Source organism: Carya illinoinensis, chromosome 9 (genome assembly GCF_018687715.1).
Source record: "Carya illinoinensis cultivar Pawnee chromosome 9, C.illinoinensisPawnee_v1, whole genome shotgun sequence".
Classification (NCBI taxonomy): Eukaryota; Viridiplantae; Streptophyta; class Magnoliopsida; order Fagales; family Juglandaceae; genus Carya; species Carya illinoinensis.
In genome coordinates, this window is record NC_056760.1 from 14,414,863 (window position 1) to 14,486,951 (window position 72,089).

Below are 72,089 nucleotides of genomic sequence, written 5' to 3' on the forward strand. Positions count from 1 at the left end.
TCTGCTTGCTTCTGCAAAGGAGGCATATTATATGTATATATTGCATCATATCTAGTATTCTTGTCACTGCGTTAGAGGTCCTGATTTTGGAGGGAAATTTGAGCCGCTTACAAGTTACTTTTCTTTTAGATAATGTTATAGATACAACCATAGGAAGCTCACTACGTGGCACAAAAAATGGAAAGGCACCTTACAGATACTTAGAATTTAAATTTCAAGGTTAACTGTGGGAGATACGTACAGTTTGACCCAACTGTTCTGGACCATCAACAGAGAAGAGGATTTTCATTGCAGTACCAAGACCAAGCACCTGAAGCTTTCCCCATAGACGACACTTTTCACATCCTACACAGTCCATCATTGCACTGCAATGCCAAGGGAAATTGTATATATGGCCACAGGGTGAGCCAGTAAAATTAGTATAAGAAATGAGTGAAGTAGAGTTATACAGGGTAAACATGTTATTCAGCAGTTTCTCAAGTGGTGAGGGTAATTTTTAGCACCAAGATTGCTAACACGTTCAGGATTTTGAACACCTCCCTCCCTCCAATAAAATGACAAACACTGAGTTTAGGTTTTTACACATTGGTAACAAAAAGGAATGAGAGCCTAATTCTATACAAATGACAATAGCTTATACCATGTTCTGCAGAAAGTGGGAAGGGAAAATGAGCCAAAAAGGTGGAAGGAAGACGTAGTTCAATTATTTGGTTGTAAGGAGGACAAGGAACCTCAGGCCCATAAACTTTGTGTCAACCCAAACGGCAGAAAAGGAGGCAGAAAGCAACCTATACCATGAAAGTACCATCATGCCCCTTTTTCCACCATATTTCTTGTCCAAAAGCATATTGAAATAAAGATAAAACAATTCCTTACCCTACTACTCTCGAGAAACCAAACAAGGGAAAAGCATTCTCTTCCCTTTTTTCCCCTCTTGCTTTCACCATTCAAACACACAAACGAAGCATCTCTCCCTTCCCCTTTTCCTCTCCTCACCCTTCTTCTGCTCTTTTCTTTCCCATTTTGTTCCCCCCCATGGCAACAAACTAAGTTAAGAAAGAATTCAGGAAAACTCTTGAACTGACCGAAGTTTTTCTTCGGATTTCTTTGTAAGTGAAAAAATCAATGATCAAATGGTGATTACAAGAAGTACCTTATGTTTCTGAATTGCTGTTGGATTTTCTGCTTTAGATCAGGTCCATGCTGGCCCTTCCACAACTTAGCTTCATCAAATGGGATAGGGCATGCAGCTTGTAGTTTAGGATTGAAAAGTAGCTGTCTCATCGATGACTGTGTCTTGAGGTCCTCCATCAGGTTACCAGTATCGTACTCAGCATGCTCCAAATAATCTGCTGCCTAAAATACATTCAATCAGAGATTGCCACCAGCATAAGTTTTAATTCATCATTATAACCCCATCAAGATAAAATGTTCATTAAATAACACTAGTCATCAGTAAATTTAAATAATAATACATAGTAGATTTTCCATCATTTTGAAAACTTGCTTATATATTACGATATGACATACAACAAAACAAAAGTATGGGGCTTTGAAAGGGGTTTACTCTGCAGGGGTGGGTCCGAAGGGCTCTGCATTGGAGAGGTTCCCCGATATAGAAAAAAAAGAAGGTATGGGGCTTTGAGTATGCCAGGAGTTGATACTTACCTTTGTCACAGCTCGGAGAACAAAAAGAAATGTGAAGTACAAGTTTCCAACACGATCTGGGTATCGTAGGACTCGGTCATACATCAATGAGACATTTTGACCCCACTGAAATTAAAAGATATTAAAAGGAAAAAATGAAGAATGGTTAGATCTTTGAATAAGTCTTTACTCATAGACATTGTCTTGGGAAGGTCATACATTAGCCTGAAATCACACCCTAATGCAAGTGTTCTACGAAGCAAAGTACAGCCTAGATCGTTTAAAATGATGCAACATTTACTAACTGAAATTTTTTTTATGGATAAATTTAACTAAAATATTGAACATCTGAATAACTCATGTCAAATTTTACAACAGTTCTTTATATTGTATTTTTTTTTAAATATCTGTTATATTTATAAGTTTAGGGAAGAAAAATTAAAACAGCAGCACTTGAACAAACAAATATAACTTTCAAGGTTGCAATATAAAGGGCTTAGCTAATCGGTTGCATTGATCATGAGTGAAGAATGTATATTGATCAAAAGGTAAAATATGTAATTGGGCAAACATCATATGTTTAATATCTGTTGTCAAAGAAAAAACCGAAAAGCGCACAAGAATATGATTAAATAGAATTTGTACCAAGTTTCTAGCTTCATCGAGTAGATAATCAGCAGCTATATGGATTGAAATTGAGGAGTGAAGACCAGAGATCAGTTTGTAAAAAATCTTCTCCTCTTGGCATGACTCTTCAGATGGATCTGCAGTAAGTGAAAATCAACAAAGTTTTCTTATAGAAAAGGATCTGTTACTTGTTCAATCCTTCAATATGTAAAAAAGTTAAACAAGTTCTTGATCTAGACAAGAACCAAATTCCAGCAATTTCGGTATGCCACTGATGATTGAGCATAAACATGCAGCATTTAATTGGGCATAATGACACCCGGGATTTTAACAATAGGTCTGAAGAAAAAAATTCTGGCTTCAGAGTCTTCTCATGTAAAAAAAAATATAAACAGCTTTTAACTCTTGAAAACTTCAACATAAGATGTTATGTCCTATTTTCAATATCAGAAATGAAAATAGCAGGAGCTCAATGGACACTGAAAATGAAAGGAAAAAAGATTGCAGTGGAAACTTGGCACACAGGTGAACTGGGCATGTTAATCACCACATTTAAATAACATTCTAGCTCTTCCCAATGAAATGGATAAAAGGGTGCCCCAAAATATCCAAAGGAAAGGGCTCAGGCAACCTTGTTTGATAACAACAACCACTACTCATCTATGTCATATAACAACAACAATAATAAGGCAAAAGTATTTAGACCTTTCATAAAAACTTGTGAAATTACACACCCTATAAACCTTTATTACTGAATTAGATACCAACTCTTCTACACTGGAAAAATATTACACCCTGATCATCATTGAGGCACTTAAGTTCACTACATAAACTAATGAAAATTTTTTCTAACGTAATAATATTAACAAGAAATTGCTTAAAATGTGTAAAATACAATCTTTATCTTCAAATGTATACTAAATAATGAATCTGTGTTGAGTAACCATTATACTAACAGTAGAGGCTTAAATCAGTTAAATGAGCTAACTCCTAACCAGCGCACAGTTACAGCATAATTATCACATACTCATTGCTTCTCATTCAAATATGGAGTTTTTTTTTTTTTTTAAATCAATTTTTTGAATCGTTTTTCTTCCTGTAAAGGAAACATAACTTCCTAAATTATTTTACAAAACCTGGAAAACTAGAAATCAATTGCCCAATCCTAATTTCTTTGAAAATGTGTATTTTTCCTTGGTTTTGTGTACATTTAATAATTTAAATCATAAAAATATGCCTTTTAAAACAAAGCAAAAGTAGAATCCTTAATCATTTGGCATAGAACAGAATAAATGAACAACTCACGTTTGGGGCAGTTCTCACTGTAGACAGCATCCCATATCCTTCTAGCAGATGGACCAGTGTAGCCAGTGTAGCGTTCTGGATTAAGTTGAAGGTTGACGTATGTCATCTCAGCTGCAAACATAAGCAAATATAAACAGGTTATCAATTGTCTTAAGCCCTAAGACAATCTGTAGAGATCAAAATGATCAAATAATAAATGTTATCCATAGCAATAAACTTGCACCAATATTTTCATATATATAATAACAAAAACTGTTAAATTAGGCTGGAATTATCTATATATATTTTTTATAAATAGCTTGGGCAGGAATTATATGATACGAACTATTGTCAGTTTCATCATCAGTTGTCCAGGGATTGTCTGTTTCCACCCAGCCTCTGAAAGCTTTACTATCTATTGTACGGTCCACAGTGGCCTGTGGCTTTCCCTCTTGACAGATTGGATCATCTTGAGAGAGGCCATAATGGGGCTTCTTAAATGCTTCGGGAAACTCATTGTCTGGGCATTCACAAACACTGCAGTCCCGCAGACGGCACATACCATCATCAGGCCAGAATGGGCAGTCACACCACAACTTAACCTATCATTAATTAGATTTAAAAGTACATTCAGCTAAGCACAATGGTAGTTTCAAGGAAACGAAGCAACTAACAATTCTTGAGAAAAATTACAAATATATATTCATTTTGACCAACTTACCCTTTGAGAACAAAGGATTAACTAAGCTTCTATTTCACGCTAAGTAGTTTCACATATAAAATCAATCGGATAGATTCATTTTGGTATACCAGGACCAAAAAACTTCAAAACGTCTGAAAAGATCCATGCCTTGTTCCTTATGCTGGTACCATGGTACCACGCCAAAACGTATATTAACATTGTAGCAAACTTAATAAATTATTAATCTTCCTCCTCCCCCAAAAAAAAAGAGAGAAACTGAGAAGTATTTTTGTGCTTACATTGTGGTAGCAAAGAACAACAAAAAAACATCACTCTATTACATAGAATGGACTCTGGACTCTGATACAAATGTTGATACATTGACAAGGTTGTTACTGTTATGAAGTACAAAGCGTTGTCTGATCAAACTCTTCATGATTATTTATTCCAATTTTATAATAGCTGAAGATATTGGATCTATAGTGCAAAGTGAGCATTAAATCATCATATAACATACTCATAACAAAATGGCTACTTAAAAATGTAAAATAACAAAATAATCTAATGCAGTAGAATACTGCAACTAAATCTTTGATTTCCTAAAATCATGTATGAGAAGGAAAGGAAGAATTTCCATAATAAATAAATAAATAAAAAACATTTTTAAAAAAATAGGAAGAAAAAAGGAAAAGTAAGTAGTTGTAAATGAATGCCTTCTCATTTCCTAGATCTATGACCACATGTATACCCCTTCTATAATTAGCTAAGTTTAATGATCAATGAAAACAGGAGTACCCAAGTTTCTACATGTATACCTTATTCAAACAAAGCAAATATCTAAAAAAGCAATGAGTAGTGCTATGAGGAGTGCCTGGTGAACTCTGCGTGTGTGTATGGAGTATTGTATAAATAAGTATTCCCAATGAGTAGTGCTATTTGAAGGCCTTTTACCACACACCATCAGCGTGGCATAATTTAATTTGTAAGATTCAAAATTTAAAATTTATCTTCCTAATCAAATTATGACACGTGAATGTTGTATGGTGTAAAGGCCTTCAAATAGAATTATTCATTTACAATAAGTAATCTACAATGAAACTAATATGACAAAACACCTCACGTCATTCCACGGATAAGATTGTATTTAAGATTTCATTACCTCTTTAAAACAGCACCATGATAGGTAAATATCTTAGGTTGCCAAAAATATTCTATTAATCATCCCCACAAACCACACTTTTTTATTTTTTTATTTTTATTTTTTTCTCTATCCAAATATGTGATGTATGGATAAGAGATAGAAGAATTCAGTTAGTTTAAAAAGAATAAAACCAAAAAAATTATAAAAAAATAAAAATAAGTGTAGTGTGGAGTGTGTAGAGATGATAAGCAACAAAGCTCAAAACAAAAAAGTCATATCGTAGGTAAATACTATCAAAATATTAAATGCTATAGAAAAACCTACATGTAAGTTCTTCGTATAACCAGACTGCTTCAAGCCAATAATTCAAAACTATCTAACCTTAAAATATCGAAAGAAAGCGGTTCTAACAAGTTCTTGCAGCGATGGATGTAGCACTTCCTCATTAAGCCCGTCCACCGTCTCATAATCACAACAACAGTCCTCCACAATCCCACTATACTGCAAAAATTGTAAAACCCAGAAAAAATTAAGAACCTAATGTCATAAAGAAAAAAAAAAAAATTAATCAAATTCAAGTGTTTGCTTCCGCACCGTGGCTAACGTAACAAAGCAACAAAATGAAAAGGTGAAGAGGGGCCCCCGGGGGAGTGCAATTACAAAAACCACGTAACATACAATATGGTTTCCAATGATCCGAATAAAATTCACAAACAATAAAAAATAAATAAAAACCCGTTTCACTCCACGAAGCCTAATTCAAGACGATTTGACAAGGTCTTCACATGGCTTAGAAAAATTAAACCATAACAATCACAAATCTCCAATTTCCTTCGTTTTCCCCGTAGCCAACGGTGTATTTACTAAATGAAAAACGAATCGCCCGAAAGACAATAAAGGGGAGAGAGAGAGAGAGAGAGAGAGAGAGAAGAACGAAAACTTGCCTTAGCACAGTAACAAGGCGTGCTAGTTCGTCCAAAGAGCGATAAACTCGGAGAGATTCTCGAAGACATAGCCACAGCGACCAAAATGGCCATGAGAGCTCCCATCACCGCCCAGCTCCATCGCTTTCTAGGGCTCCCCTTGCTCTCAATCTCAGCTTTCACCATCACCAGCCTCGATCAAAAAATGCCACGGAATCTTAAGAAAACCCTCAAGATCCCCAAAATTCCAGCACTCCGTTTGCTTCCAGTGAAAAGATTAATTGCGAGTGTCTGTTCTCGGGTGGCGTTACTTATAAAGTAAGGAATGAATGAAAGACAAACCAAAACTGTCGGTTATGAGAATGTATAATTGGCAGTCGGATTTAACCCTCGTCAGAATTTTCTTGGGTCTCAAGTCAAGATGAAGGTCCGAGTTGTAGAAAATGGGGAAAGACTTGGTTGGCGTAGTTCCTGGTTTTTGTTCGTTAAATACAAAGCTTCAACGTTCAAACAATGGGAAAAGAGAAGACAGTGGAAATCAGCGGCAGATGGTCGGCTCAAACTGAACTCTTTGTATATGGGTTTTTTAGCAAGACCAACTATCCTGTAACGTATTCGTAGTGGGCTCAGAAAACCCACTGCTGGGCTACATTTTATCTAGTCCCTTGAAAAGCACCGTATCATATAAGAAAAAAGCCACACAACTTTTTACTATTTATACAATCTCCACACATCATATTTTTTTATTATTTTTTATCAAATATTTAATATATAGATAATAAATAAAGAATTTAATTAATTTAAGAAGAATAAACTTAAAAAAAAATTTAAAAAATTTTAAAAAATGTGATGTATAAAGATTGTGGAGGTTGAGTAGCATTACTCATCATATAATAAACTAGTTAAATAAACAGTATAAATACTTAGAGCTATTTTCAGAGCCCAAATCTATTGAGCTAAATTCTCTTACCATTCAGTTTATTTACTTATTTTACTTTTTTGTAGAGCTCGCTAGGTATTATTTGTTGCGAAATGCTACTATATCGTATCAATTATACTGTTCATTTTGCCCAATTTACGCAGCACTACATGGTGGTGTCACGTGGTTTATCAAAAGAATTAAAAATACAAACATAGACATAAAAGGGGTAGAGAGAACTTTGGATTTTAGTCTTCTTCTTTGTGTGTTTTCAAATACCATTTTGTTTTGAATATATATCTTTTCATTTTATTTTTTTAATAAACCAAGTGACACATTAATGGGCTAAAGTGAGCAATATAACTAAGGTGGCATAGTAGCATTTCTCCTATATGTTCTATTATTATTAGAAAAAAGCAGATGAATTGAAAAGGAATCAAACTACATTTAGTTGATGTCTACCTGCCAAGTACTATATGTTATGTTGTTAACTCTTATTGTGTGTAGTATGTATGCATTTCCTTCCATTCAACCCAATTAAGAGTAGTGTACAATTAGTCTTCTTTCTCTTTTTTCTCTCGAGGAAAGAGAGGAGAAGTTTGTTAGTGGTGCATCCAGGTTGATCTAATGAAAATTGTGTCAGAGGGTAGTGTATGGTTATTACGTGTGAGGGAGATTCTTTGTGACGGCATGTAAGGCTAGTGGTGGGACACTAGTCACGACGGCATGTAAGGCTAGTGGTGGGAAAAATAGAAGATGAATGACTTGGAGGAACAATGGGAGAAATTTTAGCTAATGGAAGAGGAAAACCTAAACACTGAATTGGAAGGAAGTGTACCAGAGGAGATAAACAAGAAGGGAGATAAAAACTTGGTTGAGAAAATATGGGTTGATAGGAAGATTAGTCAAGAGATAGTTGGTTTGATCATGGCAAAAGTTTGGAAGATCTGTAGAATGGAAAAATTCCTAAAGTTGGGATGAATGTCTTTGTCATAACTTTTGCCACCCAAGCAGATAAGCAGAAAGTGTGAGGAGGGAGGCCATGGCTTTTTTATAATCATTTGCTAGCGATGAAGTTGTTCGATGGATTCAACCCACCACAGAGGATAAACTTTAAATGAGATTTTTTGGGTACAGATGCACAAGCTTCCACTAGCATACATGACAAAAGAACATGACGAACATATAAGGAACATAGTGGGCAAGGTGGAGAATGTAGATGCTCAGGAGGATGGAAGTGGATGGGGAAGTTTTCTTAGGGTTCAAATCGAATTGGACCTGTTCAAACCATTGGCGAGAGGGAGAATGATTACTGTAAAAGGAAATAGAATGTGGGTATGTTTTATACATGAGAAATTACCTCACATGTGCTTCACTTGTGAAAGATTACTCCATGGTTCTCAAGGTTGTCTAGAAAAAGAAAAGCAGAAAGGAATAAGTAATTACGACGAAGAACATTTTGGGGTATGGTTAAGAGCGAACACTGTGGGGAGGAAAAGGGATACTCAAGTTAACAATAAAGGTTATGGTAGGGAAGAAAAAATGGGAGGGAATGAGGGAAATAACAAGAAAAGGCAAACAAAAAATGGTAGAGGAAGGAAATCAGCTAGTGGTGCATATTGAGGGGGACGATGTAGGGAGAGTGACTTTGGGGAAAGAGATAGAAGATACGGATAGGAATAGAGAGAGAGCAAATAGGGGGGAAAAAGGGCTAGATATGGGTCCAAAACCCAGCATAGAGGAAGAAAGGCCAGAGAAAATAGCAAAGGGAGAGGCACATGTAGGAATTATGAAGCAAGTACAGAATATGGTTAATGAAGAGATAAAAGAAAGGAAGACAAGGAACCAAGACCAGAGCAAGAGACCATGGAAGAGGACTTGTGTAAAAGCTAAGGTTTCTGAGTTCATTAGTGAGTGTACTCTTTCCAAAAGAAACAATGATGAGATAGATTAAATGAATTTAGAAGGGAAAAGGATAAAGAAACTAAAACAAGGTAATGAAGGGGTAAAATTGCTACCTACAGAGAGAATGGAGAAGGTTGGTGATCAGCCCCGACAATCGCCATGAAAATTCTCAGTTGGACCTGCCAAGAATTTGGGAACCTTCAGACAGTTTAAGACATTTGCTCTTTAGTAAGGGAAAAGAAGCCCAACGTAGTGTTTGTTCTGGAAACAAAACTAAAAGTTAGTAGAATGGAAAAAATAAAGAGGAGATTAACCTTTGAGAGATGTTTTGTGGTATATCTGATTGGTAGAGAGGGAGGATTGGCATTGTTTTGGAGAGATGAGATACAGCTGGAAATCTTGAATTACTCACAAAGGTACATTAGTGCCTAGATCATCGAAGAAGATGCTAAAATGAAATGTTTAATGATAGGATTTTATGGACATCCTGAGGCTAGTAAGAGACATGAGGTCTGAAATCTTTTAACTCTCTTAAACCTCTAATAACCAAGCATGGTGTGTCATTGGAGATTTCAATGAGATAGTTACTAATAACGAAAAAATTGGGGGCAGACCAAGGGTGGAAAGGATGATGAAAAATTTCAAATATGCTTTAGTAAATGGGGAATAATATGATCTAGGTTGGAAAGAGGACAAATATACATGGTGTAACAAACATGGGGACGAGACATTCATAAAGGAATTACTAGACAGGGCTATTGCAAACTTGAAGTAGTCTGAATATCACAAGGAAGTGTGTTTGGAGGTATTGGTTGCAAGGAGTTCAGATCGTAGGCCTGTTTTGCTAAAAGGTTTTCACTTAGAAAAGCACAACTTATATGGCAATAGAGGTTTCAAGTATAAGGCCAACTGAGCCATTGAAAAGGAATGTGAACAAGTAATTAAGGAAGAATGGATACAATAAGCTTTGAGAGAGACCTTATGAGGAAATTACAATTATTGACGAGAAGGTGCATTGTGGATTTGTCGAGGTGGAGTAGAACCTTAAGCTGACAAGGAAAAAGCCATTACAAAAAATAAAAATAAAAATAAAAAGAGATATCCTCAAACAATTGCAACTAGTTGAAGGCATAAGCAAGATTAAAAAAGAATTGAGAATTTTGTTAGAACATGAAGTGAAGACAAAGAGCTAAAAGAAATTGGTACAAGCTTGGGGATAGGAATACAAACTTTTTTTTTGCTTGTGCCAGTCAAAGAAGAAGAAAGAATACTATAAAGCAGATCATAGATGAGCAAAATAGAAGCCTCATCAATAGAGAAGAGATTGAGGAAGCTTTTACTGGGTATTTTGAGCAGTTGTTCTCTTATACAAGTTAAATCTTAGAGGATGTTGCAGACATTTGAGGGAGGTTGAGCCAAAATTCACTGAGGGCATGAATGAGAGCATCTCAAGGAGCTTTGCAAGAAGTGAAGTTGAAGAAGCTATCAAACAAATGGCTCCTTTAAAGTTACCTGGGCCAGATGGCTTAGAGGACTGTTCCTATCAAAATCATTAGCATATCGTTAGAGATGAGGTACAAGTATGTGTAGCATTTATGTCTTTTCAAAATAGGAATACTTTAGCCCCTTGTTGAATTACACTTATATAGCTCTTATTCCCAAAGTAAAGTGCCCAAAATATGTTAGTGAGTATAGGTCCATTCGTCTATGTAATGTGTTGTACAAAATTATCTCCAAAGTTTTTGCTAACAGACTAAAGAAGATTCTTTCAATTATTGTAGCCCCTTCCCAAAGTGCCTTCATCCTAGGATGGCTAATGACAGATAACATTATGGTGTCGTATGAGGCTCTACACTAAAAGAAATCAAGACAAAGAGGTCACAATGGAAGCATGGCAATCAAGTTAGACATGTCCAACGCTTATGATTGAATATAGTGGGGATTCCTTGAGGTTATGATAAAGAAGATGGGATTTTGTGAAAGGTGGATAGAGCTAAGTATGTGTTGTGTAACCTCAATATCATACTTTGTACTCATTAATGGCAGATCTAGAAGGAAATTTTCACCATCAAGAGGGTTAAGACATGAGGATCTACTATCCCTTTATTTTTTTATAATCTGTGCAGAAGGCTTGAGTACTCTTCTAAACCATTTAGATCAAAGAGGCTTTACTAAAGGAGTGACTTTGGCATGATGGGGCACCAGAATTAATCACCTACTCTTTGCAATGATTTTGTACCATTTGGCAAAGCCAGGTTAGATGAATGGAGTAAAATGCAAGGGATTCTTTAGAAGTATGAGAGAGCCTTAGGACAGTTTTTGAACAAACAAAAAAATTTCAATTTTCTTTAGCTCAAACACAAAAGAAGAAGTCAAGCAACAAATACTAGGAGCTCGGGGTGCTATTGTTTGTGGTTGCTATGAAGCTATGAAAGATACTTAGGTCTCCCTATTGTGGTAGGGAGATCAAGGTATAATACTTTTATAAGTATAAAGGATAGAGTCTAGCAGAAAATCAGTATTTGGAAGGATCATTTTTGTCCCCAACTGGCAAAGAGATATTGATCAAAGATGTCTTACAAGCAATACCTACCTACACTATGAATGTGTTCAAGTTACCAAAGAATCTGTGCAAAGAACTAAATGACATGTTGTCAAAGTTTTGGTGGGGCAATCAAAAGGGTTATAGGAAGGTACAATGGCAAAATTGGGTAAAGATGAGTCAACAGAAGATAAGAGGAGGAATGAGTTTAAGGGATATAGAGAGTTTTAATGCGGCACTACTAGCAAAAAAATGATGGAGAATGTTGCAACACCCTAACTCCATGGTTGCTATGGTTATTCAAGAAAAATTTTTAAAACCACTTCCTTGTTGGATGCTAAACTGGGGCATAAACCTTATTTGATATGGAGAAGTGTGTGGTGATCTATAAAACCATTGAAGGAGGGATTGAAATTGAGGGTGGGCAATGGCAGAAGTATTAGAGTATGGGGTTATAAGTGGTTAAACATGCCTTCCTCTTACTGTGCTCAATCACTTGTCAAGATTTTAAGAAGTGATGCAAGAGTAGGGGAGCTGATAGATCATAATAGAAAATGGTGGAATGAAGAGCTGGTAAATGTAATTTTTGATAAGGAAGAAGCCGGAAAAATTTGCAGCATCCCTTTCAACAAAGTGGGATCAGAGGATAAACTGATATGGGGACCATCAAAGAGAGGAACTTTCTTTGTGAGAAGTGCTTACTTTGTGGATGTTGAAAAAAGAGATTATCTAGGGAGAATCATTTATGGCATAGGTGATGGATATGAGGTGGAAGAACGTTTGGAATCTAAACGTGTCGAGAGTAGTGAAACTTTTCCTCTAGAAACAGGTAATGAGTTACTTGCAACAAGGAAAAATTAATTATGTAGAGAAATAGCTGAAACTCCTTATTGTCCAATCTGATGCGGAGAGGAAGAGTCTCTAATGCATGTAATCTAACAATGTCCAATAGCTAGGGATGTATGGGCAGAGTCTTTAAGGCCTTTACAAAAGTGGGTAAGAAAAAAGACAATTTCCTTAATTTGTGGGAGAAAGTGATGGAGAAGTTGAGCAAAGAAGAATTGGAGATAGCAATTGTTACAATGAAAAAGGTGTGGATAAGAAAAAATGAGTTTATCTTTGAGGAGAGTTTTAAAAGTTCCAGCAAAGTAATTTTGTTAGCAAAAGTAGGCCTTGCAGTTTTTAGAAAGCACAAATGGATTTAATTGCTACTGCAATAGTAGGAAAGGACGTACCGATAGTGGAATGCAATGAAAGTGGAATGTCCTAAAAGTAAAAAAACCAAATCAACATTATGTCAAGGCAAACTGGGATGCCTCCCTTAATAAATAGAACAAGATGATGGGGTAGGAATTATAATTCAAAACAAAAGGGGAGAAGTAATGGCTACTACATGTGATAAGAAGCCTTATGTCACTCAACCCGATTTGGTTGCATGTCTGGCTCTATGGCATACACTGGAGTTATGCAAGGATCTCGGTTTTGATAAGGTAATTTTGGAAGGGGATGCCCAAGTACTCTTAAACGTTGACAATAGTGAAGGGGAAGATTTGTCTTATCTTGGACATATTATTGAAGATATAAAAGGTGTTTTAAGGGGTAGATCAGAATGGAGAGTACAATATACACATTGAGAAAGTAATTTAGTGGCACATATGCTAGCAAAGGCAGCCTTGGATCAAGAACTTAATTTGGTGTTGGTTGAAGAGGGGCCTGATTTTATTACTTATCTGTCGTTAAAGGATATGTAATGTACAAATTGAGTTTTGATGAATGAAATTTATTTGTTTATCTTAAAAAAAAAAAAGGAGTACTGTACGATTATATAATATATATATTTTTGTTGACTTAAAAACATATTTGTTGGATTTATCATATTTATTATGTCTTTTTTTAATATGATTAGTTTAAATAAACTTTACAACTACTGTAAGAATAAAAATTGTAAAGGAAGGATGGAAATAAATATTTAAATTGAATAGGGATATATTTAGAGAGTTTGTTATTTAGTATTGTTGGAAAGTGGTTAGCTAAACTAGAAAAAATGAATTTTCTAGTCAAATTTTAGCTAAAAAGTAGCTAGTTCACTACTAATCCTATAATGGGAGAAAGTTATTCTCTTTTCAAACCGATATATATAACACACCATCCGCATCATTGATATAGCACAACTTGATTTGTAAAATTTAAATCTGTAAATTTTTATTACAAATTAAATCATGTCACTTTAATCTTTAGCAATATGAAATGTGTGTACTCTATGCTGATTTATGAGTAGCATTTTTCAAACAATTATTATGGAGTATTTAATTACTTTTTCCTTTCGGTGTTTAATTCCTCTACAAATACTCATTGGAATATGTGAGTTCTTTTTATCATATTCAATATCATTTGTAAATGGTATGGATTTTACTATTGAACAATTATAAAGATTATGATCATCTATTTTTATGTAATAATTCGACCTAGAATATATACACACGTATGCACAGTTGTTCTCCTTTTTTCTAAGCTATGTATAGTTCTTCATTTCAATAGTAATCTTGCTATATACAATGTGGGTCAGACTTTTATTATGGTTATTTGATTAAAAAATGTTCTTTTCATTTGTATTTGGGTAGAATTAATTGAAAGTTATGAAAAAATATATTAACAAATCTTACTGGTCTATGCCAACTCATCCATGTATATAATGAATATGGTATATTTTCAGTATTATAATATAATGTCATAAATAACATTGAATGCCCTATAAGTAGCAACTTTGGACGTGACTAGGGTTAGTCCGAGAAGATTTGTTGCTTTCATCCAGCAAAGAGGTTTTTGATATCTTCTTAATATCTTTTCTTTTAATATGTTTTTCCATGGAGGGTTGGGTTTTGTTAAGACATATTTCGTAACTAGCAGTTTTGAACCGCATTCTAAACCTGCAAAAGGAATCAAATGGGGTGGTGAGGTGTGTTCGAGACACCTCTAATGCCAATTTAGTAGTGGATTTTCGCATGAGAACTAGAGAGAGAGAGAGAGAGAGAGAGAGAGAGAGAGAGAACCTAGGGTGCATACAGAGTGATTAACCTTCTTCTTTGCCTGCTCTTATTTATAACTCTGTCCCTCGATGGACCTTTAATCCCCTATCACTATAATGATATACCTTTGTTTTGGACAGTGTGGTGTTGCATTTAATGCAGCCATTTTTGTTAGCAACAGGGACTCGACCTTTGGTGTCGGCCAGTCAACGTCGCATTTAATGTCGATTCTGTCAAGGGCAGGATCCTGGCTAGAGTTTCCTTTTCTTTGCTTCTTGGCTCTTCAAGTCACAGGCCTTATGTTTTGATGAAGTGGGTTGGGCCCATCCTGGCTGGCACAAAATCTCCCTTTCAGTTGCCCCGCAAATTTTGGTCATATGGGCATGGTGGAAATTTTATTTACCCCGCACGTTTCCACTTCCTCTTCTTAGATTCTCTTTATTGCTGCGTATTCCTAAGTCTTAGGAGCTAGCATAACATCACGTCCCCACATCTTGTCAAACTTCCCGTTGTGGCCCCCTACTTGCCTTTCCCCTATGTAAGTCCTCCTCTTATTCACTGCCATTCCGTAGATCTACCAGTGATGGCCTCCATGATTATCTCGTGTGAGTTTCTACCTTTCGAAGGGTGTGGCCGGTCTTCTACCGCTGACCCCTCAGTCCTCAACGTTCTACTCAACAGGTTAGGAATCCCAACCTCCGTTGTCCTAAAGGACCCAAATCCCCGCTTTCAACTCCATGGGCAACGTTAAGAAGGTTGCCCTACACATTGTCACCTTTTCGCATGGACTGAGACTTCCCTTCTGCCACCCTGCTTGCAATGTCTTGGACTTCTTGGGCATGGCCCCGACCCAATGCATCCCAAAGTTTGGAGGATCCTGATATCGTGCAGCGTGGTGTGGCATATGGTCTTGGAGTCTATTGGGGAGTAGTATCGAGACTTAATTACCCATAATTTCATGTTCACCCACACTGTTCGCACTTTGGAAGGGAACATCTGTAGCTTTCGTTCATGTCCTAAGTTTAGACTTGTCCGCTTTGAAGGGCTCCACTTTAGCGCCAAGCAATGGCAATATAAGTTCTTATTCATCTCGAGCGTAGGATAAGAGTTCCTGCTTGGTGAAGCTGCTGCCTAGGAGTTTCTCATTTGGGACGACTAGGGAATTGTTCCCTATGACAAGAAGATTGGGGTCAATTTACACGAGTACTAGCAGGATCGCATTCATTTGGAGTACTCTTAGGTCTAGGAGTAGCAGGAGGAGGTTTGAACCGACGCCCTCCTGATCAAGCACAAAAATTTCTGATTGATACCACATGGCAGGTTTCTATTTCTTGAAAGAGCCCCACATACCGTGAGGAGTGAAAAAACCGTTTGAGGCCCCATCAAGGAGGGCGATGAAGAGGACCGCCTTGAAGCTGAGGCGGTCATCCTTGATGTGGAAGGCTTTGATGTTGGTTCAAGATGATCTAAGTTTTCTACCCTAGGGATTGAGGCTACAACTCCTCCTTTCCAAGACGTTCCCCTACCCTGCTAGGCGATTGGTCTTGACCAACATATCAAGGAATTGAAGGTGATGTTCCTTGAGGCCGTGCAACATCTGTCTTTCGGTGCACCTAAGCGACACTTGTTGATTCCCTTGACTCCTTGGGCCGGGACTCCCTCGACTCCCTTGACTCTCTGGGCTGCGACTTTATGCCAAACGCCTTCCCTGTTCCGACTCCTCGCTATTGAGTGTAGACATTGTTTTTACCCCGCGTGAGAGTGAGAGACTTCGTACTCTGTAATACTTGGATGCATAGTAAATATGATTCTTGGCACACTTTTTTTTTTGCAACTTCGTGTTCTTTTCTCATTCTTGTTTTTATAATTCTCATGTTCCTCATCCCAACTCGACTTAGGGCCCTGTTGAGTCTCATTCACTATGGCATGCCTCTCGCAAGTGCTTGTATTACTCACTGGGGCTTGGCATAGGTTGGGGTCTCAATAAGGTCATTTGCAAGCATTGAATGTATATTAGATGTGTTGGTGGGAAGTGGTTCCGACTATGCCAGACGGCAAGGGAGAATGAGACATTTGAGAGAGGCGTTCCCTCATATATCGTCGAGGTCCGAGTTCGAAGCATTGGTTTAGATAACAAGGTGGGAGATGGACTTGACCGCGTGGGGTGGCGAGCAGAGACTGGAACATTTGGGAGAGGTGTTCCCTCATATCTTGTCATGGTGCAAGTGTAGATGATCGACTTAGGTAACCAAGTGGGAGATGGATTCAACATCCATCTCCCGCGCTAGGTGCCGAGGAGAGACTGAGACACTTGGAAAATGTGTTCTCTTCTATATCGTCGAGGTGCAAGCGTAGAGCATTGGCTAAGGTAACCAGGTGGGAAATAGACTTAATCACATTGGGTGGCGGTGAGAAACTGGGATACTTTGAAGAGGTGTTCCCTCCTATACCGTCAAGGTGCAAGCGCAGAGCATCAACTTAAGTAACTAGGCAAGGGATGGACTTGATCGCACTGGGTGGTTAGGAAAGATTATGATACTTGGGAGATGTGTTCCCTCCTATATCGCCGAAGTGCAAGCGCAGAGCATCGGCTTAGGTAACCATACATAAGATGGACTCGATAGTGTTGGGTGGCCAGGAGAGACTAGGACATTTGGGAGATGTGTTCCCTACTATATTGCCAAGGTGCAAGCGTGAAGTATCAACTTAGGTAACCAAGTTGGAGAGGGACTCGATCGCATTGGGTGGTGAGGAGAGACTGGGACCCTTGTGAGAGATGCTCCCTCCTATATTGCCAGGTGCGAGTATAAAGCATCAGCTTAGGTAACCAAGCGTGAGATTGACTTAACCATTCTGGGTGGCGAATAGAGGCTTGGACACTTGGGAGAAGTGTTCCCTTCTATATTATTTAGATGCAAGTGGGGAGCATCGGATTAGGTAATCAAGCGGGAGATTGACTTTATGGCGTTGGGTGGTGAGGAGTGATTAGAACACTTGAAAGATGTGTTCCCTCCTATATCGCTGAGGTGTGAGCGTGGAGCATCGTTTTAGGTAATTAGGTGTGGATGGACTCAACCGCACTGGGTGGTGATGAGAGACTGGGACAACTGAGGGAGGTGTTCCCTTAATTGGGGTGCGAGTACGAAATATCAACTTAGGTAACCATGCGGGAGATGGACTCAATCATGCTGGATGGCAAGGAGAGATTAAGACACTTGAGAAATGTGTTCCCTCCTATGTGGCCAAGGTGCGAGTGCAAAGCATCTGCTTAGGTAACCAAGTGGGAGATGGACTCGACTACACTAAGTGGTAAGGAGCAACTAAGACACTTGGGAGAGGTGTTTCCTCCTATATTGTCGAGGTGAGAGTGCGGAGCATCGGCTTAGGTAACCAGGCAGGAGATGGACTTGACCGCGTTGGGTGACAATGAGAGACTAGGACTACTGGGAGAGGTGTTCCTACTATATCATCGAGGTACAAGCGCCGAACATCAACTCAGGTAACTAGGAAAGAGATGGATTCGACCATGCTGGATGGCAAGAAGAGATGTTCCTTTGGGAGAGATGTTCCCTCCTATATCGCCGAGGTGCGCACAAGGAGAATCGACTTGGAAAACTTAAAGAGAGATAGACTCAACTGCGCTGCAACATTCGACCCATATATATATAGGGTCAATCAACCTACAAATTAAGAAAGTTTGTATTACAAAAAGGACTTAATTATAAGTTAGCTAACACATGATATTAACGTCGTCTTTCGTACGCTCTTGGGCCAAGCTCCAGGAATTCAGGTCTTCTATAATGGGCCTGTAAAACTCAATGGAGATGAAACTAGATGATGGGAACCAAGGCAAGCCTACTCTTAAATATCCTTTGCAAGTTCCAGATGGGCCAATTACAAGATCGAGAGCCAAGAAGATCAAGGAAGCAATGCAAGGATTAGTACAAACCACTTGGGAAGAAGCTAGCAAGAGCCCAACACTCAAGATGGGCTTGAAAGAAGAAGAACCAGCTTTGATCCACTTGATCCAAGTTGTGGAAGACTTGACTTAGAAATATGGCCTTTAGATATTAAGGTTTTCAATTTGTTTAAAGGATTTTTATTATTAGTTTTGAATAAGTGGGCTTGAGGATGCTTAACCCACATATGTCTTACTTATTTGAAATAGGGTTAAGAAGTACTGTAGCATGACACTGTTCACGCTACAGTACCCGCGGCTACTGTTCACCAAGGGCATTTTTGAGAGAAAGGGTCTCAAACTTTAGTCTAGGGTTTTATCATGTTTTGGGGAGGGTATTTAAAGGATGTAGCAGCCATTTCAAGGCAGACATTATTTTATTTCGAATTTCAATTGTGAGTGAGTTTTCTCCTCTTGTTCTTAATTGAACTCTTGAACTTATCAAAGGTAAATCACAACCTTTGTGGCGTTCCTCCTCGTAATTTGGGTTCTTGAGACGAGATTTCAAAGGGTCTAGATTTTGATATAATCTAGGTTCTTGAAACGAGTTCTCAACGGGTCTAAATTCTCCATCCATAGACTTGAGTTTGGCGTTCTTGGGTAAGTTTTCAAATTGATTGTGGGTTCAAGGGATTCTCTTCCCGCGGGTTCATATCACTAGAAGAGGGTAGCTTGGGGGCCAGGGGAGCCTCCGATGCCAAGTTTAGTAAGGATTCTAAGAAGATGGCAAATAAAACATTGAAGTAAAGAGAAGTGAGAACCAGAGCACTTTCCTCGTATCTAGGGATTGGAATTTATACTGGCGTCTGAGGAGGGTGGAAAATCTTCTCTGTCCTCATGGGTCTTTTGTCTCCATCATGACTCTTGGTTCAGTCTCATTAATGCGGCGTCCCTTAGTGGCAGTACCATTAATGTGGTGCTTGGTTTAGGTTGGATTGTCATAAATGTAGCATGTTTCGGCAAAGGTACCATTAATGCAGCGCTAGGCCCCTCTGACCTTATCTTGCACTGCCTTCCTCTTGTCCATCCATTCTCTAAGGTTTCAGGATCAATGGTTTCCATTTCCTTATTCTTCTCTCTCTGGGTGCAATTCCCAATGGGTGGAATGGTGGTGTAGTTCCTAGGCAGTTAGTCACATCTATTCCCTGGTCAATCCATATTAACATACGAGTCCCCCCGGTCTGCTCAGGCTATTGTGGGCCATTGCTAAGGTTCTTGGGCTTGGGTGAGTAAACGTCAAGCCTTACTGATGACAAAAGGAGAAAAAGAGGGGGGAAACCCCCACACAGTTATCCCACCAATTCTTGTCAGATGAGTTCGACATGAATTCTTCCCTTCCACCGACTAACCCAAGTTTAAGTCCCAGTCGACTGCACCTAGCCATCTCCAAATGCCCTTTTTATGTCAACTGAAGTTTGTCTTCTTATGATCTCCCGATTGATTTCACGTTTCTTAATTTGGCCGTGTCACTTGGCACAAGCCATAATGGCCACGTCATTCTCACCTTGAGATTCCCACCGTTTCCTTGGCCTATATAAGGTCTTTCTCTCTTTAGGGCATAAACTTCCCAATCTCTCTATTCCCCAAGCCTCGATATCCCTCTTCTTCTTATTCTTAACCGTTGAATGGCTCCCAAGAGACCCTTGCAACCCCCCATTACTTCTCTGGCCCCTTCTCAGCAAGACGATAGCGCTCTCGTAAACTTTGCTTGTTTTTGGTGGCTTTCGATGGTGACCTCTAAGGAGTTGGAGTTATTGAGGAAACCGTTCGGGATCCTGAAAAGTATCGTGCTTGAGGTGCCTCCTCCCACCGAAGGGGTAGTGGATTTGAAGGGTTTTGCCTCCAAGGTGGCAATGTTTCCGGCCATATTTTTCAATGGCCTCAGGGTGCTCTTCTATCATCCCAGTGCGCGAGGTGTTAGACTTCCTTTAGTTAGTGCCTGCTCAGTTGACCCCCAAGGCCTAGAGAATGCTTGTGTCATGTTGCATTCTTTGGCATCGTGCCATGGAAGAGGCTGGGTTAGATTATCCAGATTTGACGATGCGTGAATTCCTCCTCACACATGAACCCAGCAGGACGCAACGCTCCCTATACAACTTCAAGCCCATCTTTCCGTTGATCACCCTGGAGGCGGGATGTTGTCAAGGTAAGAACTAGGGTCAGGAATTCTTTTTCCTCTTCGACAGAGGGTGGGAATTCCCCATGGGTCTAGCCGTGTGTTGCCTCTACCCAGTTCGGGTCATCTGGGGGGTGTTGGGTGAAGATGAGAGACTTTGCCCTGAAACAACTGTGGAAGAACTCCTTCAAATCAAGGTGGTCTGGGTTTGGGCGAACGCCCACCCTTATAAAGTATTGTTAGAGCCTTTGCTTGCCAAGGATAACCTCCGTCAATACTTAGCTCATCCCACTAACTTGCGCTTTCTGTTGCAGGAGGGTGGTCCCCCAGTACGTGACCATCCTCCCAGCCCACCGATCAAAGAGAAGGGGAAGAAATCTAGGAAGATGTCTTCTGCCTTGGTTGACTTTGAGGACTTTCTAATTCCTTCAGGAGAGCCCTATGAGGTGCTTCTCATCACTCGATCGGAGTCGTTTGTTCCGACAAAGACGCTTGATTGCGGCTATGCCAGAAGGTCGGGGGGAGGAGGAGGCTATCCGGACAACCCCACCAAGTTCCCAAGCCGTGTTATAGGTTTGGGAAGAGAGGGAGGCCGCCTTCATGACCCCGCTAAGTACCTAGGGCGAGGGTGGGCCCCCATATCTCTTTTCCCCTCGGCCCGCAGCATCAAGGGACCTACCCCGCTTGCCTCAAACAAGACAGCAGGGGACAAAGTTGGCTTGGAGGAGGTGATTGATGTGGTTCCAGCAAATGCCTAGTTGGTGGTCCTAGAGAACTACAAGAAGCGTCTACGTTGGACTAACGGCCGGCTCAAGAAAATCTTTACTAAGGTGACTCTCCTTCCAGGAGCTTCCGGTACTCTGTTTTGACTTTCTTTGTTAGGTTACCAATTGAGTGTTTTGCTGTAGGGTTAGGAGTGCTTGGTCGTGCTCATTATAGATGGTCGAGAGAAGATGATGAGTGAGCATAGGGCACTCCGATCGCTTGCTCGAATAGCCTTGGATTGCACAGCAATGGAAAGGAGGAGAAAGGACGAGGCTGAGGTGGTGCTGGCTGACACGTCTGAATCTTCGATACAGGTTACTGCTCTTCGTCTGGAATTGTCGATGATCTCTAACGTAAGAGACTGCTTGGGGAGATCTCTTGATAACTATACACGGGAGATCGAATAGTTGCTGGCCGACCTCTCCCAAGTACGAGTGCAACGGGAAGTCGAGGAGTGTCGACATAAGTTGTTGTCCCCAAGAATTTGATTAGCTCTTTGAGGCTCTGACACTGGAAAGCCATGCCTTAACTGAGGAGCGAGGGCGAAAGGAGAAATTGGAGGCCAAGGCGGATGAGGTCAAGCAAGCCTTTGAGGCTTGAGAGGCTATTGTTGAGAGGTTGCAGGAGGAACTATCCTACGTTTGAGGAGTTCGTGATAATGCTCGGTACATTGGTTATATCGACGGCTTACAGAGGATGAAGTTGTACCTTCTCTAGAACCCTCATTGTGACATAAGATCTCTTGGCGTGCAAGACATCCCCCTGACCGACATCTCTGGAGCCCGAGCCACCCTTCTTGGGGAGAACTTGATCCCAAGCGCTCTTGGGGGCGGTTCTAGTGTAGCAGCCCTGATCATTGAGTGCGGGCAACCCCCCTCCCATCGTCGTCACAAATCTTAGATGCTAGTCGCTTCCTCTTCCCCTGCTTGGCCTTGTCAGTGTGTGCATGGTAGATTATTAGTCTACCGCTGCGACTAGTGTGGTAAATTCGCAACTTCTCGTCGTGACTTGTCACCCCTCCCCTTTGTGTTGTACAGCATTTATAAACATAACTATTCCTTTCGCGATATAAGTTGTGGATGTTTTTCTGTGTACATTCTTCTACTTTCTAGTGTCGTCTCTCTTTCCTTTTTAGTTGTGTGGTGGAGGGAACAGTTGGGGTGCTTATCGGGTGGGGAGGGTGAGTCGCCGCTTACCTAGCCTTCAAGGATTATTCGCCAGCATGGAAACGATCAGCTCCACTGCATTGGTTGTGGTCGGTCCCTTGGTTTGTGGTAGTCCTACCACATTGTAGTGGCCACATGTGAAAGGTCGAGCCAACATGCGTGACAACGTCATCGGGATTACATTACATCAAGAGAGATTAGGTATACAAACTTGGCTTCTTGGCCTAGAAATGAAAGGGTTTGTAGCTCTTCATTGTGACGTTGTCGCTCTGCTTCTTTGTGGTGTCATTGAAAGGCTGAGGACTAGTCGCACTCTATCGGAGAGGAGTTGGAATGCCTCAAGCCAAACTGCCCCTTTGATCCCTCTAGGATATAATTCGGACGGTGTCATGATTGGTCCACTCCTTTGCCCTGGTAGGGGTCAGGGTAGGTATTCGGGTAGCTGCTAGGACTAGTCATGCTTTCCTAGACAAGGAGGCCGATCTTTTCACCCGCCTATCATCCTTTGTCGAGAGGCAGGTTACTTAGGCAATCTATTACTGAACCCACTCTCATCCATTGATGGTGCAGGAAAAGATAAGTTTGGATCAGGTTGAGGTTGATCTCACGCTTCATCACAGCGGAGGTCAGGGTAGGTATTCTAGTGGTCAGGAGTCGGAGCCACTCTCATCCACAGGGAAAGTAGGGCATCCTTTGGCTTGACCTACTTCTTATCCCGTGGGGAGGTAGGTTATTTAGGCAGTTTGGAATTGAACCCGCTCTCACTTGTTGACGCCTACGAAGAAGGTAAATCTCCAGCTTCAAACGGTTGAAGACTACTCACACTCCATCGGGGAGAGGTCGGAATGCCTCAAGCCAAACCGCCTCTTTGATCCCTCTAAGAGGTAATTTGGATTGTGCCACGATCGGTCCGTTCCTTTGCTATGAAAGGGGTCAGGGTAGGTATTCAGGTAGCCATTAGGACTAGTCCTACTCTCCCAGACAAAGAGGCCAAGCTTTTCACCAACCTATCATCATTCGTTGGGAGGTTGGTTGTTCGGAAAGTTTGTTACTGAACCCGCTCCCGCCCGTTAATGTCACAAGAAAGGGTAAGCTTGGGTCAGGTTGGCACTAATCCCACACTTCGTCGTAGTGGAGGTCGAGGTAGGTATTTGGGTGCATGGGAGTTGGTCCCGCTCTCCGCTGAGGGAAAAGTAGCTTGAGCTCGACCTACCTTCTTATCCTGCGGGGAGGTAGGTTATTCGGACGGTCTGGAACTGACCCGCTCCCATCTGTTAACTCATATGAGGAAGGTAAATCTCCAGTTTTGAATGGCTGAGGACCACTCACACCCCATCGGGGATGGGGGTCAGAATGCCTCAAGCCAAACCACTCCTTTGATCCCTCTAGGAGGTAATCTCCGAAGGCGCCTTCGTCAAAGAAAGTCATGTTGGTAAAAGTTACATTCCTGAAATTTGACATTGAAACACAACACTTTTTTTATCAAGCATGTTGCAAGGAATGCATGGACACATAACCTTTCAAAGTCTAAGCTAACTCTAGCAGTAAAATTTGTGTAGGTGCTTAGCATTCTAGGGGTGTGGTAGTTCATTCCCTTGAGAGTCCTTGAGTCTATAGGTGCCTGGGCGATTGGTAGCAGTGACCATGTATTGGCCCTCCCACCGAGGTCCCAGTTTTCCCTCATCTCGTGTTGTTGTTCCTATTTCTTCGAGCCTAGATCCCCAACCGCGAATGTCCTCGGATGCACCCGATTGTTGAAGCATTGCTTTACCCTCCATTTGTTAGCTGCTATCCTGATTTCAGGCTCCAAATTGACCTCCTCCAATAGGTCCAGCTGCTCTTTGAGTTTCCTGCCTATAGAAGACCGATCAAAGTGCTACACTCGATATGTAGGGATTCCAAGCTCCACCGGAGGCATTGCCTCGTGGCCGTACACAACGGTAAAGGGTGTTTCTCCTGTAGGCGTCCTTACCGTGATGTGATATGCCCATAGCACCTCTAGGAGCTCATTTGCCTAGCACCCTTCCGATCATCAAGCCATTTCTTGAGCATCGCCATCAACGATTTTTGTTGGTGGCTTCCACTTGATTGTTGGACTGGGGATGGCCCAAAGATGAATACTGAAATTCGATTCCCAACTCCCGACAGCAGCCACGATAGTGTTTCGAGTCAAATTGCCTCCCATTATCCGATATGATGGTGCGTGGGATGCCAAACCAGAAAATCACCATTTTCCATAGGAATCGCGTAATACCGTTAGCCATGATGGTTGCTAAGGCTTCTGCCTCGACCCACTTAGTGAAGTAATCCACGGCCACGATCACGAACTTCACACCTCCCTTGCTTGGTGGGAGGGGACCGACCAAATTGATCCCCTATTGGGCGAAGGGCCATGGTGAGGTGATAGATGTTAACTCCTCGAGTGGACACCGGGGCACTCTGGCATATTCTTGACACTTCAATGTCTGCCTACACTTGCCTTTTAATAGCAGTGCGTGATGCATATTCAATGTCGAATTCGCTTAACTCTATGGCCCAATTCATAAGCCGACCTGAGGTATCCAGTCGTTGCAGTATCTTCTTGAGGGGAGCTTAAGTGAAGACCTTCACAGGATGGGCTTTAAAGTAGGGGCACAGCTTGCGCATGGTAATGACTAGGGCGAATGCAAGTTACTTTATACATGGATATCTGGCTTTGCACCGAGGTACACTCGGCTAGTATAGTAAACCGACCTTTGTAGCCCATCCTCCTCGTGTATTAGTGCAGAGGATACCGCGTATATAGTATCAGCATCTCCCTACACCGAGGCTGACTGAGGAGCGGTGGACCGGTGAGGCACTGTTTGAGAGCTGGAAAGGCAATGTCTCACTCTTCATCCCATGCTTATGCCTTCTGTAGTACTTTGAAGAAGGGCAGACACCTATCAGTAGACCTTAATACGAATCGGTTAAGAGCCGCTACTCACCCTGCCAGTTTCTGTACCTCATTAATACTTCGAGGTGAGCTCATGTCGAGAATGGCCTTCACCTTTTCATGGTTGGCTTCTATTCCACGCTTAGATACCATGAATCCCAGGAACTTTCTTGACCCCACACCGAAGGAACACTTTGCTGGGTTTAGTTTCATCTAGTATTTCCTTAGTATTGCAAAAGCTTCTCTCAAGTCACTCAAATGCTACTCCGTGGTTCCACTTTTAACTAGTAGGTTGTCCACATATACTTCCATATTGCGGGCTACCTGACTTTTGAACATGCAATTGACCTGTCGTTGATACGTGGCTCCTACGTTCTTCAGTCTGAAAGGCATCGCCATGTAACAGTATAGGCCGCGGTTAGTGATGAACGAGATCTTTTCTTCATCTTTAGCCTTCATGTGGATCTAGTTGTACCCAGAGTACACGTCCATGAAACTTAACATTCAATGACTCGCCATGGAGTCGACGATAAGGTCAATGTAGGGAAGTGGGAAACTATCTTTCAGGCACGCCTTATCGAGATCTGTGAAGTCAACACACATTCTCTATTTGCCACTAGGCTTTTTTACCAATACTACGTTGGATAGCCATTCGAGGTCATGGGTTGGAATCCCATAGATGACGCCATTGTTAAAGTCATGTTTCAAAAGCCCTTAGGCCAGACTCCAGTGACTCATATCTTATGTAATGGGCCTGTAAAACTCAACGGAGATAAAGCTAGAGGAAAGCGGCCTGGGGGAGCCTCCGATGCAAAAGTTAATAATGCTTCTGAGAAGATGGCAAATAAAATATTGAAATAAAGCAAAGTGAGAGCCAGAGCCCTTTCCTCATACATGAGGATTGGTATATTTACTAGCATTCGAGGAGGGGGGCATATCTTCTCTATCTTTGTGGGTCCCTTGTCCCCATCATGACCCTTGGTCTAATCTTATTAATGAGGCGTCCCTTAGTGGCAGCACCATTAATACAACGCTTGGCTCAGGCTCGATTATCATAAATGCAGCACTAGGCCCCTTTGACCTTATCTTGCACTCCCTTCCTCTTCTTCGTCCGTTCTCTAAGGTTTCAGGATCACTGATTTTCCTTTCCTTGGTCTTCTCTCACCAGGTATAATTCCCAATGGATGGGATGGTGGTTCAGTTCTTAAGCGGCTAGTCACATTTGTTCCCTGGTCGTTCCATATTCACATATGAGTCCCCTTCAATTTGCCTGAGCTATCGTGGGTCATTGTTAGGGTGGACTTGGGCGAGTAAATGCCAGGTCTTATTGATGACAGGAAGAGAAGGGGAGGGGAAACCCTCCAAATGATGAACGAAAGAAAAGAATCGAAAATATACGGATTTCACGAGTATATTGATTAAGACGTCGCAAGGAAGAGCGGCATATATATATATATATATATATATAAATATCTGCGTGGTCCAATAATCTAGGTACTGCATGGCTAACTATATATGTATAGGCCGAAAAGTACAATGCAGGTGTATATAAAGCCGCGCGAAGATGGATATATATAGGAGCACATTAATTAATTCATAACCAAGGTAAGACAAAATTTAAGTGTTTGAAACATTTATGCACGAGTACCCCAGCGCTAAATGCATTTGATTCTCTGTACACTGGTGCTGTCGCTCAATTATGAGGTGGGTGGGCGGCCTTGATAATTTCCACCACGCACTCGGGAATCAGGATCACTAATATAAATGCCCATTGAATCACGTTTAAAATATCTCTCTCTCTCTCTCTCTCTCTCTCTCTCTCTCTCTCTCTCTCTCTCTCTCTCTCTCTCTCTCTATATATATATATATATATATAAATATATCATCTGATATCAAATAACATATAATGTAGCTAGGCTCATTCGAATGCGCAATTTAAAAATATCATAATATCATTCATTGTCATGTCTTTGAACGCAATAATGCTAGTTTTTGTTCTCAATATATGCTTATATAAATCTCACGTACATTAATCATGTTCTTAATTTTATCTATAGAATACTAGTGTGTGTGTGTGTGTATTATATAAAAATACAGACACATACAACTTCATGCTGTACCTTTCGATTGAATGTCATGAGCATGCAGGAATTTTTAGAGATAATTTTCATTATGATTTTGAACTAATTTAATTTACAGTGGTATTAAGAGAGAAAACATGTGCTATAGGCAGTAATGCATGATAAAAGATTTTTCTCTCGAGCTCTTGTCACGCATATTTTGAGAATGGTTTCTCTTATAAGGTGGTATTAGCTTCATGGTTTAAATAACATTTATTGTCTCTAATCATGATTGCTACCATTAATTATAATGCTTCCCTAATTCATTGCACTTTACGACCGGGAAGGACTTACTCTCCTAGTGGCTGGGCTAGTCTCGCTCCCTTCGCGCATGCACTATTCCTCTCCACTAATAAGAGCAATATTTTAGAAGAGAAATCATGCTTAGCTACAAAAATATCTCACAAAAATAAATTTATAATATTCTGACATGACTTGAAGCGGTACGCTGGACTGTAATGTTATTTTTATTATAAAGTGAATATAATGTACCATATAAAGTCATGTCAGTTTGTGAGTTTACTTTTATAGGATCTCTTTGTGGTTATAACACTTATCATTGTAGAATCTCAAAAACCTTTATGAAGTTTCTTATATGTTTACAAAACTATTTGAGAAGGGGTATATCTTTCTTGTAGTGCCTATTAAATTCAAATATGTTTGTAGTAGTATTACATGAGCCATGCTTCTTCATTTATATTTTTAAGTTTGAAAAACTTTGGGTTTAGCGCGCAGCTAGCTAGAACATGATGACAAGCATGCATGGTCTTAAGCAAAAGAAAAAGAAAAAAAACAAAAAGTGTTTAGAGTTTATCTGCATAACTCTTTTAAAACATAGATCAGTAAATCATTAATTTACACGAGTTAATAAATTTGATTTTGAATTTGATTATCAAGAAACTAACCGCTAGATATAATTTATCATGCATATATACTATTAATTAATTAAGGACGAAGTTTTCCTCAAAACCAGTTTGGATGAAGTAAATTTAGTATCCTATTTAAAAATTTGGCATGTTTCCCAGCTTCAACATGTGATAGTATTTATCACATAGCTTTTAATGAAGGCACACGCCGACAATTTTTCTAACTTTATAAACTTTTGAAAAATATGTGTTTCTCATATATATGCTTATTAATAGATCTTATCATTTCCATAGATGGATAGGAGGAGACTTTCTTCACCTAGTTCGGAGAAAGACTCGATCCGCCCATTAGTTAATACCATATACGTAGTCATCTGTAAAACCATGGGCTGTATTTTTGCTATTTGCATGTCCAGGTTAGAGATGGAACCTGTTCCAATCTCGCTTTTGAGTTTTTTAGAATATCACTACAAGAAAAATAAGCATGTGTGACATATTAGTTGCAACGAGAATGACTACTTATAATAAAAATAAGCTCATTTCAACATTAAATAGTCATTTTCGTAAGAAATAATTAGCCACAAATTAGCATTTTTCTTATAATAAATATATTTTATGTTTCTTTAATTACTTCATATATATTTTAAATATTTTTTTTATAAATATATATATATATATCTACCCAAAAATTAAGCTTACCCCTATAAAATTAGGCTTTGAACCTCAAACTCACTCGAATCCGTTTGCTAGCTTCTATAATAGAATACTCATCTAAATAATTGAAATGTTGATCAGGTAACAATAATATTTCAGAAGGAGGTGAGGGGTACGTACTGCTAGGGTGCAACTGGTCCGGTTTGGTTCGGTTTTGAACAAAATTTGGAATCGAACTGATAACACCAGTTTTACATTTTTTTAAAACCGATTACGCACCAGTTATCCCCCTAAACAGATACTTTTAGTTTTTTCAGTTTCGGTCCGATTTTTCGATTTTAATATATTAAATATATTAATATTACTAATATATTTATCAAAAGAAATATGTTGAGAATTTATTAGGTAATAAAATGTATTTAATATATATATTATAAAATATATGATCAAACAAATATTCATTTTTAAGATTAAAATGTTATGTTATATATAAAAAAATTATATAAAATATATTATATATAATATTAAAAATTAATAAAATTTATATATAATATATGAACAAATCCAATCCGGTGTTGGAAAAAGTAAAACCGCTTCCAGACCAAATTTAACCGGTTTTTAAAATAAAGGAACCGATTCCAAACCAAACTGGTCGAAAGCTAGACTAAACCAACAGGCTTGATTTGGTCTGGGCCGATTTTCCAGATTTTTGGTTTATTTTTATACCCCTACATATCACGTATTAACTAATATTGAGTAGTAAGATCTTGTTTGGTTACACAGATAAAATAAGATAAGATGAAATAAAAATTAAAAGTTGAACAAAATATTATTTGACTTTTTTATTTAAAAATATTGAATTATTTATTATATTTTGTATGTGGATTTAAAAATTTAAATAATTATATAAGACGATATGAGATAATATAATAATTTAATTTTGTATAACCAAACCAGCTCTTAAACTTATTTATGTTTGGGTGTACTTAAATTGTGATGTTTATTCCATGCTTTTTTTTCACTCAATATTAATTGATAGATCATAACGAATCTTTAAATTATTGATTTTTTTTTTTTTTAAATTTTGAAAAACCATTATTTCCAGCTTTTCACAAAACTTCATGAACTCAATGACTGTTTTGTATATAACCCAAAATATGTACGTTTAGTTAGTAAGAAATATTGAGTCCATATATCGCTCGGGGCCGGCATGGTACGTAAAAATACAGTAGTACAGATTATTAAATACATTCATTAAATTGCATAACGAGACACCCGTCCTTAAACGTGAAAAACATTCAATTATTGTAGGTACTACTCCAGATCACATTAATGGATTCGAAAGATCAGTCAGATATAGCTAGCTATCCAGGTAGAGATTGGTCCATCATGGCCGGTTAATTTCGAAGTGGTCAATGCATGCAACGGAATGTCAAGAAACAACTGGATGGGATATTGGATAATATACGAGCGCGCGCGGCAGCTAGCTTTCAATATTCGAGAATCACACCAATTCTACTTGTAGAAATGGGAAAGAGATGGTCAAATCTCATATCTGCCTTATGATTTCAGAATATATTTTCACATGAAATTCTTGTAATGATCATTCCCTGCATGCTGATGATCATGATCACCTGCATCCCTGATCTCCATCTCCCTGACAATGTGAGGATTTTTTATTCTTTATACTGCCATCCAACAAATTGGTTTACAGTTATATATATACATATATATATATATATAGACTAATTTGATCAATCTAATGCCAAACAAAAATAAAAAAATAAAAAATACGAACCCCATAAATCATAAGTACTTTTATATATAAAGAAAAGAAAAAGAAATCGATATTCAAGGCTAGCTAGCTCATGTTATTCAAGTTGATCATCAACGGTTGTTGAAGATGGCCAGTTTGAATTAATGCAGAGTGATCAACTAATTAATGTCGATCTGCAGGGTCGTATAAAAAATGCATGCATTTGCAGAAAGATTTATACATGAAAATCTAGCCATCAAGACGCCCGCGGGGAATCAGACTAGAGCTGAGAATCGAGATCGACAATTCAACCGGGATTTGATTCCGTTACGAAGATGTGGGATATATTATCTGCAAATGTAAGCAAAGATATATAATGTCCTTTTTGTGCAGACTGCTGCGCAGTTCTTCTCGGCCAGCTTTTGCTTTTCTTCTTATGATCATCCAGACATGGCATTATACGACTCGCGAGGCTGATATTCATCAATATGCTTTTATATATAGAATTTATTTTTTATTTTTTGTAAAACTGGAAATTAACAAATTTACAATCTGATGCAGGTCAATTATTAATCTGTATATATATATCTCTTAATATTATATATGGTTTCTAATATTTATCTTTATAATATAACCCATTTTCTCTTAGGATTGATTCTTATAATAATTAGTGATCTATTTCTTTCTCCTAGTCCTTGTTTAAATTTTCATGCAAACTACCCGGCCGGCCGGGAAGGAAATTAAAAAACCAAATCCACTTCTATATATATATATATATATATATGCATGCATGTTTTTTCTCTGTAATTTTTTCACGCTGTACGTACATGATGATCGATCGAAGAACAGCTAGCTAGCAGATTTAAACACTGTCAACTTTTTTGATTGGTAGATAATTATATACAATTATGCCATTAAAGTGAACTGCTGTACTATTATCTCACTTATAATTATTATGCCTGATTATTATTTCAACGGCCGGCGAGTAAATTTCATTCAGGTCTATCGAGCGTGCGCGTAGCTCCAACGACGTACGTACATATATATATATATAAGACTATAAACATTAATGCAAGTTTTGAGTTAATTGGGAAATTATACACGATGCAGTAGTACTAGTACTACTGTCTCTTATTGAAAGACGTAGTACTTGTCTCGAAACAATATAAATATACACATAAGTGAACATATATATATATATATATGACATTATACGCATCCAAGTGGCCAGCCCTATATGGATCATTCATCTTCCTGATCACTTAATTATAAATAATATAGTACAGATATTAATAAGGAGTAAGAAGTACTACTCTTAGCTTGTAAAATTAAGGATCTGGGAATTATTACCTAAAATATATGAAGAAATATTCAAAATTAATGGTGAGCCAGCCCGACCTTATAATTTTAACCCTATCTTTAATTTGGATAATTTATTAATGTTGCTGGATCAGTAAATTATGGATCGTGTTGAATCTTCTGACCTTTAATAAATTAGAAGGTATTGTCCCTGACCTACTATACCAACCTGGCCTTGAGTGCAGATATAATATATACATGTATATATATATGTATAGTATGCTTGGCTGATCAAATGAATATATTATATATAGAGACATAATCATATCTAACAACCCTAGCTAAGAGCTTCATGACATATATATATATATATATATATATATATATAAATTGTCTCTTTTAAAAATTTAGTTAATTCGTAGTTTAAAATATCTCATTGATCTCTATTTTATATTGAGTTATGCTACGTATAAGAAAAGTTGCATACTAATCTGCGCATTAATACTGATTTTTTAATATTTAAAATTTAAATTACATTATTTTCAATAAAATCTACTTTTTGATCAATCACATTAGATTGGTACACATATTAGTATGCAGTTGTGCTTGCAACTATATTTTTTCTTTTATATTACATAAACACACGTACGTATATCCAAAATATTGTGCGCATATATATATATATATATATATGAAAAATGCTAAATATAATTAAGAAAAAACTTGCAAAAAAAAATTTACTTTCTTCACAAGTCAGTTATTGATAGGTTAAGAATTATAAAATTTGAATTTTAAAAGAAAACTAAAAAAATAAGTTTTGTAAGTAAAATTGTCAATAAAACTATAACTATATGTAGCACTACTATGTGTATATTATATATATAACACTATTTGTATTTTATTTAGATACTTATTTTTATTATTCCTTTCTTCTTTCTTTTCAACATCAATCCTATTATCAATAACTAAAAACAAACACTAGATACGGCTGAGAGTGGTGATTTTGTTAATTCATCCCATGCCAAGATCAAATATGTTTAAAAAAAAGGGAGGGGGGGGGGGGGGGGGGTGGGAATTTTCTTTCTAACTGCATGGCATGCATGCATATGGGAATTGATATTAAAAGTGGCCAGTGATAGGGGTCATTTTTCATTTTTTTTAACGTACGTGATCCTTCTTCGATAAATGTATTTATATATATATCTCGAGTCATATGCAAATAATAGAAAATTGAAGTACCGTTTCATGATTATCTTTCGATGCTGTGGTTCGATTTTAAAGCGATAAAATGAAAAATATTTGAAGTACTTTGTCACATTTACTATATCCAAATTTGGTCTCATGCAGTACTATCGTTTATTGTTTTATTTGTTAAGCGACTAGAAAAAAAAATAGGCCAGACTATATATATATATATATATATAACAAATCAGAATTCAGTCATAGCATGCAAATATTAATCCAACCACATTATTTTATTTAAGTAAAGCAAAACTAGAGAAATAAAGTCTGGAATATAATCCAACCCGGTTATTTTATTTATAAATATTTCTAAATAAAGTTGATTCCCATTCATTGTTTTATTTGAATTAGTATATATATGGTACCGTTATTTGAATTTTTGGTATGCATGTCTTCCATATTTCATTCGGATAATCATCAATCCCGTGTAACCCTATCTATTATCCGCCAGGTATAACTTTGCATGGCTCTGTTACTTGGCCTGGCCTCTTTATTTCACTTCCGACACCTCAAGATCCGGCAATCCGATCCCCAAATTTGCTTCTAAAGAAAATAGTTTACGACTCCCAAAGGAGTTGCTGGCACTTAGGAATAAGAAGTAAAAACAAATCTAAAGTTCGGACATCATGCATGTTTCAGTTTCCGAGGGTCGAGCCTTCATGCAAGAAAATAAAAAACGCAAGCTTGCCCAACTCTTGCACCTATCTTAATATAACTCTTTTTTATATATTTTTTTTTCTTTTCCAAGTAAAGAACGAGAAGACAAAGAAACAGAGCTCCGATCATTCTGTCACTCGATCCGTACCTTGTACAAGAACACGGGTACGTACGCAACAGAGGTTACTCATGATAAGAAATAGGCAAAGACTGTCTTAGTGGGAGAGAACGTAAGATGGCTGCATATAAGAGTAAAACCAGATGAAAAAGGAGAGTTAAGATCACAAGCATACTCCGGTCATCATTGTCAGTGAAAAACATGTATCCAATGTGGGCTATGAATTAAGTCAGAGCCAGAGAGCTCCAGCGTCCTTGAGGAGAGGCACCAGGCTGCCATTGATGTGGCAGGCCATGAGGGATTCCACGCCTCCCAAGAACTTTCCCCCGACGAAGACCGCCGGAATCGGTTGCTGGCCGTCTTGGCAGACCTCGTATAGGACGGCCTCGATTTCAGGACCGTTGGCGTGCTGGTCGAGCTCAATGACTAGGGGCCCGACACCGAGGCCGCGGAGAAGTTGCTTGGCCACGGTGCACATGCAGCACCCGCTCATGCTGAACACCACGACCGCGTTCGACGCCGCCAGCTCTCGCACTAGCTCGTAAGGGCTCATTCCCAACTTCACGGATGCTGCTGCGCCACTGTTGATGGCAATGCCGTGGTCCATTTGGATTCCTGATTTCTTCGCGACCTGCATGGTTCGTCTGGAAAACTCGTAGAATGTTACTGGCTTGGATGCAGGGAAACAAAAAAAAAATCAATGATAAATGGATAACGTCTATATATGTATGATGAGAGGTAAAGAGTAGCTAGATAGAAGAGTCCGAAGTTCGCTTAAATTGGAAATGAGAGAGAAATCAGGAGGGTGCCGAGAAAGAAAAAAAAAAGTGAGAGAGAGATCAGGGAGAGAAATGAGGACGTTTCCTAGGCTCTGAAAGTTTGAAGGAGAACCGAAGGAGAAAAGAGCGAGTGACGATGATTTATAAGGTATTTGACCAACGATCTGTAGTGAACGCTGTAAGTAGGGAAGCCCAACGAAGAGAAAACATTGCCACCATGTAGATCAAAGGTGTCCTAGGGTTTTCCAATATATAAATTAGCATCTAGAAATTTGTACAATAAAGATAAAATAAAAATAAAAACAGAGATGACAGAGAGTGCTACCTGAGGAAGAGGGTGAAAGGGAGGGAGCTGTGTACCCGGCAAACTCTGACGGCTTGATCTCTGCTTCTTTCTTCGGCAATACGGACACGCTCTATGTGTATATATATACACACACCAGATCAGTATATGCCTTGGTATAGCTTTTTGACGTGCAGATATTTAGAAGAAATATGAGAAATAATATTTCAAGTTTGTAACTTACGTGTAAGCTTAAGATTCACGTAAAAAAAATTATTTTTTTAGTGGTAAATTCTAATAATATTTGTGAAATATATCTAAAGTTATTGAAAATTGTATTCGGACTATAATGCTCAAATATTAGACAGAGGAAGGTAGATATATAGCTTAAAAAGGGTTTAATAAAACGAAACCCAAAGAATGACAGCCAGTCATGCTAAATCGTTTTGTTTTGTTTTCACGCGCATATATATGCACCGGTCAAAGTTGAGACCGAGACACGTAATTATCCATTCCACAAATCCATCAACGATAGTCACACATAATCAACCGGGACTCATAGAAAGGGACCCACCAAAGGGAAAAGAAAGGTGGAAAACAAACCCCGCAGCAGTACCAAAAATCCCAACCGTAAAAGTTCGCGTTTACTCACACAAAAACTGGGGGAGAGAGAGAGAGAGAGAGAGAGAGATGTACGTACCAGCTAGCGTTGCTTACTATAGCACTGTGACTGTCTTTTAACGCGTGAGCTCTGGTACGGAGCTTTTTCAACGGCAAATGGTTGAACAGATCGAAACTCCTAAAGTTGGCAATTGCTACAGGCTGGGAGGAGGGAGAGGATGCTTTGTTTAGGCGGAGAGGGGTTCCGACAAGCCGACAAACAACTCCTGAAACGCCGTCGTTGGACTGTCAGACTATCGTTGTCGTTACTTCGATCTGTCCTCCTCTCGAGGACAGTGACGCCGTCGGTTTATGCCAGTCTTCTCTCTCTTTAGGAATGGGGAGATCCGACGCAAGCCATAGACCGGTACCACCCGTTCTTACCGATTTCACTAATTAAAAGCACAATTTATTGACAGTGAAATGATTTCTATAAATTCAAATAGAAAAATTTTATATAATTTTTTCTAAATAAATATATTATATTTAAAAAAATACAAAAAAAAAAAAATTATTTTTCAATATAAAAGTTGTTAGAAATACAAAAAATCTCATAAAATGATTTCACATATTAACGTGGTACACTATTTCTTATTTTCTTTCCTTTTTTATTCCCTCTCCCCATATGGCTCTCTCCTCCTCCCCTTTCTCTCGCCAGCTATGTCTATCCCCCGATGTGGTTTCTGATCTCCCCCAACCAATAGACGAAGGAGGAGAGGGAAGAAGCACGAGAGAGGAGGAGAAAGAACAAAATAAAAAAACAAAAGGAGAGAGAGTGTTTCACAATAGTGTATGGAATTCATTTAAGTTTATAATATTTTCTACTTTTTATTCTTAAAACTTATCTTTTAAAAAAAAAAAAAAAAAACTTGTTATCACTTTTATCCTTAATTGTTATTTTCGTCTTCGCATTCCTTGATTTTTATTGTTTCGTTTTTGTTTTTGTCGTCAATGTCGACCAAAGATTTATCACACCAACCAGGTTCTATAATATTACTGCACACTTTAACCGACGTAAGACAATTAACTATAAAAGGAGCATTTAAATACTAGGACTTTCAGATGGCGTTTTGGTTTGTTTCCAATATTGCACAGCAGTTAATACTACCAACTATCGGATCGTAGTCCTTTTCAGCAAAGTTATGTCGTGAAAGGTAGCATCATGACTCCTTTAATAATAATTATGTATAGATCATGTCATTGAATGAATAATCATTAAAGCATTGTCTGTTTTCACAATTCCTCTTAATTTATCTTATCTAATTTAATCTGATCATTATAATTATTTCAAATTTTTATATAAAATAAAATAAGCAATTTAACTTTTTCAAATTCTAAAATAAAAATAATATTAAACGAATATATTCTAACAATATCTTATTCAACTTTTAACTTTAATCTCAAATCTACAGGCAAGCAGATTCAAAGCCTAGTTTAAGTACTGATTAATTTTTTATTTTGTATTAGTTAATATGAATGATTTTATTTGAATGTCTCTATATCACACGTGATTATTACACATGACATTATCATATTTTGATTTAAAATTTAAATCTTACAAATAAAATTATACTATATAAATAGTATTTAATGTACATAGAGACTTTCAAACATAGAGCATTGAGCGGAGAAAGAGGGATACACATATATTGGACTCTACAATATTTATCGTTGATCACACGTACTGTAGTTTTTTAGGATAGGATTAAATACTTAACAAATATTGTCTGGCTAGTTCACTTCATACATGTGTTTATCTATCTCTTACTTAAATTTTTCTTAACAATTTAAAGAGATTTTGATCGCATTTTGTATGCTTCTCCAACACCACAACAAACATTGAACACATAAAAAAACACCTTTACTATGCTTTAATTTCTCCCCTCACAATAGATACAAAAAAAACTTCGGCACTGGCCGTATTGCCTTGGGCTGCTATATATCATTGTTATGATGATCATTATTATCAATGAGAATCTACTTCTCGTGCAATATCAAGCTCGTATGTCTATACCAACCAACACATTTAGTTGATCAAATTTGGTACGTACCCTAATTTTGGGGCCACACATCATTTCATCTCCAACTTAGCTAGCTTCAGTAATTGCTCTGCGGAATTCTCTAGCATGCATGCAATGACCGATCAAATTCAGATTGGGAATGGTATTGGTCTCCCAATCCTCCATCTTGGGACAACCCAACTAGTACTCTCTAAACCCTCTCTTTATTTTCAATTGCATATTGTTTTACATGTTCCTCATTCGAAAAAATCTCATCTCTGTTAAAAAATGAAATGATCAAGATACAAATATATACCAGCTTATTTGAATTTCACCCTCACTATTTTCTTTTTAATCATCAGGCTACGGGGAAGGATATTGCTCAAAGGCCTGCAGCCAAGATGATCGTCGCTCCATAGGTGGCTTCTTTGTTTTTGTTGATGACAATATTATCTTCTGGAGCCGCAATAAATTGGCCAGCCACCATAGCTCAATCCAACACGAGGTGAATAAAAAGCATTTGTCATTACTGTTACTGGGCTCTCATAACCATCTGATATTCTCATTGAACTAGGAGTCCTTGTCTCTCATTCACCAATACTATATTGGTGTGGATATAGATGATCGATGCCATGCACTTACCTCTCCCCCAATCCAATTTTCCATGCCGGAACTAAGCATGTTAAAATTGATTTCCATTTTGTCAATTCGTGAGATATATGGTGGTACGCATGCAGCAGATCTCTTCACCAAACAGTCTCTGATCTCTCCCGATTCTCTTCATGACTTTTTTTATCGCACAAGCTCAATGTTACACACCTAACGTTTAACTTGAGGGGGCATGCCAACAATACCTCCAGCTCAGCAACAAAGACACCACTTCAAGATCATCTAACCAAATTCAAGCCTTGGATAGCAGTCATTAACATTATCATCATATAGTTTAAAGTCGTGAAACTTTTAATCCTTATCACTTGTAACTTTTCTCATGATCTCTGTTACATGTTATCTATAAATATTTGTGCTTATCCTTTGTTGAGGTAAACAAGCATTAGTTTATCAGACATTTGATCTCTAATCATGCCATAAACGATGCCAGTATCCAGATCCTGGAGATTGAGAAAATCATTAATCCAAACAAGAAACTTTTATAAAAAAGCAGAAGACTCAATTTTTCATTCACCAATTACCAAAATCATATTCAGGTTGATGCCTACAATGATGAATATCGATTTATCAGAAAATCTTACAGAAACAAATTATGAAAAAAATTAACTAATAAAATGAACAAGCACATCTGCGACCAAGAACTTGGTCCAGCAAAAGCATTTCTGCTATAGTGACGATTAAAACTGTAGAAAAAAAAATGTGTATTACGAAACTATCAATAAACCCAAAATTAACTTCCTTTCGTCGCTTTGATTTGGTAATTGGGTTTGAAGCCACTCTCCGAGATTCGTTGAGTCTTCCTTTAATCGATCGTGGAAGAACTCCGGTGTGACGATGGATCAACCGTTTAAATCCCAATTGGAAATTTAGAAACGTACTCGATCCTACCCTCGACTATGCATGCAAGAAATAAGCCGGATTATAGGCCGAAAACATGCTCTTATGGGGTTTGAAACGTAAACACGCCAACGTGAACACAGTGTAGACTGATCCCATAGCCTCGCCCAAAATCTCACAAAATAATTTTGATTCTGGCTCGCCAATACAACTGCCGACTGCAGATATGCTGAGGCTGCATGCTTCACCAGCTGGTTCTTGATGGCGATGTTCGAAGAGTCGAAGTCATTCCCCTCTTGATTTATCATGGAATTCTTTGGTGGTGAATTCAGTATGATGTCCTTCAAGCTTGTGTACTGATGATCCTCGTCAATGTCTGCAGAGTCCCTGCTCATTGTGGTGTTATTTCGGCCTAATTTTAATAAAGGTATGTTTTCTAGCTTTCGGATTTCTCTGCCCATCGTTGATTAAAGCCAGGAGATCGATCTCGTTTTGGATGTAAATGTGTGAATGAAACTGGACGGGAAATTATGAACGTAGGAGGAAAACACGTTACGGACGTCGATCAATATCTGTGCTGAAGGATGTTGTTTCTTTTCGTTTGTGTTTGTGCATGAGAGAGAGAGAGAGCGAGAAGAGAGAGAGAGAGAGATATTGGAGTTTATGTGTTTTTGTGGTGGAGCAATGTCTGTTACGGGACGTGCCTATAATAGGAGTTTGACCCGGCAACTGTGGGGGGTTAATATGCTTTTATTTTGGGGCATTAGCTGCTGCATGTGTCAGCCAATTTCAATGGAAGTTCTACCTTTGCGGAGATTCTTTTGTTAAAGTCCCTTCAGTCTCTAGAAGATATTGAACTCTTCATGACTTGCATTTTGTCATATATTTATCTTATGATCATGAGTTTACGTATCTATCTTCTATATACTTATTCATAAACCTAAAATACATATGGATCATTAATATATCAGAATTAATGTTTTAATCGATCCCAAAGAAATTTTACGAAAGTAACTTAGTTTCACGTGATACTTCATATTGTAAACTTGAATAAAACCATGTCAATTTGTTAAGTTTATTTTAATGAAATTTATTTATATGTAGTTGTAGCTCGTCTTAATATAAACATCTAGCAACCTACGGCTACAATCCTCGGGCAACTCGTTTGATATTTTTCGGTGAAACCATGCATGTATATATTGCATGAAATTAATTAATAGATAGTATGCAATAAATAACATGAAGACGCACCAGCCAAAATAAAAATGTTTGGATATTTACTATTGGATAGCCAGAAAACAAGTATTGAAGACAGCCGAAAACCCAGAAAATCATTACCAGAACAATAAGTACTAGGTAACAATATACCTAACATTGAAGACGTACAGCCTCATTTTAACTAAACATACTGCGCGCCATTGATCTTATAATGCATCTGTAGTAGCAGGCAGAGCTTCAGCCTTTTATGCACCAATGGTGCTTTAATAGGAGAGACAGCATGCAGAAAAAGGAGCATGAGCTGTTGCCAGACTCATGGCTAGACATAGTATCTTACCTGCCGCGAGCCGAATGCTTATGTATGTATGGACTTAATTTCCATGGCAAGTGTGCGCCATTGAAAAAATTAAAAAAAAAAAAAGAAAAAAAAAAGAGCTTCTTGCTATATATTTACCAGCATTTATGCACACAGTACTCTCTCACACACACACAATCCCGGGTTTCGCTAATTAGTGTAGAACCAGTCAACAGTAATTATAATAAGATGAAGTAAATAAAGGGGCCGTCAGAAGTTAAAGCGTACGGATTTTAAAGCTATTTGGTGCAAATTGGTGTGGAGTGCAATTGCCTCTCATATCTGCAGGGTTCAGAGGAATGACTCCCACTTTAGAAGAGGTTTTGACTCAAGTCATCAAGTGGAAGATTAAAAGTCAAAAGTGCAGAATTAGTACTGAATCAGTGAATCTATGATAAATAGTACTATTTGGGTTGTAATTGGGTAATAAGTTTCTGAAATAAGTACGTAGTTTAATTAGTTTGTGGTTAATTTGTTGACTTGTATTTTCAGAAGTTGAGTTGTAGCTTTTGCTGCTTGTGTGTTGGTAGCAGCTTTTGTTGTCTTGAATTGTAGCCATGTACCTTGCTTGTTGCAGGATTAATGTCCTGCCTATGTTGAATGTGTTTTGCTTTTCGATGCTCAAACAGGCCATATGTATTTTTCTCTTGCCATCATTCCATTAGCAATCACTTTTGTTATCTATTTTTGTTTTCTTTTCTAAAGTAGTACGTTGGCAGTTTGCAATAAACAGATAGAAAACAGAGCATGAAGAATTAATTAAATGGGGTAGAGATTGTTGTCTCATGAAGTATCCATAGTCAGACGTTCGAAGCTAGCTTCAGTCATTCAAGGCTTCAATGAAGCAAATACATTAAGATAAGATATGCTCGCTGTTGAGGCCCAATTGATCTCCCGGGCCATTTTCTGCAACTTTTGGAAAACACGTGGACAAGCCCCGGGTCACTTTTTGTACTTAGATTAACTTTTGATTCTTTGAATCACTAAACTAACTTTACTCTCCATCAATTTGTTGAGTTGCAATGCACTCAAATGAAAAAGAGAGTCGTAGGTGTCATTGCTTATGAGAAAATGAAATGAAATGAAAAGGAGATCGAAGTCTTCTACTTGGATTCTAGTCTTTGATGATATGCACATGTCAAGTACTAGTAGATCCTAAAGATGCGAGTGGATTTACTTTTGTGGATCAAAGTGATGGAAAAAGAAACTTTAATTACGTATGGCCACATGGATCGTACCATATTATGCAAAAGTCTTTAATGTAATATTCAGAAAATGTTCCCCCCCTCTGTTTGCAGACTAGATGGGATTGACAGCATGCACTTTTTCTGCATCAGTAACAGCCTGAATTTTTATACGCTGTATTCTCAGAGCATATTTGTGTGTTACAAAACGTTTAATTTAGGGTTAGATTGCTTGTTGTGTTTTGCATAATTGCATATGCCAAAATAAACTATGGCTATTGATGGTACTAAATATCATCCTAGGTTTTCTTTGCCTAATATTTCTTTAGAACCAACGGTATATCGGTATATTTATCTCAAAACAATATTAGATGATTCTTTTGTAACCCTCGAATTTTGTGTTAGAGGTTAGACTAAGAAAGATGTTCGTAAATGGGTAGCCCATGACCTACCTTTGCAGTATCCCCATGGGTAGGAAAGTTAGAAACAGTTAATTAACTTTTTAACCACCACATCATGAGTCTCTTTAAAAAAGAGTCATTCTATCTATACAACATCTTGAGCTCTTGGTTTTTTTTTTTTTTTTTTGAAAGGTTGAGCTCTTGGTTTTGAAATGTAGAATCATTTAAAAGAATTTTAGTAGCCTTCTAAGTGATGTAGAGGCGCAATCATAACAATACCGTGAATTCTAAGACGAGTGAAGATCTGAACTTATGAAAATTTTGCTCCACTCGAAATAATTCGAATTAATCTTATTTAACAAAAGAGATAAACATATAAATAGATATTACTGTATTTATTAAACATTTATCCTCATTTAGTTACACAGTTGAGATCAAATGATATCAAAGTTGAATGAAACATTGTTAGAATATAATTTTTTAATATTGATTTTATTTTAAATTTTAAAAAAATAAAATTATATATTATATAATGTGTGAGAGTTTTAAAAAATTGTAATAATCAGATAAGATAATTTATATTATATAACCAAACGAGGTCTTAATAGTTTAGAAGACTTGAAATAACCATATTGCGTGTTAATTTTCTCTATCAAGTCTACCCCATATGTGGGGTTATTGACAAGCACTGGCTTTTTAAAGTTTGCTTATACAAACTTTGAAAGTGGATGTTCTTTATTGAAAAACACGAGCTTTGAGGAAAAGGAGGTTGTAGGTGGACAAGGACATCATCTTAGTTTAGGGATTATAAGAATGATTCAAAATTTTTATATGGTTGGATGAAGAAATTTAAGCATTTTAAAGATTATTATAAAGAAAAGTTTCAAACAAAGAGCAGAGCTTTAAAAATAACGTAAGTTTTTATTGTCTGGTGTTACTATATTTGAGAGCGGTCATAGTAATGACAATAATGACAGGAACATAAATAATTTAATAATAATGATATTTGAATTCCGGATTTGGATGGTAGAAAATCCTAAATAATTCAGAATTGCACAGAATTTTAAACCAAATCAGAGATCAAATCAATATTATTCAGAGTTTCAGACATTCCAAATTACCGCACAACATATCAAATCTCACTTCAAAATCATTCTTCCAATTACTACATTGAAAAAAATGGAAATTGTTATAAAACTATCGAAAGGAGAGAGAGATAGAACTCAGAGAAGTTATGAAACTTATGAATTTCTTAAAGAATTCAACGATATATATAGGCGTACAAAGGGAACTATGCAAGTTACTATGTAATACTATGCTGGCACTGTGCATATTTACTATGCAGTACTATGCTGGCACTATGCACTGTCCGATGTCGGCCATTTACTATGCCGGTTACTATGCAGTACTATGCTGACACTATGCGCACTGTGCGATGTCGGCCATTTACTATGCCAGTTACTATGCAGTACTATGCTGGATACAATTTTACAATGTTATTTTACAACACTCCCCCTTTGGATGACCACATATAATGAATATGCCTCGTTAAAACCTTGCCAAGGAAAAACCCTGTGGGAAAAAAAACCAATGGCGAAGGAAAAAGAGTACAATATTCATGTGTACCGTAAAATGCTTTAAGATTGCCTCATTAAAACCTTGCGAAGGAAAACTCAGTGGGATAAAACCTTAGCGAAGGAAAAAGAGTACAATCAGCATAAGTCTTCAAGACGTTACTCCCCCTGAAAAGTGCATGATAAAAGGTCTTCAAGTCTCCGCATTCCAATGTTCTGCACAATCTTCTTAAATGTTGCAGTTGGTAATGCTTTTGTGAATAAATCTGCCAGATTATCACTTGATCGTATCTGCTTGACTTTAATTTCACCTTTTTCTTGAAGTTCATGAGTATAAAAGAATTTAGGTGAAATATGTTTGGTTCTATCACCTTTGATATATCCTCCTCTAATTTGAGCAATACAAGCAGCATTATCTTTGTATAAAGTTGTTGGACTATCATTAATCACTGGAAGACCACACTTTTCTTGAATATGTTGGATCATTGATCTTAGCCAAATGCATTCTCGACTTGTTTCATGAATTGCAATGATCTCTGAGTGATTTGAAGATGTAGCAGATAGTGTTTGTTTGACAGATCTCCATGATATTGCAGAATTTCCATAAGTAAATACATATCCAGTCTAAGATCTACCTCTGTGTGGATCTGAAAGATAACCTGCATCTGCATATCCAACTAATTGTGGACTTGAACCATATTGATAAAATAATCCCATATCAACCGTACCTCGAATGTATCGAAGGATATGTTTAATGCCATTCCAATGTCTTCGAGTTGGTGCGGAACTATATCTTGCAAGTAAATTAACTGAAAATGCAATATCAGGCCGAGTGCAATTTGCAAGATACATCAGGGCTCCAATTGCACTGAGATAAGGTATTTCAGAACTAAGAATTTCTTCATTGTCTTCACAAGGACGAAATGGATCCTTCTGCACATCAAGTGATCGAACAACCATTGGAGTACTCAGGGGATGAGCTTTGTCCATGTAAAAGTGTTTCAAGACTTTCTCTGTATAATTTGATTGATGAATGAGAATTCCATTTGGCAAATGCTCGAGCTGCAGGCCGAGACAAAATTTCGTTTTGCCAAGATCTTTCATTTCAAATTCATTCTTTAAATATGTAGCAGTTCTTCTGATCTCTTCAGGAGTTCCAACAAGATTTAGATCATCAACATAAACCGCAATAATAACAAATCCGGAGTCTGATTTCTTAATAAAAACACATGGGCATATTGGATTATTCTCAAATCCTTCTTTCAATAGATATTCGCTAAGGCGTTTATACCACATGCGTCCGGATTGTTTTAACCCATATAAAGATCTTTGAAGCTTAATAGAATACATACTTCTAGATGTACTCAGATTAGAAGCTTCAGGCATTTTATATCCTTCAGTGATTTTCATATATATGTCATGATCTAATGATCCATATAAATATGCGGTGACCACATCCATCAACTGCATATCCAATCTTTTTATAACTGCCAAACTAATCAAATATCTGAATGTGATTGCATCCATAACAGGAGAGTATGTTTCCTCATAATCAATCCCCGGTTTCTGCAGGAAACCTTATGCAACAAGTCGTGCTTTATATCGCACAATTTCATTACATTCATTACGTTTACGTATAAATACCCATTTATATCCAACGGGTATTACACCCTTTGGTGTTTGTATAATTGGTCCAAAGACCTCTCGCTTTGCTAGCGAGTTTAATTCAGCTTCAATAGCTGATTTCCATTTTGGCCAGTCATCTCTACGTCGACATTCTTCGACAGTTCTTGGCTCAATTTCTTCATTACTTCTGGTAATGTCAAGAGCCATTTTATATGAGAATATGTTGTCGACAACAGTTTTATTTCTATTCAAAATTTCTCCTGTATTCATGAAATGTATCGAGATCTCGTTATTTTCAGGTACCTGTCCCTCTTCAAGGGAAGACATTTCATGAAATACCTCTTCAGGAGGTTCTTTCTCAGGAGATTTACTCTCTTCATGAGCATCAATTACTCTTATGGCCTGTGTTGGTATGGACTCTTCAGGAGTACCAAATTCATTTTGTATTTTCCTCTTCCGAGGAATTTTGTCCTTAGCACCAATAGGCCGTCCACGCTTCAGGCGTATCTTAGACTCGCCTATTGCTATTTTGGCAACTTGTCCTTCAGGGACTGCAATCCTTGCTGGAACATTAACAGCAGGAATATATGATTTTACCACACCTTTAGTGTCAGTAAATGCATCCGGTAATTGGTTTGCAACACTTTGCAAATGAATAATCTTTTGAACCTCTAGATTACATTCTTTTGTACGAGGATCAAATTGGGAAAGAGCTTTATTTTTCCAAGTAATTTCTTGTCGTGCTTCAGGCACCGACTTCTCATTACACAATGTTTGTCGTGCTTCAGGCACCGACTTCTCATTACCCATTGTTGGAAAAATGGATTCGTCAAAATGACAATCCTCAAAACGTGCCTTAAACATATCCCCTGTAAGAGGCTCAAGGTATCTGATAATAGATGGAGAATCAAACCCAACATATATCCCAAGTCTACGTTGAGGGCCCATCTTTGTACATTGTGGAGGTGCAATTGGAACATATACAGTACATCCAAAAGTACGAAGATGAGAAATATTTGGTTGCTGACCAAATGCAAGCTGTAATGGTGAATATTTGTGATATGCTGATGGTCTAACTCGAATTAATGATGCTGCATGAATTATAGCATGTCCCCAAGCAGAAATAGGAAGATTTGATTTCATGAGTAAAGGTCTAGCGATTAGCTGAAGCCTTTTAATCAATGATTCAGCTAAACCATTTTGAGTATGTGTGTGGGCAACTGGATGTTCAACATCTATTCCTATTGACATGCAATAATTATCAAAAGCTTGAGATGTAAATTCTCCTGCATTATCCAATCGAATAGTTTTAATTGGATAGTCAGGGAATTGTGCTCGTAGCTTAATTATTTGTGCAAGAAGTTTAGCAAATGCAGCATTTCTAGTGGAAAGTAAACAAACATGTGACCATCGACTTGATGCATCAATTAAAACCATAAAATATCTGAACGGTCCACTTGATGGTTGAATAGGCCCACATATATCTCCATGAATCCTTTGTAAAAACGATGGAGATTCAAAACCAACCTTTGAGATAGATGGTTTGATAATCAATTTACCTTGAGAACATGCAGAGCATGGATATTCATTGGGTAAGATAATCTTCAGATTCTTTAGGGGATGCCCATACGAATTATCAATTATTCATCTCATCATTATTGATCACGGATGTCCAAGGCGATCATGCCAAGTCATAAATATTTTGGGATCAATGCACTTCTGGTGCATTACAACATGTGATTCAATTGTTCTCATTTTTGTATAATACAATCCAGATGAGAGGGCAGATAGTTTTTCTAATACGAGCTTCTGGCTCGAAATTATTTTAGTAATGAGAAGATGCTCTTTATCGTCTTCGTTAATGGTTTCAATATGACAACCATTACGACGTATATCTTTAAAACTTAATAAATTTCTTCTGGATTGTGAAGAAAATAGAGCATCATCAATGCAAAATTTGGTGCCATTAGGCAACACAATATAAGCTCTTCCGGAGCCTTCAATTAGATTCGATGAACCGGAAATGGTATGAACATAGGCTTTACTCAATGTTAGATTTTGAAAATATTTTTTATCCTTAAGAATTGTGTGAGTTGTAGCACTGTCAGCCAGACATACATCTTTATTATTCATCTCGGAGATAGAAAGTTCATCAATAAGACTCATGATTCTACAAAATATATAAAACTTTCATTACTAAAAAAACATTACAAAATAAAAATATTTTACAATAATATAAAGGAAATACATTAATTAAAAAGGAACACTTCCATGATCAACTCTACCACTAGAATCCTCAAAGAAATCAGAAACATCAAGACTTGTAATATCTTCTCCATCTATAGAATTTAAAGCATATGATGGTTCAGCAAAATTTGTTTCAAATTTCTTTGTTTTTTCTTTTATGAAAGATTGGTATAAGTCAACCAAGTGTTTAGCTGTACAACAGGTACGAGACCAATGTCCAGTCATACCACATCTATGGCATTCATCTTCATATTTCTTTACAAATTTATTTTGAGGACCTTTGCCCTTTTCTGAGTTGAACCACTTCTGGTGGTACGGTGTATATCTATTATTTTCCCTTTTAGTGTGGTCACTTCTAGGACCTCCACTTCTATAGTTTTTCTTACCACGTCCACGCCCTCTTTTTCTTTGAAAAGATGCACCATTCGCTTCTGGGAATGATGTAAATCTAGTACCATTCATTTCAGGGAATGATATAGAACCAGTAGGACGTGACTGGTGATTTCTTAATAAAAGCTCATTATTTTGCTCAGCTAATAGAAGACAAGATATAAGTTCAGAATATTTCTTGAACTTTCGCTCTCGATACTGCTGCTGCAGGAGCACATTCGAGGCATGAAAAGTAGTATATGTCTTCTCTAACAAGTCATCATCAGTGACTTTTTCCCCACATAATTTCAATAGCGAGCTAATTTTAGAGAGTGCAGAGTTATACTCACTAACACTCTTGAAGTCTTGCAACCTCAGGTGCATCCAATCATGACGAGCTTTTGGGAGGATTACAGTTTTCTGGTGTTCATATCTCTCCCTTAAATCATTCCACAAAATAAGTGGATCTTTCACCGTTAGATACTCAGTTTTTAATTCTTCATGAAAATGGTGCCGAAGGAAAATCATTGCCTTAGCACGGTCCTGCAGGGACCCTTGATTTCCTTCTTTAATTGTATCTCCCAGGTTCATTGCATCCAGATGGATCTCAGCATCAAGGATCCAAGATAAATAATTTTTCCCAGAAATGTCAAGAGCAACGAATTCCAATTTTGTAAGATTTGACATTTTCTACATATATAAATCAAGAACATAAGTATGTTTAATATTTCATATTCATTTTGAAAACTATAAAAAAATATATTGAAAGACTTACTTGAAGTAGAGGACTATTAGCTTCAAGATCGTCAGAACTCTCGTGCTGATAACGTGTTATAAAACTATCGAAAGGAGAGAGAGAGAGAGAGAGAGAGATAGAACTCAGAGAAGTTATGAAACTTATGAATTTCTTAAAGAATTCAACGATATATATAGGCGTACAAAGGGAACTATGCAAGTTACTATGCAGTACTATACTGGCACTGTGCATATTTACTATGCAGTACTATGCTGGCACTATGCACTGTGCGATGTCGGCCATTTACTATGCCGATTACTATGCAGTACTATGCTGGCACTATGCGCACTGTGCGATGTCGGCCATTTACTATGCCAGTTACTATGCAGTACTATGCTGGCACTATGCACACTGTGCGATGTCGGCCATTTACTATGCCAGTTACTATGCAGTACTATACTGGCACTATGCACTGTGCATTTGACGGCTAGCTCAAGGTGGTCATACAATTTTACAATATTATTTTACAACAGAAATAGAATTAAGACCTATTATTTTGTTAATAGTTACTGTTTATCTTTTTTTTTTTTTTTTGTAAAATTGATTTAAAAAGAGAGAAAATAGAATACCAATTAGTAGGACTGGGCTCACCCACTTCCAAACTCTGACTCTGACTAGGTTCGAAGGTCAAAAAGCCATTCGATTCCGACTTTGATTAGAGATGGAGTGTAATTGGAGTTCAGAAATCGAAGTTTAGATCGGAGTTTAAATAAGTTTGCCATACTTAGATTGGGCTTGAGCCCACAACCCAATATCCAAGGCCCAATTTAAAATTCAGATTGACTCAATCCTGTTTAAAATTTTTTTATTTTTTATTTAAAAAGACAAAATATTCTAAAAAATTAATTATAAAATCTAAAATATTTTAAAAAAATAAGTTAAAAAGTTAAAATTTAAATATAATGATTAAATCATATATAATACAAAAACATGTGATTTAATGTGTGCAAACGATAAATTCAAATTTAAAACTAAAAATTTGGTAATAAATTTAAATTTACAGCACCAATATATAAATAATGTCATAGATTTGATTCAGATAACCACATTCCCTTGCATCAATTATGACAGTCCATGCATTTGAGTCAATGATTCGATGGTGATTTCCTACATAAAGTTTTACTGATCAAATACACTATCTTTTCTTTAGTCATTTAACTATAGACTTTTAAACCATAAGCTAAGTGATACATGATACAAAATAGAACACATTATGAACTCGCCACCACCTTTAACTGTGACGAGTTTTGCATAAAGGTAATCGTGGTATTGAGTTTCTCACCAATAAAGGGACAGGGGGTTCTCAATCCCACAACGCGTTTTTCTTAATCATCCACAACTAGTTTAGGATTCACAGCTAAGTCTACAAAATCATACAAACTATAAATTAAATAATGAAAACATTAAAATTATGTCAACAATCATTTAAAACCATAAAGTTACTCAATCCAAGCCTATAACTCTCGGGATCAATGGTATCTACTCTAATAGGCGTTGAACTTAACCAGTTCTGTGTGCAAACGAGGGCATTGATGATGGTCAGAGATAATGAACTTCGACAAACATCCAAGACAGGACCTCCGGTGTTAAACATCGACTCAGAGGGAACCGTAATAATAGGAATAGCTAGTACATCCCTGGCTATTCAGCAAAGGACTAGAAACTTGCCAGAATTCACTTTCCACCAAGTTAATCTCTAGAATGTTTTACTAGTTGCCTCGACATCTTCCATAAAGTAACGCTCAACCTCAAATTTAAACTACATAATATTCCTCGATGCACAGTTTTGATGGTACCGTAGTAGTATCAAAATATTTGAATTTTGTACATATGTGTCATCTAAGGAAGATGTCGAGCTGGTCGGGCATGATGAGCTATTATCTCTGGTTGAGGATTGACCATTGATGTTGTAATGGCTATATAAATCATCAATATCATATTTAAACTCTCTAATAAACTTATCAGCATCTTCATTACCGACGACGTCCCTAATCCAAAATTCTGCAATCGATAACTTATATCGGGGGTCAAGAATCGCAGTCACAAATAATAATCTATATATTTATATTCTCAATATTTATTATATTTTTATTTTATCCTCATAGCCATAGCATTCAACCAACTCATACTGTTAACACAACTCTGATGCAAGTAGTCATAAAGTCTCGAGAGTTTCTCGAAATACATGTTTACAGTAAGATATTTTTTCTCCGATTTCCACATAATTATGTCATAAAATAACTTGAAAAATTGAAGAAAATACTTGAGATTGGCCCAATCAACTGTGTCCGGCACACCGAGCCCCATTCTCCCCTCAACTGACTCAAGCAAAGCATACCTCATATCCCTATCCTTGACCTCCATCTGCTCGAACTCTCTTTGGTACTTATGTGCTGTATCCAATATTATATATGTAGAATTCCATTAAGTCAGAACATCCAGTTACAACATACTGGAAGATGGGATCTCAAACTATTCAGTTATTGCCTTAAATTGATAAAGTCGTTAGGGGGAAGCTCTCACATATCTGACAAGGTTCTGGACTTTGGTAATGGAATCATCAACCTTCTTCAACCCCTCAGAAATTATAAGATTGATGATATGAGTACAATATCGAATATGGATAAACTGGTGCTCACGAATGATATCCTCATCTACTATCTTATTCCACATGAACCAATCAATGGCAGTATCAATCGCACTAACATTGTCAATCGTGATACAAAGCACTTTTATAATCCCTCAATCCTTTATACAATCATCTATCTCCTTGCCAATGGATGAATCCTTGTAATCAACAATTTCTTTGAAGTCAATAATCCGCTTCTACAATGTCCACTCAATATCAATAAAGTGGGCTGTGATACACATGTAGCCCATATTCTATATGGAGGTCTACGTAACAATTGTAAATGACATTCTCTGACCAGTGACAATAAATGTTTCCATCTTCGTTGCCTTCTCCTTGGCATACATCTTCAAACAATCGTGCATCACCATAAGGGTGGGCAAAAACTCCGTCCACTTCGACTCTGCCCAAACTCTGACAGCACTCTGATTTCATCTAAACTCCAATAGCACTCTGACTTTGTTGAAGTTGGAGTTTTCAAAAATCTGAATCGGAGTCAAAGTTACTTCGACTCCCCTAATCAGAGTCAGAGTTTAGAGCCAACATGGGCTCCATGTTTAGAGCCAACAGTCTGGAGCCCATGTTGGCTCTGAACTCTGACAATTGTTTTTTTTTTTTTTTAATTTTACATAATAAAAACAATGTCGTTTCCTTTAGAGTGGGGTCCAAAACGCACAACTCCCTACTAAAGTAACTAAACGACATTGATCTGCTTGAAATGAAACGATGTCGTTTTGTGAAGAATGGGGTCCAACAGCCACACTCCACAACACCTTGCACCCTTTATCTCTCTCCTCTCCACACTGTGCTTCACCTCCTTCCCGTCTATTGTTGCTTGAGGCCGCTGCAAGCCACCTTCTGGAGTTCATCAAATAAAAAATTATTTTAAGCTCATTCACTCACTTATTAGTCTTTTTAAGAATTTTAGGGTTCCAAAATCTTTTAATTATCACATTGTGATTTGAAATTTGTAAAATATGTATGATTTGTTGTTTGCATTTCCATGATTTCAGTTTTTAAGCTGTTAAATATAAGAATTGGGGGATTTAAGTTTTGGAAAAATTGAGATTTTTGGTTCCAAACAACGTTCGCTCAATGCTTGCTTGAGTGTAGCTCGAGCGAACTTTTTACAGATTATTCAATCTAGTGTGGCTCGAGCGTACTTCACACAGGTTGTTTGCTCAAGTCTTCACTCAAGTGTAGCTCGAGCAAGTGAAGACTTGAGCAAACGTTCAGATTTTATATTTTATTTATTTTTAAAACCACATATATGACTAGACATATATGTTTTTCCTTTTCAATGTGTTTCCAATGTATAGATAATTCTCATAACATATTAAATGACGGTTGTGTGTTAATTGTTTCAGATAATTTTATAACAAGCCTAAGCAAAGTAAACCATGGATGCTACACCATCTCACTGCGATTCTCCAAATGAGGATGACGCACAACCGTTGGCATTATCGACAAGTACTTTAGGCTATAGACCTTCATTTAAAGCATCTATCTCTTATTCAAGTAGTCGAATCCTAATAGATATAGAAGATGTTGATATACTTAATAAGGAGGATAAGTTAATGAATGTTGAAATTGATCGACCAGCACGGCCTAGTAAAAAAAAGTCATAGACATAGAAACATTTCACCAAAATTCTTCATGATTGTAAGAACTTGCAGGCTCGATGCCACTACTGTGGGCAACTATGTGATTGTCATTCGAAAAAGCAAGTCATGTCAGTATTAATAGCACATCTTACAGGCTGCTAGCAGTATAAGATACACAAAGAATTTGTAGCAACTGATCAAATGAAACTGAGTTACAATATTTCTACAGCCACTAATAGCATGCAGATTAGAAGCTATCAATCCCTCAATATAGTGAGAAAATATTAATGAATATTCTTGTGAAGATGATCATCATTGATGAGATAACATGGCTCTATAATTTAAGTTGACCGTGTATGATGTCATATGGCCTTGTGATGGAAGCCTCACTTACACTCAGGTGTTTACAGTTGTGTTGGATGGTTGAATCAAAAGTTACCTTGGGGCAACACCAAGATATGAATTGTTTGAAGTATGAAAATCAAGATTAACTCGGACTAGCACTCAATTTTCAAAAATAGGTTGGGAAAATTTTATTCAAAAAATAATATATTAATCCATTACAAAGCTGCAAAATATTTAAATACCCTAAGGTTAGGTTAGTCCTCCCTCAATTATTCCCTCTAACAACTTTTTTCAAGATAACGTTTCAAAACAAAACTACCAACTCCTAAAATTAAGAGAAACAAATTCAATAAATGAACAAATCGATATTCAAACTAGATTATTCAAATTTCTTAATTTAAAGAGCATTCAAATGTCCAACTTCTTCCAAATCGTATTAACCTCTAAAATTAAGAGAATTGTCAACAAATTTGGCCAACATTTAGGTAGTAATTGGTTGGTCCTTCTTACATCTCCATCACCTTGATGTAGCGTATGAGCCTGTCGTTTTCCTAATCCCTTTTTCCTTCTCTTCGTAGACAAAAAAAAAGTATATCTACAATGTACACATGAGCTCTTTCCTTTACTTATTGGGATGGGAATTAACGAAATTCTCGCCGATTAAATCCATCGATAAAGCGTATGATTGTGTATATTTTACTTATTAGTTAAAAAAATATTTTTAATAAATTTATGATTTTTTAAATAAATTTATTAAAAATATTTGGAGATTTAAAAAATATTTTTAATAAAATTACACTATTGGTTACTTTTTCAATTACCACTCTCGAGTGGACGTACCATACCCTTATTGAGATTAATTATTCTCGATAGTGTAAAAAAAAAATTAAAAAGTCGTATAATTCTTAATAGGCATTTTTTTATAGAATTCTTAATAAATAAATCATTTATACAAATTTTAAATAGATAAAATATGTATAATAAAATTATTTTTTATTAGTAAAATTCACTTTTTTTTATCAAATATTTATATGAAATTTATTTATTTAAAATTTATACTTAACATTATTTTATTTAAAAAAAACAAGCATGCTATTCCGAGTTGAAAATGAGCTGTCAATTGGACTCGAAAGAGGTAATGATGACTTACTGATCTGACGCGACATCTTTCCAGTGACTTCGTATAATTAAAGACGTGGAGAAAAAGCTCATATAGTCCAAGCATGTGAGATCCATGGTGGCAGCTTCTCCCTGAAGAGAAATGCTACACATCATCCTACACCACACATTTTATATATTAAAATATTATTTTTTATTTTTTTTATTTTTTATTTTATTTTATTCTTATTAAACTAATTAAATTATTTTATTTATCATCCACACACTACATATTTATTATAGAAAAAATAAAAAAAAAATAAAATAAGTGTGGTGTGTGAAGTATAAGGATGACAAATAGATTTTTCCCTCTCTGAAAACCAACTTGCATCTTTAGTGTATGCATCAACATCAAGAATTGGAGGAATCCAAATGCTTGTAGAGTCCGATCTTCGAAATTCAAAAGAAATAAAAATAAATAATAATATTATATGATTCCTATGAGCAAGATATTTATAATATATAGTATAAAACCTTTTGGCAAGTCGTTGAGTTGTGGTGTGGCCCAGGCATATCCCCCTGCTTTCTGATGGGGTAAAAAATTATTTATCAGAAAATGGACATATAATATATATGGTTTTGAAAATAAGTTTACGTAACGTACTCTACCTATATTATATATACATATATTTATTTATTTATCAGAAATATGTCGAAATCAAAAGAGACAACTTCTCACCTAACGGCCTCCACTGCTATGTAATATGGCATATTATTAATAATTCTTGCTTTTTCTTTCTTTCTTTCTACCCCTAACGTACGTCTTACCGGCAATGGAAAACCCGTTCATTAATGTAATACGTTCCGATAAGTTTAATTTTATATATGTTAAAAATATATAAATTAAATAATAAATTTCATTTTTTTATTAATTTAAATTTTTAAGATAAATGATAATTTTATATAATATCATAATAGAGGTACTTAATTTGAATTAATTTGAATACTCTACACTCTATCTCATTTAATTAAATATTTTATATATTGAACTTACCTATTGAAAAAGAATCTAATCTACACATATAGGGAGTATTAAGATATAAATTAATTAAATAATAAAATTTATATCTTCTCATAGATTTAAATTTTTAATATAAGTATGGATTTCATTCAAAATTTTGAGCTAACTAACCTCCTCTGTGATCAGGCCAGCTCTTCTATTAGGCAAGTTAGGCAATTGCCTAAAGCCTCTAGTGGAAGAAGGCCAAAAATATAATTTTTTTTAAAAAAAAAATACCTAATTAAAAAAATTAATTAATTCAATGAGAGAATATTAAAAGTATTAAATAAATATTATGTCATTATTAGTTTCTAAAATATCTCAGATAATAATTATTTCATTTACTCTCATTCTAAGAATACATTTGTCTTTTGTCATTAGTAATTTAATAGATAATATAAAAATTATAAATAGAAAAATTTAATTTTTGAATGTTCAAAAAATTTTTTATATAATCCTTTGAAGAGGCAAGCCTACTTTTTCTCAAATGTATAGGTTGTTTATAAAACTTTATTGACAATAATGATTATAATTACTTTTAGGGTTCATTTGGATAGAATATATCATAATATTTATGAATGGTAATAAAATAGTTTAAGTTAAGATATTTTATTAAATTTTAAGAATTGAGAAAAAAAAGTTGAATTTGAGAATAATTGAGAATACTTAAAAAGAGTTGTGTTTCTTAACAAATCCTAAGAGTCTAAAGCACGTATAGTGTGACGCCCCCAAATTCTGTTTGGGATCGGACGGATATTTGAAGTGTCGAGACATGCAACACAAGATTACCTGCCCCCGTTCATGACATGTAAGATGCAATATTCCTAACATGCATCTATCATTATACAATATTCGCAACGGATAATTTTTTTTCTTTTAGCAATACTATGCACCAAACTGAAAATATCCCAAATACTTAAAACATACTTCATATATAAAGATCCATTGAATAACTAAGATCACAGCACTAGTCCAAAATAGTTATAATCCAAAAGTACTGGATATGTAATTCCATCGTACAAGTAGTAATTTAACTACTATATTAACATTAACGACGCACCGTCGTTCAGTCGACTGTGTCTAGTTGGTCAGCTCCTGATCCTCCTTCAGGTCCTGTAACAAGATCTACCATTTGGAAAGAATGGTAGTTGGGACTACCACAGTGAGATTTGATTACAAATCTCAGCAAGTTAACAAAAAACTTCCACACATGCTAATGATGCACGGATGACAGTAAAAGCATAAATGCATAATCAAATTCATAAGTAATTCAAGCATAACTTAGCGTACAACATAGTATAATTGACATAACTTAAATTGAAACATGAATTGAACTTGACTTGACATGAACTTGATCTGAAACTTGACTTAGTATGAACTTACTCTGAAACTTGAATTAACATGAAAAATACATACTCCACAGTTGTTGTGGCCCCATGTATTCTACACAAACTGAATGTACTCAAGATGAAACGTGATTGGAATACAAAAGGACTGGAACCCTGACGTAACATAACGTGATTTGAACATAACTTGAAATACATGACCAACTTGAGATAGAAATATTTCGTAACATGGCATAACATATAATAGACAACATATTTAACATGACATACTTACAACAGTGAATATTACATTACTTGACATACATGTAATATATGACATACTTAGCATGACGTACTTGTAATGTACAGTAATACATAATAGAATATATTATGTAACAGATAAAAATTGATGACAGAATAAATTCTATATCATAGACAATTACATTATAACTTCGCATGGCATGACATATATAATAACACACATACATACACTGTAGTTCCTTTACTTAGCACACATACATAGTAGACTGCTAGTAAGTTAAAAGCTAACTTACCTCGATCTCCGCATTTCTTATAAAACTTCAAGTGCGATCACGAGGAACTGTAATTAGTGATTCTAAAAGTTAGAACTAAATCACTAATAATTTGAAATATGGAAAATACTAACTTAAAGAGTAAAATTTTTATTTTACTCTCTACATGTGAGAAAATGACTGTTTTACCCATAACTTAAGGATTTTTCATACTAATTGCAAAAGTTTTCAAAATTTACATTCCTCATGTAAATTTTATCCTAAACTTAAATATCAATTCAGAAAAATTTAAAACAAAATACAACTATGGAAAACACACTATGGTCGAAACCTCTATAGGCCATTTCCCTTTATTTTTGTTGCAATTCCTTCCAACTTCAAAACTCATGCTTAAACCAAAATTTTACAACAAACATCTTCCAATCCTAAGTTCAAAACCATACTTAAAACATTCATTTAAAAAAAACTAATAATCAACACCAAACTTTTTTGTAAAAAGATCCAAACATTTGAATCACAAGTTTTGACCTTAAATCAAAACATTTTCAAGAATTTCAAAAAATCAAATCTTACTTCTAACATAATCATAATATCATCCTAACATCAACCATGCTTTAAATCATCAAACTAAAGTCACCAAAATTACAAAATAATATTTGTTGTTTTTGGTTTTACACTTAGTCCAAAAACAGAAACTTTTTCCTCAACTAGTTTTGATAAATCTCTTTATCTATGACTTATAAATATATGATCTTCAAACCAAACCATCACATAGTTTAAAAAGATGTCCTAAAACATATATAAGCTTCTAATTTAAGATCACATGGTTAGAAATTAACCAAAACATAAATTTAGCCAAGAATATCCACACTTTGGCTTATCTGAATATCTCTTTGCATAAAATTTCATATTTTTGAAACTAACATCAAATATCTTCAAAATAATAATATAACATGTATATAAGATACTTAGGATCCTCCAATAAAATTATTAAAGTCATTAGAATAGGTTTAGACCACCAAAGAGTTAAACTTTCTCAAAACAGAAACTGTTTTTCTTCTTCCAGTTTCTAAGTTTCTAAATCTAAGAAAATCTTTCATCAAAACCTTTAATTATGCAAAAATCCTCAACCAATAGTCACATATACATGTTAACAATACTCCATAAAAATTTCGGACCAATATCTATCCATTAGCTTGGTCAAAAACTCTAAACTATAACATATTCTCCAGTTTATCTCCCAGAATGACCTTTTTATAGTTTATATAATATTTGACTGACCAAATGATCTTCAAATGGGGCAAATAAGAAATTCATATAAACTAGACTAAAAAAAGAACAACTTATATGAAGGAGACTTTATGATAAAACACTTACAAAAGCTTCGAAATAGGCGTGCAAAAGAACTCCTAAAAACTGTCTGAGAGAAAGTATTTGATATTCTTTTAAAGGAACGTGTAAATGAAGATAAGTTTGTAGGTGATGGCTGGAACTACTTATGGACGAGATAAGGAAGATGATAAGGTTAGAGTTGAGAGTTGAGTGTAGTTTTCTCCTACCCAAAATATCTATAAAAGATTATCTCATAATATTCTATCCAATAATATCTACAAAAATTAACTTAAAATATTTTTATCTAATAATATCTATAAAAATTAACTCAAAATATTTTTACCCAATAATATTCACGAAAATTACCTCAAGATATTTCTTTTTATTTTTATTTTTATCCAATAATATCCACAAAATCAGCTTAGGCTATTTTTCAAAAATGGAGAGTATACTTGGAAGAGTAAGGTGGCTAAAATCTTTCCATGTGTCCTATTAAAACTTTCTAACTATCTCCAATAATCGAAACCTACTTCTGATACCATTGTAAGTAATAACATCAACTATACGATTAATAGATTAGTGAAAACTTATCGGGTCTTCACGAGATTCCTAAAGTCAATAGAAATTTCACCGTTAAATTTCTAGCAGGCTGTTACAACCTCCCAAAAAAAAAAATTCGTCCTCGAAATCGACATAAATAACAATTCAAGAGTTAAAGAAATACATATATTTTATTGATATCCGAACAAAGAAGTACAACATCTGATATTGTCAATCCCGTACAAGTGAACCACAAAGTATCAATTAAGCAAAAGTCCAACATAACTCTACAAGATTGAATTTAGATATCAAATAACTGGGGGTACTTGGCTCGCATATCAACTTCATTCTCCCAAGTCGCCTCTTGAATATTATGATTTTGCCAAAGTACTTTGACCAATGGGATCTTACGGTTCCGCAACTCTTTATCTTTCCAGTCAAGAATTTGCATGGGCTTCTCTTCATAGGTCAAGTTGGATTGGAAATGTATGCTATCGGGATCCACTATCATTGGTGTCTGATTCCCAAAACTCTTCTTCAACGAAGACACGTGGAAAACATTATAAATTTCATGGAACTCAGTTGGCAATTCCAAACGATATGCAACTACTCCCACTTTCTCCACTATCTCATAGGGTCCCACATATCTCGGACTTAACTTGTTTTTCACTCCGAAACGACTTACTCCTCTCATAGGAGATACCTTCACATAGACCCAATCTCCAACTTTAAAATCTATGCTCCTCCTTCGATTATCAGCGTAACTCTTATGTCGACTCTGTGCTGTTTTCATCCTTTCTTTAATCAAGTGTACTTGGTCCTTTATCTCTTGTAAGACTTCTGGTCCAACTACTTTGCTTTCCCCTACTTCATTCCAATACAGAGGTGATCTACACTTTCTACCATACAAGGCTTCATATGGTGCCATTTGAATAGTGGCCTGGAAACTATTGTTATAAGCAAATTCTACCAAAGGTAATTGTTTCTCCCAACTCCCTTCGTAATCTAAAACACAGGCAATTAGCATATCTTCCAAAGTTTGAATCGTCCTTTCTGTCTGTCCATCTGTTTGTAGGTGGTATGCACTACTAAACCTTAGACTAGAGCCCATCGATTCTTGTAAACTTTTCCAGAAGCGTGACGTAAAACGAGGGTCTCTATCTGATACGATCGTCCTAGGCACTCCATGCAATCTGACAATCTCTGCTATATAAATTCTCGTCAATCTTTCTAGAGAATCTGTATTCTTGATGGGTATGAAGTGAGCACTTGTTGTCAGACGATCAACTATTATCCAGATAGTATTATTTCGGCTGAGGTCCTTGGAAAGCCTACTATAAAATCCATGGAAATATCCTCCCATTTCCATTCTGGGATTGGCAATGACTGCAATTTACCGGCTGGCTTTTGGTGCTCTGCTTTTACTAATCTACAGATCGAACACTTGTTCACAAACTCTGCTACGTCCTTCTTCATTCCTTCCCACCAAAAAGACTGTTTCAAATCCTGATACATTTTTGTACTACCAGGATGAGCAGTGTAAGGTGTGTTATGAGCTTCCTTTAGTACTTTTTCCTTTAACTCTTCATCTGCTGGAATGACTCTTCGGTCCTTGTAATATAGAGTCTCATCCTCTCTGAGGCTAAAGTCCACTGGTCCTTTTGACTTTTTGATCTTTTTTACAACTTCCGCAAGTTTACTGTCCTTTTTTTTACAGTCTTTCAGTTCTTTCCAGTCCAATGGAATGAATTCTTGGATTATAGTCAACATTGTTTCCTGACTACGGTTTCTAATCAACAGTTTTCTCATACTACATAAGAGGGAATTTACTTCTGATGAAGGAACTGATGAAGCTTCTTGTCTGCTCTTGCGACTTAAAGCATCAGCTACCACGTTGGCCTTTCCAGAATGATACTTGATGTCGCATTGATAGTCGCTGATTAATTCCAGCCATCTTCTTTGCCTCATATTAAGATTCTTCTGCTCAAACATGTACTTTAGGCTTTTGTGATCCGTGAAAACTTCAAACTTCTTGCCATACAAATAATGTCTCCAAATCTTAAGTGCAAAAACTACTGTAGCTAATTCCAAATCATGAGTAGGATAATTCTGCTCGTGATTCTTCAGTTGTCGTGAAGCATAAGCAACCACTTTCCCTTCTTGCATTAGCACACATCTGAGTCCTGCCTTAGATGCATCGCTATATACCACAAAAGATTTAAGAGGTTCCGGCGGTGTAAGTACCGATGCGGTGGTAAGTCTTTTCTTCAACTCAAGAAAACTTGTTTCGCACTTATCATTCTAAGTAAATTTCACATTTTTCTTAGTCAGGGCAGTGAGTGGTCCAGACAAACGGGAGAATCCTTCAACAAATCTCCTATAATAACCAGCCAGTTCTAAGAAACTTCGGATCTCATGCAAACTGGTCGATCTCTACCAGTTCGTTACGGCTTCAATCTTGCTCGGGTCTACTACTACTCCTCTACTAGAGATCACATGACCTAGAAATTTTACTTCTTCTAGCCAGAACTCACACTTAAGTTTGGCATAAAGTTTCTGATCCTTAAGTATAGTTAAAGCCATGCTTAGATGATGTCTGTGTTCCTCCTTGTTCTTAGAGTAGATTAAGATGTCATCAATAAATACGACAACAAAATTATCCAAATAAGGTATGAATATTTTGTTCATCATGTCCATGAATGCGGCTGGAGCATTGGTTAACCCAAAAGGCATCACCAAAAACTCGAAGTGGCCATACCTTGTCCTAAAGGCAGTTTTCAACACATCTTGATTCTTGACTTTTAATTGATGATATCCGGATCTCAGGTTAATCTTTGAAAACACTGTTGCTCCTTGCAATTGATCCAACAAATCATCGATTCTGGGTAATGGGTATCTATTCTTAATCGTCACCTTATTCAACTCTCTATAGTCTATACACATCCTCATAGGTCCATCTTTTTTCTTCACGAATAACACAAGTGCTCCTCACGGCAAAGAACTGGGGCGGATAAAACCCTTCTTCAAAAGTTCCTCCAATTGTAGCTTGAGCTTTTTCAATTCGGTAGGGGCCATACGATATGGCGCCTTGTGAGTCGGAGTTGTTGCCGGCTCCAACTCTATTTGGAATTCTACTTCTCTATCCGTTGGTAAACCAGGTAACTCATCAACGAAAACTTCAGGAAAGTCTTCAACCACAGGTATCCCTTGGATTCCTATAGTTTTGGTTGTCTCCTCTACAGTTATCAATAGAAACGCTGAGGCTCCATCATCGATACACTTCCTAGCTTGCAACGCCGAGATCAAAGGTGGGGTGGCCTTAACTGATGTTCCTGCGTAACTCATCCTGTCTTCAGTTGGAGGTTCAAACACAACCTCTCGTTTCCGACAGGCTATCTTAGCGTAGTACTTGAAAAGCCAGTCCATCCTCAAAATCAGGTTGAATTCCATCTGACCGATTACTAACAAGTTAGCCTTCAGTGCCCTTCCTTCTAGCTCTAACGGACAATCCTTAATTAAACGGGTACAAGATACTGTATTCTCATCGGGAATTAATACTACAACCCGTCGTGGTAAGAGTTCAGTCTGCAAACTACAAATTCGTGCAAACGCTGCAGACACAAAGGACTGCAACGCACCTGAATCGAATAGTGCACAAGCCGAGAACCTAAACAAATTAACCCTTCCTAAAAAATATATATATACACCAATATTAATACTAATTCTAACACGTTCATAATACCTGCAACATCATAAATACTAAAAGAAAAGAAAAAAAATATAAAATAAAAAATACTAGTCATGACGCCAGCTTCATCAGTTTCAAGTGCGTCAACATCAAAATCACAGGGTGTTACTGCATACATGGGTGCTGGGATGTGGGGCCTTGGCTTGCGATCACCAGCTCCACTACCTTGTTTGGTGTTAGGACAACCTCTAATCATATGTCCTGGTTTTCCACATCGGTAACAGACTCCATATCCCCTGTAACATTCTCCAGGATGAAACTTACCACACTTAGGGCATGGTGAATAAAATGGCGGCTTCTGTCCTCCTATCATTATTCCCTTGCCTTTCTCCGGACTAGAAAAAGGCATCTTTTTCTCAGCACTACTGCTTGTAGTAAATGGCATGGCCCTCTTTCGATCGGTCATGTTCTAGATCGCCAATTCCTTCTGCTCAGCTTCTGCTATCGCCGCTACATTTACCAACTCTTGGTAATTCTCTATTCTAAGGCAAGCTACTTGACTTCGGATTCTAGGCAGAAGTCCTGCTCGAAACTTTTGTGCCTGCATCTTTTGAGTTGAAATCAAGTGTGGTGCAAACCTTCCCAATGCCATGAATTTTGCGGCATACTGCTTTACAGTCAAACTACCTTGTGTTAAGGATGCAAATTCCAGGGCTTTCAATTGTTTGACAGAGTCTGGGAAGAATTTGTTGTCAAACTCTTCCTTGAACATCTCCCAAGACAATGCAGCCATACTACCTAGTTCCCTAACTAGAAGTTGCTTACGTGTATCCCACCATATTCCATCTTCTCCTTGGAATAAGTATCCAGCATATAGAACCTTTTGGTCCTCAAGACATCCACAAATCTCGTACGTTCTCTTGAGATTTATAATCCATTTCTCGGCTCTCAGTGGCCCTTCATTACCAAAAAAATTTGGGTAACGGTAAATCATAAACTTCTCATATGGACAACCCCTAACTTCAGGTCTAGGTACGTTCACTTGTTGTTGTTGCTGATGTCTAAGCACGTCAGTCAGCATACGCACAGCTTCAGCTAATCCTCCATCCATCGGGGAATTATGATTCTCCTTATTGATACCATCTTCAGAGTTTTGAGGTATTCTACCACGAGTCATTTGTCCCTTCCTATAACATACGAGTATACGTATTACAACCACATAATACCTCTCATACCTTTAAGAAATTCAAGTCTAATGACGACTAAATTTCAAACCTAATATTTGGTGCATTTCCTAAGGACATGTGGATTTACTGCCCATACATGTATTGCTCTGATACCACTCTGTGACGCCCCCAAATTCCGTTTGGGATCGGACGAACATTTGAAGTATCGAGACATGCAACACAAGATTACCTGCCCCCGTTCATGACATATAAGATGCAATATTCCTAACATGCATATAACATTATACAATATTCGCAGCGGATAATTTTTTTTCTTTTAGCAATACTATGCACCAAACTGAAAATATCTCAAATACTTAAAAAATACTTTATATATAAAGATCCATTGAATAACTAAGATCACAGCACTAGTCCAAAATAGTTATGATCCAAAAGTACCGGAGATGTAACTCCATCGTACAAGTAGTAATTTAACTACTATATTAACATTAACGACGCACCGTCGTTCAGTCGACTGTGTCTAGTTGGTCAGCTCCTGATCCTCCTTCAGGTCCTGTAACAAGATCTACCATTTGGAGAGAATGGTAGTTGGGACTACCATAATAAGATTTGATTACAAATCTCAGCAAGTTAACAAAACACTTCCACACATGCTAATAATGTACGGATGACAGTAAAAGTATAAATGCATAATCAAATTCATAAGTAATTAAAACATAACTTAGCGCACAACATAGCATAATTGACATAACTTAAATTGAAACATGAATTGAACTTGACTTGACATGAACTTGATCTGAAACTTGATTTAGTATGAACTTACTCTGAAACTTGAATTAACATGAAAAATACATACTCCACAGCTGTTGTGGCCCAATGTATTCTACGTGTAAATACATACTCCACAGTTGTTGTGGCCCCATGTATTCTACGCAAACTTGACTTAACATGAAAAATACATACTCCACAATTGTTGTGGCCCCATGTATTCTACGTGTAAATACATACTCCACAGTTGTTGTGGCCCCATGTATTCTACACATTACAATGCAGTTAAATACTTACTCCACAGTTGTTGTGGCCCCATGTATTCTACACAAACTGAATGTACTCAAGATGAAACGTGATTGGAATACAAAAGGACTGGAGTCCTGACGTAACATAACGTGATTTGAACATAACTTGAAATACATGACCAACTTGAGATAGAAACATTTCGTAACATGGCATAACATATAATAGACAACATATTTAACATGACATACTTACAACAGTGAATATTACATGACTTGACATACATGTAATAGATGACATACTTAGTATGACGTACTTGTAATGTACAGTAATACATAACAGAATATATTATGTAACAGATAAAAATTGATGACAGAATAAATTCTATATAATAGACAATTACGTAATAACTTCGCATGGCATGACATATATGATAACACACATACATACACTGTAGTTCCTTTACTTAGCACACATACACAGTAGACTGCTAGTAAGTTAAAAGCTAACTTACCTCGATCTCCGCGTTTCTTATAAAACTTCAAGTGCGATCACAAGGAACTGTAATTAGTGATTCTAAAAGTTAGAACTAAATCACTAATAATTTGAAATATAGAAAATACTAACTTAAAGAGTAAAATTTTCATTTTACTCTCTACATGTGGGAAAATGACTGTTTTACCCATAACTTAAGGATTTTTCATACTAACTCCAAAAGTTTCTAAAATTTACATTCCTCATGTAAATTTTGTCCTAAACTTAAATATCAATTCAGAAAAATTTAAAAAAAAAACACAACTATGGAAAACACACTATGGTCGAAACCTCCATAGGCCATTTTCCTTTATTTTTGTTGCAATTCCTTCCAACTTCAAAACTCATACTTAAACCAAAATTTTACAACAAACATCTTCCAATCCTAAGTTCAAAACCATACTTAAAACATCCATTTAAAAGAAAACTAATAATCAACACCAAACTTTTTTGTAAAAAGATCCAAGCACTTGAATCACAAGTTTTGACCTTAAATCAAAACATCTCCAAGAATTTCAAAAAATCAAATCTTACTTCTAACATAATCATAATATCATCCTAACATCAACCATGCTTTAAATCATCAACCTAAAGTCACCAAAATCACAAAATAACGTTTGGATTTTTTGGTTTTACACTTAGTCCAAAAACAGAAACTTTTTCCTCAACTAGTTTTGATAAATCTCTTGATCTATGACTTATAAATATATGATCTTCAAACCAAACCATCACATGGTTTAAAAAGATGTCCTAAAACATATATAAGCTTCTAATTTAAGATCACATGGTTAGAAATTAACCAAAACATAAATTTAGCCAATAATATCTACACTTTGGCTTATCTGAATATCTCTTTGCATAAAATTTCATATCTTTGAAACTAACATCAAATATCTTCAAAATAATAATATAACATGTATATAAGATGCTTAGGATCCTCCAATAAAATTATTAAAGTCATTAGAATAGGTTTAAACCACCAAAAAGTTAAACTTTCTCAAAACAGAAACTGTTTTTCTTCTTCCAGTTTCTAAGTTTCTAAATCTAAGAAAATCTTTCATCAAAACCTTTAATTATGCAAAAATCCTCAACCAATAGTCACATATACATGTTAACAATACTCCATAAAAATTTCGGACCAATATCTATCCATTAGTTTGGTCAAAAACTTCAAACTATAACATATTCTCCAGTTTATCTCCCAGAATGACCTTTTTATAGTTTATATAATATTTGACTGACCAAATGATATTCAAATGGGGAAAATAAGATATTCATGTAAACTAGACTAGAAAAGGAACAACTTATATGAAGGAGACTTTATGATAAAATACTTACAAAAGCTTCGAAACAGGCATGCAAAAGAACTCCTAAAAACTGTCTGAGAGAAAGTATTTGATATTCTTTTAAATGAATGTGTAAATGAAGATAAGTTTGTAAGTGATGGCTGGAGCTACTTATGGACGAGATAAGGAAAGATGATAAGGCTGGAGTTGAAAGTTGAGTGTAGTTTTCTCCTACCCAAAATATCTATAAAAGATTATCTCATAATATTCTATCCAATAATATCTACAAAAATCAACTTAAGATATTTTTATCTAATAATATCTATAAAAATTAACTCAAAATATTTTTATCCAATAATATTCACGAAAATTGTCTCAAAATATTTCTTTTTATTTTTATTTTTATCCAATAATATCCACAAAATCAGCTTAGGTTATTTTCCAAAAATAGAGAGTATACTTGGAAGAGTAAGGTGGCTAAAATCTTTCCATGTGTCCTATTAAAACTTTCTAACTATCTCCAATAATCGAAACCTACTTCTGATACCATAGTGAGTAATAACATCAACTATATGATTAATAGATTAGTGAAAACTTATCGGGTCTTCACGTGATTCCTAAAGTCAATAGAAATTTCACCGTTAAATTTCTAGCGGGCTGTTACATATAGTAAAACTAGATTTGATAAAATCTTTTTCTAAATAAATTTTTTTTTAATAATGTAAGTTATTAGATAAAAATGAGGCATAAAATCTTAATCAATAAATTTACTTTACAAAATAGATGTTATCTTTAATTAAAAATGTAACGTAAAAATAAAAATAAATTTTTTTAATTTTATTTTTTTTAAAAAAACCACGTTCAAAATTTTTGCCTTAAACCTCGAAACATATTGAGCCAGTCCTGCTCTGTGATTATATTTTGTTTTAGGCTTTTTATATTCAAAAGCTCATGATCACAAAAGGAAATAATTAGCAAATTAAACCATGGCTATAAAATTATGACGGGAGATGACACTAATATTAATACTAGCAACTGCATATATGGTTTTGACAATATTAATATACTTTATCACGTAGTCATGATTTCCTTTAAGAGCACGGCAACACCCATTTTCAAGCTTAAAGTCAATGGTGGTTTCCTACTTGATTAGTATCAAAGATCATTCCACTCCAAAAAGGTTGACTAAGCATATTGTCCTAGCTTGTTATTTTTCTTCCAACCGAGTTTTAAATGGAGGAGATACAGTTGTATTTATTATAAACTTATTTGTATGATAATATTTAGTCATCAATTAAAATTTAAACTGTATATAAACTCTTTTATACTCTTATATATAGAGTATTGTTCACTTACATATGAAAAAGTTTTGTATTGAATGACAACATTTTCTTTTACAATATAATTTCTCTTTTAGTTTCATAACACGTTATCAGTACGAAAGTTCTGACGATTTTAAAGCTAATAGTTTTCTACTTCAAGTATGTTTTTTAATATATTATTTATAATTTCCAAAATGAATGTGAAAGGTTATATTACATATTATTACTCGATAAAACTTTGTGTTTATTCTCATGATTTTGTAAATATATTTCTTATTTACAATATAAATATACTTATTTTCCTGATTTATATATGTAAAAAATGTCAAATCTTACAAAATTGAAATTCGTTACTCTTGACATTTATGGAAAAAATTATTTATCTTTGATTTTTGATACTAAGATCTATCTGGATGCGATGAACCTAAGAGATACAATTAAATAAGAAAATCAAGGGTCCCCGACAAGACCGCGCTAAGGTAATTATTTTCTTCGGCACCATTTTCATGAAGAATTAAAAACTGAGTATCTCACGATGAAAAATCCTTTTAATTTGTGGAATGATTAAAGGGAGAGATATGAGTACCAGAAAACTGTAATCATCTCAAAAGCTCGTCATGATTGGATGCACTTGAAATTGCAAGATTTCAAGAGTGTAAGTGAATATAATTCTGCACTCTTTAAAATTAGCTCAATATTAAAATTATGTGGTGAAAAAGTCATTGATGATGACTTGTTAGAGAAGACATATACTACTTTTTATGCATCGAATGTGCTCCTGTAGCAGCAGTATCGAGAGCGACAGTTTAAAAAATATTTTGAATTTATATTTTATCTTCTAGTGGTTGAGCAAAATAATGAGTTTTTGTTAAGAAATCATCACTCACATCTTATTGGTTCTATATCATTCCCTAAACTGAATGGTACTAGATTTACACCATTCCTAGAAGCCAATGGTGCATCTTTTCAAAGAAACCAAGGGCGTAGACTTAGTAGGAAAAATTATAGAAGTTGAGGTCCTAGAAGCGATTACACTAAAAGAAATAATATATAATAGATATACATTATACCACTATAACTGGTTCAACTCAGAGAAGGGTAAAAGTCCTCTAAATAAATTTTCAAAGAAAAATGAATATGGATGCCATAGATGTGGTATGACTAGACATTGGTCTAGTATTTGTCGTACAGCTAAGTACTTAGTTGACTTATACCAAACTTTTATAAAAGAGAAAACAAAAAAGTTTGAAACAAATTTTGTTGAATCATCAGATGCTTTAGTTTATATAGGTGGAGAAGAAATTACCAACCTTGATATTTCTGATTTCTTTGAGGATTCTAGTGGTAGAGTTGATCATTTGATTGATGATGGAATTGTTTATTTTTAATTAATGTATTTTCTTTATCTTATAGTAAAACTTTTTTATATTTTGAAATATTTTGTAGTAATGAAAGTTTTATATATTTTGTAGAATTATGAATCTTACTAATAAACCTTTTATCTCTTAGATAAATAATAGAGATGTATGTCTAGTTAACAGTACTACAACTCCCATAATTCTTAAAGATAAAAAATATTTTCAAAATCTAATATTGAGTAAAGCCTACGTCAATACCATATTTGGTACATCGAATCTAATTGAAGGCTCTGGAAGAGCTTATATTGTATTGTCTAATGACACCAAATTTTGTATCGATGATTCTTTATTTTCTTCATGATCCAGAAGAAATTTATTGAGTTTTAAGGATATACGTCGTAATAGTTGTCATATTAAAACCACCAACAAAGACAGTAAAGAGCATCTTTTCGTTACTAAAATAATTTCGAGTCAGAAGCTCATATTAGAAAAACTACATGCTCTCTCATCTAAATTGTATTATACAAAAATAAGAACAATCAAATCACATATGGTAATGCACCAGAAGTGCATTTACCTCAAAGTATTTATGACTTGGCATGATCACCTTGGACATTCGAGATCAATAATGATGAGATGAATAATTGATAATTCGTATGGGCATCCCTTAAAGAATCAGAAGATTGTCTTACTCAACGATTATCCGTGCTCTGTATGTTCTCAAGGTAAATTGATTATCAAACCATCTCTCTCAAAGGTTTTTTTTTTAATTTCAGTCATTTTTACAAATGATTCATGGGAATATATGTGGGCCTATCAACTATCAAGTGGACCGTTTAGATACTTTATAGTTTTAATTGATGCATCAAATCGATGGTCACATATTTGTCTACTTTCCACTAAAAATATTGCATTTGCTAAACTTCTTACCCAAATAATTAAACTACAGCATAATTCCTTAACTATCTAATTAAAACTATTCGATTGGATAATGCAGGTGAATTTATATCTCAAATTTTTGATAACTATTGCATATCAATAGGAATAGATATTGAACATCTAGTTGTCCACACATACACTCAAAATAGTTTAGCTGAATCATTAATTAAAAGGATTCAGCTAATTTCTAGACCTTTATTTATGAAATCAAAACTTTCTATTTCTGCCTAGGGACATGCTATACTTCTTGCAATATCGTTGATTCGAGTTAAGCTATCATCATATCACAAATATTCTGGATTACAGCTTGCATTTGGTCAATAACCAAATATTTCTCATCTTCATATTTTTAGATATACATATATGTTCCAATTGCACCTCCACAACGTATAAAGATGAATTCTCAACGTAGACTTGAGATATATGTTGGATTTGATTCTCTATCTATTATTAGATATATTCTCTTACAAGAGATATATTTAAGGCACGATTTAAGAATTGTCATTTTGATGAATCTATTTTTCCAATATTATGTAATGAGAAGTCGGTGTCTGAAGTACAACAGGAAATTACTTGAAAAAATAAAGCTATTTCCCAATTTATTCCTCATAAAAATTAATGTAAACTAAAGGTTTAAAAGATTATTCATTTGCAAAGTGTTGCAAATCAATTACCGGATGTATTTATTGATACTAAATGTATAGTAAAATCATATATTCCTACTGTTAATGTTCCAGCAAATATTGCAGTCCCTGAAGGACAAGTTACCAAAATAACAATAGGTGAGTCTAAGACACGCCTGAAGCGTGGACGGCCTATTAGTGTAAAGGATAAAAATTTTCGAAAGAGAAAAATACAAAATAAATTTGGTACTCCTGAAGAGTCCATACCCACAACACAGACCATAAGAGTAATTAATGCTCCTGAAAAGATTAAATTTCCTAAAAAAGAACCTACTGAAAAGATATTT

The 72,089-nt window shown here is 36.1% G+C and overlaps 3 protein-coding genes and 1 long non-coding RNA gene across 4 annotated transcripts in view; all 4 read right to left on the bottom strand.

Moving 5' to 3' along the window:
* The window catches only part of LOC122276335 (endoplasmic reticulum oxidoreductin-2-like), a 7,551-nt gene extending 648 nt beyond the window's left edge, over nucleotides 1-6,903 (bottom strand). The window contains exons 1-8 of the mRNA XM_043085970.1: nucleotides 6,326-6,903; nucleotides 5,763-5,882; nucleotides 3,905-4,160; nucleotides 3,580-3,690; nucleotides 2,293-2,411; nucleotides 1,669-1,773; nucleotides 1,154-1,356; nucleotides 242-365 (exon numbers count right to left, since the gene is read on the bottom strand). Of these exons, the coding sequence (XP_042941904.1) occupies nucleotides 242-365; nucleotides 1,154-1,356; nucleotides 1,669-1,773; nucleotides 2,293-2,411; nucleotides 3,580-3,690; nucleotides 3,905-4,160; nucleotides 5,763-5,882; nucleotides 6,326-6,490 (1,203 nt within the window). The 5' untranslated portion in view covers nucleotides 6,491-6,903. The remainder of the gene's footprint in view (nucleotides 1-241; nucleotides 366-1,153; nucleotides 1,357-1,668; nucleotides 1,774-2,292; nucleotides 2,412-3,579; nucleotides 3,691-3,904; nucleotides 4,161-5,762; nucleotides 5,883-6,325) is intronic.
* A 27,653-nt stretch (nucleotides 6,904-34,556) lies between these two features.
* On the bottom strand, nucleotides 34,557-34,964 carry LOC122276837 (glutaredoxin-C9-like). Its single transcript, XM_043086734.1, has one exon. It carries the CDS (start codon nucleotides 34,962-34,964, stop codon nucleotides 34,557-34,559), a length of 408 nt encoding a protein of 135 aa, XP_042942668.1.
* Nucleotides 34,964-36,489, bottom strand: LOC122277409. The gene is made up of 3 exons (XR_006229002.1): nucleotides 36,090-36,489; nucleotides 35,432-35,522; nucleotides 34,964-35,341 (listed from the first exon to the last, which is right to left on the bottom strand). It is a non-coding gene; the product is annotated as an uncharacterized LOC122277409 (long non-coding RNA).
* Nucleotides 36,490-62,779: 26,290 nt separating this feature from the next.
* On the bottom strand, nucleotides 62,780-63,945 carry LOC122276838. Its single transcript, XM_043086735.1, has 2 exons — nucleotides 63,656-63,945; nucleotides 62,780-63,383 (listed from the first exon to the last, which is right to left on the bottom strand). Exons 1-2 carry the CDS (start codon nucleotides 63,943-63,945, stop codon nucleotides 62,780-62,782), a joined length of 894 nt encoding a protein of 297 aa, XP_042942669.1.
* Nucleotides 63,946-72,089: the final 8,144 nt, after the last annotated feature.

What these genes read in the sequence shown, in the direction of transcription:
- LOC122276837 (XM_043086734.1), bottom strand. Translation starts at nt 34,964, where the DNA reads ATGCAGGTCGCGAAGAAATCAGGAATCCAAATGGACCACGGCATTGCC.
- LOC122276838 (XM_043086735.1), bottom strand. Translation starts at nt 63,945, where the DNA reads ATGACCGATCGAAAGAGGGCCATGCCATTTACTACAAGCAGTAGTGCT. An exon ending in CCCCACATCCCAGCACCCAT is followed by an intron (nt 63,384 to 63,655) that starts GTATGCAGTAAC and finishes ACGAATTTGTAG; the next exon opens with TTTGCAGACTGAACTCTTAC.